This window comes from Macaca fascicularis, chromosome 1 (assembly GCF_037993035.2).
Source record: "Macaca fascicularis isolate 582-1 chromosome 1, T2T-MFA8v1.1".
Classification (NCBI taxonomy): Eukaryota; Metazoa; Chordata; class Mammalia; order Primates; family Cercopithecidae; genus Macaca; species Macaca fascicularis.
Genome location: NC_088375.1, coordinates 214515070 through 214586240, shown reverse-complemented (window position 1 = coordinate 214586240; position 71171 = coordinate 214515070). Strand labels below are relative to the sequence as shown.

At 47.4% G+C, this 71171-nt stretch overlaps 2 protein-coding genes and 1 pseudogene across 3 annotated transcripts in view; 2 read left to right on the top strand and 1 right to left on the bottom strand.

The window, feature by feature from the left end:
* The window catches only part of MUL1 (mitochondrial E3 ubiquitin protein ligase 1), an 8947-nt gene extending 2760 nt beyond the window's left edge, over positions 1-6187 (bottom strand). Inside the window, exons 1-2 of one of the 2 annotated variants that reach the window (XM_015451024.4) lie at positions 5654-6187; positions 970-1057 (exon numbers count right to left, since the gene is read on the bottom strand). In XM_015451024.4, coding sequence (XP_015306510.1) covers positions 970-1057; positions 5654-5665 — 100 coding nt within the window. In that variant the 5' untranslated portion in view covers positions 5666-6187. The remainder of the gene's footprint in view (positions 1-969; positions 1058-5653) is intronic. The other variant, XM_015451020.3, reaches the window with a different exon arrangement.
* A 19932-nt stretch (positions 6188-26119) lies between these two features.
* LOC102131328 (small ribosomal subunit protein eS4-like) lies at positions 26120-54613 on the top strand (annotated as a pseudogene).
* Positions 54196-56695, top strand: FAM43B (family with sequence similarity 43 member B). The gene has a single exon (XM_015441480.4). It carries the CDS (start codon positions 54651-54653, stop codon positions 55641-55643), a length of 993 nt encoding a protein of 330 aa, XP_015296966.3. The 5' UTR covers positions 54196-54650; the 3' UTR covers positions 55644-56695.
* The last annotated feature ends 14476 nt before the right edge of the window (positions 56696-71171 follow it).

Here is a 71171-nt window from a genome sequence, read left to right as displayed (position 1 = left end):
AGATAGTTTAAAATGTGTTTTCTGGTCTGGCACAGTAGTTCACAACTATAATCCCAACACTTTGGGAAGCCAAGGCAGAAGGATCACTTGGGGCCACGAGTTTGAGACCAGCCTGGTCAACACAGTGAGATTCCATCTTTACAAAAAATTAAAGTTAGCAGGGCATGTGCCTGTAGTCCCAGGTACTTGGGAGGCTGAGGCAGGAGAATCACTTGAGCTCAGGAGTTTGAGGCTGCAGTGAGCTATGATCACACCACCATACTACAGCTACCTGGGTGACAGAGTCAAGACTCTATTTGAAACGGAGTCTCACTCTGTCACCCAGGCTGGAGTGCAGTGGCACAATCTTGGCTCACTGCAACCGCCCCCCGGGTTCAAGTGATTCTCCTGCCTCACCTCCCAAGTAGCTGGGATTACAGGTATGTGCCATGACACCACATCCAGTTGATTTTTGTATTTTTAGTAGAGACGGGGTTTCACCATGTTGGCCAGGATGGTCTCAAACTCCTGAGCTCAAGTGATCAGCCCACCTCAGCTTCCCAAAGTGCTGGGATTACAGGCGTGAGCTACCACGACTGGCCTCAAAAAAAAATTTTTTTTTAATTTAAAAAATGTTAAAAATTAAATGTTTTCAGTTGACTTTTGCTAATTAATCAAAACAATGACATTCTGATCACCGTAAGTCACATTTTAGAAGCACTCTCCCAAGCACTTTGCATGGATCACATAATTTGTCTTATAACAACCCTATAAAGGTTAAGTATTATTTTCGAGATCAGGCAACAGTGGTTCAGGGAGGTCTGGTAATCTTCGCGATCACAAAGCAATAACCCACGTCTTTCTGACCCCAAAGTATGTTCTGGACCATGGACCCAACACCACAAAAGGCACTTAACATGAGCCAAGATGATCTTTATCAATCTTTTGGAAAAAGGAAGTTGTTTTCCATTGCCCTATAAGCAAACATACCTTCTATAACAGCATAAGGCACACATTTTCCTGGAGCTTCTGAAAGAATACTCTTTAAATCTTCACCCAAGTGAACTTTTTTAGCTCCCTAAATACAAAAAAAAAATTAAATAAATTGGCCATTGAACACTGACACGCTCAGTCAAACTTACAGGCAAAAAAAGAAAAAGATTCTATTTTTTTCATGTCAAGAGAATACGGAAATTGGACAGGAAGGTGACTACAGAGAATCAGATTTCAAAGCTGTGTACATCAACAGGAACGGAGCCATGCCTGTGCCCTCTTCCATCACTGCAGAATGCGGGTGCCACACACATTCTTTTTCCAGTTAACCCAAACCTACACTCCTTTTCATGTTAAGACTTTTTAGTGAAAACATAAAAGGTACTAGTCAATTTACATACCAGAGACTGATCATCATTCAATCTCTTCTTGACAACACAGAGCTATGGTCCAAAGGATTCAGGTATAAAGTACCTAACCTACTGCCTAGTGCATGGCAGTGGTCTGAGAACTGGTAGGTGTTGTTATTAACATTACCACATCTTTACGAACCAATGCCCTGCATTGTGTGTTATTAAAAAAACAAAGCAGGGGGGTTGCCTTTGCTTCAACAGGGCAAGACTGTTAACTGGTGCCAAATGCCATTTTACATTTATTTATTTATTTATTTATTTATTTTTGAGCTGGGGTCTCACTGTTATACCCAGGCTGGAGTATAGTAGTGCAATCATGGCTCACTGCAGCTTCAACCTCCCAGGTTCAAGTGATCCTCCCACCTCAGGTCCCCAAGTTGCTGAGACCACAGGCATGCACCACCACACCTGGCTAATTTTTTTATTTTGCAGAGACAGAGTCTCCCAATGTTGCCTAGGCTGGTCTTGAGCTCCTGGGCTCAAGTGATCCTCCTCCCTTGGCCTCCCAAAGTGCTAGGATTACAGGTGTGAGCCACTGCACCCAGTCTGTTCTACTTTTTGCCTTTTTCACGGTCATAATTAAATGAGCACGGTTCCTTCTGCTGCTGTCTTCCTCTAGCAATCCCTAATTCTCCTCTGCCTTCCAACTCAGAGCGTCCAACCCACTGCATTTGGGAAACCAATCCTGTTACTGCTGTTTCAAAAATAAGAGAAAAGGAATAAAACCAACAATTATTTCCTGAGCATCTATGTGCCGGGCACCGTGCTGGGTGTCAGAGATTCAGGGACGAATAAACGACCACCTCTGCTTTCAGGGTATACCCAAAAACAGCTCTTAAGGATGCCAGATTCAGTAACCTCTAAAGATGAGACACCAGATGTATATGAAGGTCACTCGGAGTTTTAGCTACTGCTACACAGTAAATGACAGGAGCAAGGTCAGTCAAAATTTCTTAGCCACTTACACTGTGAAGATCCGAAATGACAGCAATAACAACTAACAATGTACTCATTTATTATCTGTCTCCTTCCACTAGAATGTTAAACCCTAGGAGCGCTTGGACATGGTTTGTCTCGTTCACTGCTATCCCCCTAGTGCTGAGAACTGTGCCTGACACACAGCAAGCATTTAATACATTATTTGATGAATAAATTAATGAATAAGCATTTTAAATATACTGTGTACCAGGCAATATGCTAGGCACTTTAAATGCATAAACCACTTAATGCCCACACCATCCCTTTACAGCAGACATTATTATCACCAATTACAGATAAGGAAACAGGCTCAGAGAGGTGAAGTGATTTGCCCAAAGTCAGACAGCTAGCAAAGTATCCATCACAGGATGGCCAATTCCAATTTTAAAGGGGGAAGAGGGAGAATATGATCAGAAAGACCTGGAGTTTAATCAAGCGCCAATGGATCCACTGTGGCTTGGGACAACTTCATTTATCTGAGTCTCAGGTTCCAAAACTGTAAAGGACAGGGAAAATGCAATTTCACAGGATTTTTATGTGGGTTAAATGAACTTTAAGGTGTGAAAGAATCCAGTCCAGGGGCTGGCACACAGGAGGCACACAATAAATATGCATTCTCCTATGAGAGATATACAGGATAGGACACAAGCCCCACTCTGGAAGTTTTGTCATCTGATCAAGAAAATAGAATCTAGGACGGGCATGGTAGCTCACACCTGTAATCCCAGCACTTTGGGAGTCTAAAGTGGGATGGCTGCTTGAGGCCAGCAGTGCAAAACTAGCATGGGCAACTTGCAAGACCCCATCTCTATGAAAAATAAAAAATTAGCTGGACGTGGTGGTGTGCACCTGTGGTCCTAGCTACTTAGGAGGCTGAGGCAGGAGACTAGCTTGGGCCTGGGAGCTCGAGGCTGCAGTGAGCTATGTTTGTGCCACTGTGCTCCAGCCTGGGCAACACAGTAAGACCATGCCTCAAAAAAAACAGAGCAAAAAAGAAGAAAGAAATAAATGACAGGAAGGTAGGCCAAGGAGAAAGAAAAGGAAGGAAAGGAGGGAGAAAGAGAGGAAGGAAATAGAAAATAGAATATAAGATATTAAGAGTCCCAACTCTTTTTCCAGGAAGGGGCTATTTCATCCTCATTTAGGAACTGGTTGGCAAAGGTTGTTGTGTTTTTGGTTTTTGGTTTTTTTTTTTGAGAAGGAGTCTCGCTCTGTCGCCCAGGTTGGAGTGCAGTGGCACGATCTCGGCTCACTGCAACCTCCGCTTCCCAGGTTCACACTCCTCCCGAGTAGCTGGGACTACAGGCGTCTGCCATCACACCCGGCTAATTTCTTTCTTTTTTTTTTTTTTGTATTTTTAGTAGAGACAGGGTTTCACGTGTTAGGCAGGATGGTCTCGAACTCCTGGCCTTGTGATCCGCCCACCTCAGCCTCCCAAAGCGCTGGGATTACAGGCATGAGCCACCGCGCCCGGCCCGGCAAAGGTTTTACGGTCACCCAAAGATGGGACCTAAAGAGTTCACCGCTTCAAAGAATCCCACTACCAGCCAACTTGAGGCCAAAGTGATCTGGAGTCAGAAAGTGAAGTATCAGTTACACAGAGCTAATCACTTCAGGATTAACTTGATTATTTAATCAGGTGACACACAGGGCAGCTGGAATCTCATTATAATGCCACTGCACAGCAAATCCAATTGTCTCCTAACTTAGCTCTTTCCAGATTCCAAAACTCCCTTCATATCATAGCAGGGATTTCACACATTGGTTTCTTTTTTTTCTGAGATGGAGTCTTGCTCTTGTCACCCAGGCAGGGGGAGTAGCCCGGCCCACCCATTAGTTTCTAAACCCTTACTGAAAACAATCTGATAATGAAGTTAGTCAGGTTTAGGAATCCATCTTTCATATAAACATCAAATTAGGTTAGGCCCTTAGCTCTCGTATTGTGAAACTTCAGCCAAAAAGAACCCACAAACATTTACTGAGTATCTTCCACTTGCCAAGTACTGTGTCAGAAGCTAGAGGAAAGAGAATGGATGAATAAGAGCCTGTCTCTGACCTAAAGAGGCCCCATCTCTCTGGACCAGTCAGAGAGTCACAATAAAGCAATGCCAATCAGATTAAAATCCTACCCTTGGAATCAAAATACCTAAATTTAAGTTTCAAGCTAACTAGTTGTATGGCCTTTCCTCCCAATCTCAACTTTCTGATTTGCAATGCGGTGGTAACTGCCATTTTATCTACTTCAAAAAATTATTGTGGGCCGGGGGCAGTGGCTCACGCCTGTAATCCCAGCACTTTGGGAGGCTGAGGCAGAGGGATCACCTGAGGTCAGGAGTTGGAGACCAGCTTGGCCAACATGGCAAAATCCCCTCTCTACTAAAAATACAAAAAATAACCGGGCGTGGTGGCAGGCGCCCTTAATCCCAGCTACTCAGGAGGGTGAGGCAGGAGAATCGCTTGAACCCGGGAGGCTGAGGTTGCAGTGAGCCAAGATGGTGCCATTGCACTCCAGCCTGGGCAACAGAGCGAGACTCCATCTGAAGAAAAAAGAAAGAAAGGAAAAAATATATATATATTGTGAAGAAAAAAATAAAATCAAGATGAAAATGTGGCTGGGCGCAGTGGCTCACGCCTTTAATCCGAACACTTCGGAGGGCCAAGGCGGGGAGATAACCCGAGGTCAGGAGCTGGAGACCAGTCTGGCCAACACGGTGAAACCCTGTGTCTACTAAAAATACAAAAAAAAAAAAAAAAAAATTAGCTGCGTGTAGTAATCCCAGCTACTCAGGAGGCTGAAGCAGGAGAATCACTTGAACCCGGGAGGCGGGGGCTGCAGTGAGCCCAGATCGCACCACTGCACTCCAGCCTGGGTGACAGAGCAAGACTCTATCTCAAAAAAAAATAAAAATAAAAATAAATGCAAATGTGTTGTGTAAACCGTAAAGCACAGTTCAAAAAAGAGCACCATTTATTTAAAAAAAAAAAAAAAAGCTGTAATATAAAAAGGAAGCGTCTGTAAATCAAGGAGTGGAGTGGTTCAGTAAATGGATGTCTGCACTTGCTGTTCCCTCCATCACCCGCTAGATATCCGCATGACTTCCCTCGTCTCTTCCTGGGCTCTGCTCAAATGTCACCTTATTTAAGACAGGAGATCCCCCTTTTTCCAGCATTCCATGTCCTCTCCCCTACCTTACTCTAAAGCATTGCTCACCATCTGTTACACTGCCTGATTCACATGTTTGCTGTCTAGCCGTATTGAAAAGGAATTTCCACGAGGAAATTCTACTCACTGCCTGGCGCATCGCAGGTGTTCAATAAATACTTTTCGAGTAAAGCAATGAAGTCAAAATTCATTCTGAGTCATAAGAGGGACTTGGGAAAAAAGGAGCGGAGCAACCGTCATCCCGAGCCCGAATCCTTCCCCGCGCTCCTCCATTTACTGGCTGCTTGACATCCTTCAGAGGCTGTTTCCTTTTCTGCACAGTTTCCGACGGTGGGGCGGCCAAGGTGAATCGTGGGCTCCCCAGGACCTAGGACAGAGATGACCCGGCTGAGGCCGGGCCGGCTCCAGCACTGACCTTGAGCTCTTGGGAGACCCGGGCCTTCTGCCGGTACACGGAGTACAGGGCGGCGGTGACCACAGAGGTGGTGCCCAGGAGGATGAACTGGCACAGCGAGGGCCGCCCCCCGTTCTCCATGACGGCGCCAAGCCCCGGTGGCCGACTGTGACGCAGAGGATACGCCTGGTGGCCCCCTACTCTCCACCTCCTTCCGACCAGGACCGCACCCCCTAGACAAACCGGACCTAAAACTCGAAATCAGTCGCCCAACGATGACGCACGACGCCGGAACCGGAAGCGGGGGCCAGGGGGTTGTAGAGTGAACCGGAAGGTGGGGTTGCCCGGGTGACAGTCAAGCTGCTGCGGCCTACGATGAGATTCTGTCTCCCTAGCCGGGTGTCGGAGAGCGATTGGGGAGCTGAGCGACCACCCACCGCTCCATGGCCATCCCCTTCGAAACGCGGCGCACTGCTAGCCATAACTGACTCGCCCATTGCCCTCGTCTCCGTCCCTCTGGTTTCCTGAGGTTACTGGACTGTTTGATGGGTTATTCCATATCTTCGCCATTAGATTGGCAGGAAATAAAATAATTGTGTATTAAACTCTTATGAGTAGTATACGTTTAAGTTTCAGAGCAAACCCTTAAGACTTGGAATTTATTCTAGCCACTTTACAGATGAGAAAACTGAGGCCATAGAGGTTAGGGAATGATGTGCTCGAAGTCTAGTGAGTGCTAGAGAGGAATTTACGCAACTCCAAAGCCCTCAACTCTACCCCAAGAGGGCAGATTATATCACCAAAGTAGCCCCTTAATCTGCCATCACCACATAGAACAACATATTTATTAAATAATTACAACTATGTTGAGTGCCTGTTATCTGTCAGGTTTGGGGAGGGGTGGGAAGTTTTGCAGGCACCATCTCATTGAACCTTTACAACACAACTATAATGCAGATTACAGATGAGGAAACTGAGGCTCAGGTAAGTAACTTGCTCAAGGTTATACAGCTAAAAGCAATAGGCATGGGCATCAAACCCAGGGGATCCTTCTTCAGAAACTGTTCCCTGATCTCTGTAATGCATCTCCTTTCTAAAATTATCGGAGATAACCCAAATCCTTCTTCTAAACATCAGCATTCATTGAGCTATCTCCTACAGGTTATGCTTTAATTTTTTTATTTGTTTGAGACAGGGTCTCGCTGTGTCGCCCAGGCTGGAGTACGGTCATGCAATCACAGCTCTCTGCAGCCTCCCACCCTGGGATCCTCCCACCTCAGCCTCCCCAGTAGTTAGGACTAGACATGCATGCCACATCCACCTAATTTTTTAAAAATTTTTTTGTAAAGTCAAGGTCTCACTATGTTGTTCATGCTGGTCTGGAACTCCTGGGTTCAAGCGATCCTCCTGACTTGCCCTCCCAAAGTGCTGGGATTACAGGCGTGAGTCATCACGCCAAGCCTAAATTCTTGTATTTTCATGTTTACATGTATGAGTATTTATGTAGGGAGAATTTCTAGAGGTAGAATTGCTAGGTCAATGGGTGTGGGCACTGTTAATCTTGATCAACATTGTCTAATTTTTCTCCATAATGTCCAATTTTACATTTATGAGCAATATGTGGGAATTTCTTTTCTTTTCTTTTTTTCTGGAGACAGAGTCTTGCTCTGTAGCCCAGGCTGGAGTGCAGTGGCATGATCTCAGCTCACTGCAACCTCCGCCTCCTGAGTTAAGTGATTATCGTGCTTCAGCCTCCCAAATAGCTGGGACTACAGGCATGCACGACCATGCCCAGCTAATTTCTATATTTTTAGTAGAGAGAAGATTTCACTATATTGGCCAGACTGGTCTTGAACTCCTGATCTCAAGTGATCTGCCTGCCTTGGCCTCCCAAAGTATTGGGATTACAGGCGTAAGCCACTGTGCCTAGCTGGGAATCTCTTTTCACCCACACTTTTGCTAACAAACTTTTTGACAAGTTCTATTAAAAATTTAAGGTTAGACCTCATTTTAAGTTTGTGTGTGTGTGTGTTTACCAAATTCATGATCATCCCTTGGGTTGAAAATCATCAAAGATATCTCAGGGTGTTAACAATCTAACAATTCTAACCCTATGCTTATAAAAAGTAATTCTTATATGACCCCAATTGTATTTAAGGAATGGAGTTAAAAAAAACTGTTATATATAACAGGCTGATTTAATAAAGATATTTTACTTTTGTGGAGCAATCTACAGTTTTTAGACACATCATCTGCAGTTTTTAAACACATCTTACCTAGTGGCTTGATTCAATGTATGTAAAATGTGTCCCGCCAGGCCCAACATTGTTTTTAATAACAAAATAATGAAAGTAACCTAAATGTTATCAATAGTAAATTGGCTGAATAATTTTTTTAAATATGTGTATGTGTGCATAGTCAGGTGAAAAAGCAAACTGCAAAACTAAGGAGGAACCCCATTTATTTTTAAAAGGAGAGAGAAGAGTATACTATATATATTGCATGTCTCCAGAAGGATTCACAAAAAGCTGATGATAATTGGTTCTTTCCATAGAAGGGAATGGGGTGGCTAGAGAACACAGAAGGTGACTTTTCACTCTGTTGTATCTTTTGAGTGTGAATGTACAGCATATTTTGAATTAATAAAACTAGAATTAAAAAAAAAAAAAAAGCAACCAGGTGAGGTGCTCACGCCTGTAATCCCAGCACTTTGGGAGGCCAAGGCGGGTGGATCACCTGAGGTCAGGAGTTCGAGACCAGCCTGTCCAACATGGTGGAACCCCATCTCTACTAAAAATACAAAAAATTAGCTGGGCATGGCCAAGCGCTGTGGCTCACGCCTATAATCCCAGCACTTTGGGAGGCCAAGGTGGGCAGATTGCCTGAAGTTGGTAAGTCGGGAGTTCGAGACCAGTCTGACCAACATAGAGAAACCCTGTCTCTACTAAAAGTACAAAATTAGCTGGGCGTGGTGGCACATGCCTATAATCCCAGTTACTCAGGAGGCTGAGGCAGGAGAATCACTTGAACCCGGGAGGCGCAGTTTGTGGTGAGCCAAGATCGCTCCATTGCACTCCAACCTGGGCGACAGAGTGAGACTCCATCTCAGAAAAAAAATATATATATATATGCTATTTACTTCACAACCAACAATTACAGAGAGCCTCCTGCATCCAAGATTCTAGGTTGGGCATTAGGAGATATACCTTATATGGCAAGCCTCTTCCCTCTGGTTGGTTAGGGCCTTGTGAGGAGGTTACAGATTGTCTGAGGTCCAATGAAATTAGGACAACCAAAGTGCCACCAGCTGCCTGCAGTAGGGAGGCGCTGTTTATTTCCACCAGGGAAGGAATTGGAGTTCTGTTAACAGAATGGAGGGTGGAGTGGCTGGGATGGAAGTAGGAAAGCCTTTCATGAAGAGGGGGAAAAAGACAGCAAAGGTACAAAGCTAGCAAGAGTTGGCCCAGTATAGCTGGAGCCCAGGATATGCGCCAGAGAGCAAGGAGCAAGTAATTGAAAAGGAGGGTTGAGGCCAGATCCTGTAGGTCCCTAAATGCCAAACCGAAACTTTAAACTTCATCATTTTGGGGACGGTATCCAGTAAAGCTTTTTGAGGATCAGCAAGGGCACAATCTAACCTGTTTTTTAAAATATATATATAATCAAAATTCTTGCATCCTTAGGTTACAGCAAGGAAGAGAATAAAAAGGGGTCCTTAAAAGAAAACGGGCCGAGTGCTCCACTGCGATAAGTTAGGGGTCTTTGCTTACAGGTTCTGACTATTTTGGGCCTCCTTGTTTTATTCTCTGGGCCCTTTTATGAGTTCCTTGGGAGCTCATTAAAGCCATCACTCTTAAATGACACAGTGTGGTTTTAAATAACCCTTCCATTTTTTTGCCAAAGGCTGAAATCCTTCATTAGCTATGCTGAGCACAGTCCTATTGGGACAATCTGAAATTTACATCATGTGGACCTTGTTAGGAGCGATGAGAGATGGGCAATTTCAGCTGCAGCCAGATGTCCCTAGAGAACCATTCCCAGCCTGGAAGGCTGTCCTCACTGAATCACAAGTTAAAGATGAGCTTCTGACTTCAAGAAAGGGAGGTAAATTCCTAAGACAGGAGGCAGAGCTTCCTGGGAGAAACAGAGTTACTAAGGACAATGCCACTGGAGGCATTTCACTTTAGATTTAATTCAGATTTCCCTTCGGAGGAGCAAAAATTCCCTGTGAGTCACTGGGTAAATGCCTCTTAGGCATTCGCCAAGGTCCAGGGACCAAATAGGTATGAGAGTGGCGTCTTAGCACCTCCACTGACATTGCCCCAGATGCCACAGGAAACAGGAAATGAAAAAGATGTTAATAATAGCATCAGGTGGTCACTCAGTTTCCTTCCAGAACATTCTCTTGGGAGAGTCCCTGACATAAGAATTATCCAATACAGTGAGCACGTTTTTAGTGAGCATTTATCCTATGCAAGGTACTCCCCCGGATGCACGGCGGGACCCAGGGGTAATGTGCAGGACATGCTCCCTGGCCTCATGGAAGGTACAGGGGAGACTATTTTATGATATAATCCCCACCTATTTGTGAAAAAAATCTGAGATAACTTCATTAAGTAGAACACATCATAAAATAGATGTATTAAAAATAAATAGGGCCAGGCGCAGTGGCTCACGCCTATAATCCCAGCACTTTGGGAGGCCAAGGCAGGCGGATCACTTGAGGCCAGGAGTTCAAGACCAGCCTGGCCAACATGGCGAAACCCCGTCTCTACTAAAAATACAAAAAAAAAAATTAGCCAGGCATGGTAGCACATGCCTGTAATCCCAGCTACTCAGGAGGTTGAGGTGGAAGAATTGCTTAAACCTGGGAGGCAGAGGTTGCAGTGAGCTGAGATCGCACCACTGCACTCTAGCCTGGGCGACAGAGCAAGACTCTGTCTCAAAAAATACATATACATACATATAGGGCTGGGTGCAGTGGTTCCCGCCTGTAATCCCAGCATTTTGGGAGGCCTAGGCTGGTGGATCACTTGGGGTCAGGAGTTTAAGACCAGCCTGACTAACATGGTGAAAACCCATCTCTACTAAAAAAATACCAAATTAGCCAGGCATGGTGGCACAAGCCTGTAATCCCGGCTACTTGGAAGGCAGGAGAATCGTGTGAACCCAGGAGGCAGAGGTTGCAGGGAGGCGGAGGTTGCAGTGAGCTAAGATTGTGCCATTGGGCAACAAGAGCAAAACTCTGAAGAAAGAAAGAGAGAGAGAGACCAGGCAGTGGCAGAGACAGAGAGAGAGACCAGGCATAATGGCTCACACCTGTAATCCCAGCACTTTGGGAAGCCGAAGCAGGAGGGTCACATGAGCCCTTTTAAGGTTATAGTAAGCTATGGCGGCACTGCTGCACTCCAGCCTGGGCAACAGAGTGAGACTCTGTCTTAAAAAAAAAAAAAAGAAGAAGAAAGAAAGAAGGAAAGAGAAGAGGAAGGAGGGAGGGAGGAGAGGGGGAAGGAGGGAAGGAAGGAAGGAAGGAAGGAAGGAAGGAAGGAAGGAAGGAAGGAAGGAAGGAAGGAAGGAAGGAAGGAGGGAAAGAAGGAACTCGGCTAAAATAAAAGGAGCAGGAAACTGGTGATAGGCACCCAAGATGAGTTAATCACACAGTTGGACACCAGCCTTGACTATGAGCTTCCCAATAACCAAGGCAAAAAGGAAATACATTGGGGTACAAGCTAATGAAGATGGTGCAAGCACTCAAAAGATTCAATTCGGCCGGGCACAGTGGCTCACACCTGTAATCCCAGCACTTTGGGAGGCTGAGGTGGGCAGATCATGAGGTTAAGAAATGGAGACCATTCTGGCCAACATGGTGAAACCCCATCTCTACTAAAAATACAAAAATTAGCTGGGCATGGTGGCACGCGCCTGTAGTCCCAGCTATTTGGGAGACTGAGGCAGGAGAATCACTTGAACCCAGGTGGCAGAGGTTGCAGTGAGCTGAGCTCACGCCACTATACTCTAGCCTGGCGACAGAGTGAGACTCCGTCTCAAAAAAAAAAAAAAAAAAAAAAAAAAAGATTCAATTCTAAGAAGTCTGTGAGAAGTCTTATGAAGATGTGAAGAGGAATGCATCAATTTATCTGCAGGTCATAGAGTTGATCCACTGTCTATCCACGAGGATGCTGCTGTCAGAAGCTCATAGGAGGTAGGCTTTGAGAATTTCCCAAAAAGAGGTCACATCCAGTGGGGGTCACACTCAGGGGGTTCATTTCCTGTCTCCTTTGGACCAGTAGGACTTACCCACCACGGATTGGCCAAAGGTTCCAGCCGCAGACAATGACAGGAGACCTTGTGGAAAGAAAAATGGTCCATGAGGATGGAATGATGGGCCCTGGCCTCACCAGTCACTTCTTCCTTTGGAAGTTCCTCAAATCAGAGCGTTATGAGTCAGGCACTGTACTTTTCTTTTTTTTTTTTTTCCTTTTTTTTTTTTTTTTGAGACAGAGTCTTGCTCTGTCACCCAGGCTGGAGTGCAGTGGCGCAATTTCAGCTCACTGCAACCTCCACCTTCTGGGTTCAAGCGATTCTCCTGCCTCAGCCTCCTGAACAGCTATGATTACAGGCGCCTGTCCCCATGCCTGGGTAATTTTTTGCATTTTTAGTAGAGATGGGGTTTCACCATGTTGGCCAGCCTAGTCTTGAACTCCTGGCCTCAAGTGATTTGCCCGCCTTGGCCTCCCAAAGTGCTGGGATTACAGGCGTGAGCCACCATGCCTGGCCAACTTTTCTTTTTTGAAACAGCCTTATTGACCTATAATAAACTGCACATATTAAAGGTACAATTTGATAAGCTTTGACATATGTATACACCTGTGAAACTATTGTTATCAAAACCCTAGGGGTTCAGTCTGGGTCCTGCTGCTCACCACACAGAAGGCCAATTACTAAGAAAATGAGTATTGCCAAGGTAGAAAGCTTTAGGCCAGTGCTGCAGCTGAGGAGATGGGAGCTGGGTCTCAAATCCATCTCCCTGATGGATTAAAACTAGGGCTTTATATAGCAGGGAAGAAATGTAACAATGTATAAGAAAACAGGAACTCAGAAGGGACAAGGAAGCAATTAGGATGAATGAGGGGTCCAGCATTTCATTGTCAGGATGGGGTGATCTGGTGAGTTTCAGTTCTTTGATACTATTTATTTATTTATTTATTTATTTTTGAGAGACCTGAGTTTCCTGAAGAAGGAATTCAGATAAAACAAATATAAAGTTTAAGAACAGAAATGTCCATTTCTTTTCCTTTCTTTCCTTTTTTTTTTTTTTTTTGAGATGGAGTCTCACTCTGTTGCCCAGGCTGGAGTGCAGTGGCACGATCTTGGTTCACTGAAACCTCTGCCTCCCAGGTTTAAGTGATTCTCCTGCCTCAGCCTCCTGAGTAGCTGGGATTACAGGCGCCCGCCACGATGCCCAGGTAATTTTTGTATTTTTAGTAGAGACGAGGTTTCACTATGTTGGCCAGTCTGGTCTTGAACTCCTGACCTTGTGATCTGCCCGCCTAGGCCTCCCAAAGTGCTGGGACTACAGTAGGCGTGAGCCACTGCACCGGGCCCCATGGCCAGAAGGGTCCATTTATATGTTTATCCAAAAAAACTATCTCTGGGACTATTGGATCCATTTCACCATCACCTCAATCAAGACAGTGAACAGATCCATCACCCCAAAAGTTTACCAGTAACACTTTGTAATCCCTCTTCTATCCCATCCCCAGGCTACCACTGATCTGCTTTCTAAAAGCTGATATTGGCCAGGCGCGATGACTCACACCTGTTATCCCAGCACTCTGGAAGGCTGAGGCAGGTGGATTGCCTAAGGTCAGGATTTCAAGACCAGCCTGGCCAACATGGCAAAACCCTGTCTCTACCAAAAATACAAAAATTAGCTGGGTGTAGTGGTGCACAACTGTAATCCCAGCTACTCTGGAGGCTGAGGCAGGAGAATCACTTGAGCCTGGGAGGTGAAGCTTGCAGTGAGCTGAGATCGCGCCACTGCCCTCCAGCCTGGGTGATGGAGCGAGACTCTGTCTCAAGAAAAAAAAGAAATTAAAAGTTGATATAAATGGAATGGTACAGTTTGGACTCTCTCTTCTCTAGCTTATCATAGAATAATTTCTTTCAGAATAATTATCATGAGATTCATTCATGTTGTTGCATGTGTCAATAATAGTCCATTCCAGGCTAGGCATGGTGGCTTACAGCTGTAATCCCCGCACTTTGGGAGGCTGAGGTGGAAGGATCACTTGAGGCCAGACTGGGCAACATTGCAAGACCCCCATCTCTACAAAAAAAAAAAAATTAGCTGGGCTTAGTGGCACACCACTGTAGTTCTAGTTACTTGGGAGGCTGAGGCAGGAGGATCACTTGAGCCCAGGAGCCCAGGAATTCAAGATTGCAGTGAGCTATGATCATGCTACTGTACTTCGGCCTGAGTGACAGAATGAGACCCTGTCTCTAAAAATAATAATAATAGTGAAACAGTCTAGGGTTAATGAAGCAGTCTTCTTGCCTGAGGTGTTATCGGAGCTCTTTGTCCCACAGCCAAGAAAATTAAGGAGTATGGACACCAAGGGTGAGATTGGAGTGAAAGTTTAATAAGCGACACTAGAAGGTTATTTGCAGCACAGAGGGGACCCAAATGGGTTGCCATTTTACAGTTGAATACAAAAGCTTTTATGAGAAATTCCCCTCATCTCTGCAGCTGTTTGTGTAACTTCCCCTATCTGTGTAACTCCCTTTATATGTGCAGCTGTAGGTATGTCTTTAGGCAAGCACAGAATGTAGCTTCTCTTGTCTGGGTAACTGCAGGTATGTTTTATGTAAGCCCCCAAGTCCCATGCAAGTTCCCATGGAGCCCACTGTGTACACGCCTGAAAAGGGGAGGAAACTTTTTCCTGGGAGCCCTCTTATTACACAAAGAACAAGGGCTTCTGTGCTGGGCCTTGCTCCCTTATCTGTGAAGCTGCAGCTTGATTTTTCCCCAGGCTGCTCTCTCTGTGCCTGTAGCTTCAAAAGAATTTTCACCAGGGACTAGTCTTAGCTGTCTTCTCAACTGATTTTTTCCTTTTATTCTCCCTCAATAGTTAATTACTTTTTTCCTTTTATTTTATTTTATTTTATTTTATTTTATTGAGATAGGGTCTCAAGGCTGGAGTGCCAAAGCTGGAGTGCAACGGCACAATCCCGGTTCACTGCAACCTCCACCTCCTGGGTTCAAGTGATTCTCCTGCCTCAGCCTCCTCAGTAGGTGGGATTACAGGTGCATGCCGCCACCTCACCTGGCTAATTTTGTATTTTTAGTAGAGATGGGGTTTTGCCATGTTGACCAAGCTGGTCTCAAACTCCTGGTAACTTGGGACTCATTTGGAAAAACAGAGAAGGTGCCACAGACCCTGTTTTGGGAAAAACCTCTGTTTGCCTCATGAAACCCCAAGAATTAAAAGTGGATAATGGCTGGGCGTGGTGGCTCATGTAATCCCAGCTACTCAGGAGACTGAGGCAGGAGAATCGCTTGAAGCCGGGTGGTGGAGGTTGCAGTGAGCCAAGATCATGCCACTGCACTCCAGCCTGGGCAACAGAGCGAGACTCTCTCTCAAAAAAAACAAAAAGAAAAAGGAAAAAAAAAGGCAGGGTAGAGACACTGCACTGTCTTCTCCCGTAGTATTTCCCTCCTTTGGGGGATCCAGGATCCAGTATAGAATGGCACCCTTAATTTTGGGGCTCTGTCTTTGCCTTCAGTTGCTTATTTGGCCCTAGAAACGCAAGCTTTCCCGGCCCTCTTCCTCCAAGGGCTCTACCCTGAAGCCATTAACCAATTAAGAAACTGGCAAATGGGCCGGGCGTGGTGGCTCAAGCCTGTAATCCCAGCACTTTGAGAGGCCGAGACGGGCGGATCACGAGGTCAGGAGATCGAGACCATCCTGGCTAACACGGTGAAACCCTGTCTCTACTAAAAAAAAAAATACAAAAAAACTAGCCGGGTGAGGTGGCGGGCGCCTGTAGTCCCAGCTACTCGGGAGGCTGAGGCAGGAGAATAGCGTGAACCCGGGAGGCGGAGCTTGCAGTGAGCTGAGATCCGGCCACTGCAGTCCAGTCTGGGTGACAGAGCGAGACTCCGTCTCAAAAAAAAAAAAAAAAAAGAAATTGGCAAATGAAGAATCTTACAAGTGTTATATCTTCTGTCTGTCTGTGTATTTATATGTGTTTATATGTTTATAGATAAAAGAGCTCTGATTAATTGGCTTAAAAAAATAAGCACTTAAATAAAATTTTTGTCAGAGAAATAGAAACTTTAATGCCTTTTTGTTGATGTGACTTTAGTAATCTTTTGGAAATAAAGACAGTTTTAAAGACGATTGGTAAAATAAAACGTCTTGAAAATGTAGACATTTGGTCTAAATTAAGGTCAGATATCAGATTTGCTAAATGCTTTAAGGCCAAACTGTTTCTTTGACTTTTGAAAATTGTTCGATTTACCCACTTCGGAGCATTAGATTAGCCATGCCCGCTAGTTATCCTAAAAGGAGTCAGACCTTATCCTCATTTCTGTCTGGTGTCCTAGGTTCCACCCAAGTACATAATTAAAATCGCTTACTTATCTGTTTTTTCACTAGAAATAAAAGTTGCTAAGAGTTAACATTGTAACATGTAGTTGAGACCACTGGAGAAACAGTTTTACACACAAGGTGTGTAGGGAATGTGTTTTTGGTAAAAGATTATAAGAAGGCAGGATGGGTGTGGTGGCTCATGCCTGTAATCCCAGCACTTTGGGAGGCTAAGGCCAGTGGATCACTTGAGGCCAAGAATTCGAGACCAGCCTGCATGGTGAAACCCCGTCTCTACTAGAAATACAAAAATTAGCCAGGTGTAGTGGCACGCACCTGAAGTCCCAGCTACTGGGGAGGCTGAGGCAGGAGAATCGCTTGAACCTGGGAAGCAGTGAGCCAAGAGTGTGCCACTGCACTCCAGCCTGGGTGACACAGCAAGACTCCGTCTCAAAAGAAGAAGAAGAAGAAGGTGACATGGGAATATGGCTTTTGTTAAAGGGAATGTAATTTTGTCTAGTTCAGAGAGTTTAAAAAAAAAAAAAAAAAGATTGTCTTAACCTAAAAGACTAACAGAACAAAACTGAAGGTTTAAGCAAAGTGAAAAGGGTTCGTAAAGGGTTGATCTTGTAAAAATTCTGTGGGTATACAGGCCGGACACGGTGGTTCACACTTGTAATCCCAGCACTTTGGGAGGCCAAGGCAGGCAGAACACCTGAGGTCAGGAGTTTGAGACCAGCCTGGCCAACATGGTGAAACCCAGTCTCTACTAAAAATACAAAAAATAGCCGGGCATGTTGACATGAGCCTATAATCCCAGCTACTCGGGAGGCTGAGGCAGGCGAATTGCTTGAACCAAGGAGGCAGATGTTGCAATGAGCTGACATTGTGTCATTGCACTCCTGCCTGGGAGACAAGTGCGAGACGCCACCTCAAAAAAAAAAACAAAAAAAATTCTTGGGCCAGGTGTGGTGGCTCATGCCTGTAATCCCAGCACTTTGGGAGGCCAAGGAAGGTGGATCACTTGAGGTCAGGAGTTCAAGACCAGCCTGGCCAACATGGTGAAACCCCATCTCTACTAAAAATATATAAATCAGCTGGGCGTGGTGGCGCACATCTGCAATCCCAGCTACTTGGGAGGCTGAGGCAGAAGAATTGCTTGAACCCAGAAGGTGGAGGTTGCAGTGAGCCAAGATTGTGCCACTGGACTCCAGCCTGGGCAATAGAGACTCCATCTCAAAAAAAAAGAAAAAAAAATTCTTTGGGTACAAACACATTGGCAAAAATTTAAAAGAAATTATTTAGCTTTTTTCCTTAGGTAAAAACATTAAAATCATACTAACGTGGGGCCAGATTCTGGGCCCATCTGTCCGAATAACAGGGTTTTCTTAGGAACTGATCTACTGTTTGATGGAAAATTGTGAAGGGTTCTAAATTGTTCATGAAAATCTTACCTTATGGTCAAACTAATGAAAACCGGATAGAGAGATAAAGTTTTATTTTAAAAGCTAGCTTTAACATTAAAGGTACACTAATGCAGACGTGAAATTTGGTTTTCTCTTTTTAAGACGATTTTTATGTAATGTTAAAAGATAATGAAAGAGTTTTGTTTTCTCCTTTGGGTAAATGGCAGGACAAAGAAGGGAGGAGAGAGAAAAGAGACAGATTCAGTTGGCTTCATGCTGTCTTCATTTGGGTCTTGTTTGGAAAGCTAAGTCTGCTCTATCAGAGTAAAGGTTGTGTTTTTTTTTTTTTTTTAATTTTTTTTGGAGTTATCATTTTGGCCAAATGATTGACTTATGGTGACCTGGGATTCTATTTTGTGATATCCAGTGTTTTAAACCTTTGATATCTGACTATCCAAAATCAAGTTATAAATTATGTCTCTTTCTTACCTAATATTTTAGATATAGGCCCAAAAATGACATTTGCTTATTTGGTACAAAACTCATACAGGAAGCATTGTCAAATATGAAACGGTGTTTGGCTTTCTTTGATCTGTATTTGTGTAAATGTTTTATTGCTATATGTTCCAAAATTATGTAAAACTCCTAAAATTCTAATATGACTTAGTATATGTTATCAGTAATAATTATAATTATTATTTTAACAGACTATGTGCCACAGAGGTAACAAATTTCCTTGTCAATTACGTCTTTAACTGTGGCTGCCCTAAAATGGTACTGCCCTAAAATGGTACATCCACAGACAGTTGTTGTCTTGTTTTGGTCCTCTTTAAAAGATGGTTTTATAATCAGCTATAAAATTTAACAGGTGCTCTTAAATGCAGGATTCTGATTAATAACGCTGGAGATTGTGACATTAGAATAGAGGAAAATCTTTCAAATAGAAGAGTGAATGGTGTTTGGTTTACTTTGGACTGTATTTCTGTAAACATGTTATTAATATGTGCTCCAAAATTATGGGAAACTTCTGTAATGTTGATATAATTTAGTGTACATTATTAATAATTATAATTGTTATGTAAAATTGCTGCATGCCACAGAAGTAACCAAAATTCCTACCCAATTGTAGCTTTAATAATGACTATAGACTTTTGTCATCTACATTTTGTCTCACTTTGGTCATTTTCAAAAGGCAGTTTTTAATCAGATATAGGACTCTAAGTGCAGGTCTCAGATAACTTTAAAAATTGTGCTACTGGAATAGAGGAAAAAAACCAAACTTCTAAGACGCTCATGGAGAACTAATGTGTTAAACATTGTCAAACCTTTTGTTTTCAGAGTCAAGAGAATTTATTTCTTTAGAGCTATTTGCAACTTTTAAGAAGTGAGTAAAATATACTCCTGTGAACAAAATTTGTAGCATGTTTGTTCCTCTCTACCTGATTTCTCCAGAATTTGGAAATTATTTGAATATTCTCAATTTATGGCAGTATAGTTAATTGCATAAGTGCAATAAGAATCTATTTTCTGGCTGGGTGTGGTGGCTCACACCTGTAATCCCAGCACTTTGGGAGGCCATGGCAGGCAGATCACGAGGTCAGGAGATTGAGACCATCCTGGCTAACATGGTGAAATCCCATCTCTACTAAAAATACAAAAAAATTACCCAGGCATGGTGGCGGGCGCTTGTAGTCCCAACTACTTGAGAGGCTGAGGCAGGAGAATGGCATGAACCCGGGAGGCAGAGCTTGCAGTGAGACGAGATTGCACCACTGCACTCCAGCCTAGGTGACAGAGCAAGACTCCATCTGAAAAAAAAAAAAGAAAAAAAAAAAAGAATCTGTTTTCTTTTGTAACAGGACACAATTGGAGAAATTGGTTATTTCACCAAGGCTTTGACTGGAATGACATGCTTCCTTTAAAGAATCAAAGTTGAGGCCGGGCGCGGTGGCTCAAGCCTGTAATCCCAGCACTTTGGGAGGCCGAGGTGGGTGGATCACGAGGTCAGGAGATCGAGACTATCCTGGCTAACATGGTGAAACCCCGTCTCTACTAAAAATACAAAAAACTAGCCGGGCGTGGTGGCGGGCGCCTGTAGTCCCAGCTACTTGGGAGGCTGAGGCGGGAGAATGGTGGGAACCCGGGAGGCGGAGCTTGCAGTGAGCCGAGATCACGCCACTGCACTCCAGCCTGGGAGACACAGCGAGACTCCGTCTCAAAAAAAAATAAAAAATAAATAAATAAAAAAAAAAGAATCAAAGTTGACTTATAGAGCCAATTAAAGCCTATTGGGAAATCTGGCCTCATATCTTGTCCACACAGAATCCCTGTACAAGGTTCCTGACCTGTGGTAAGTAAAGATTTTCACTTTCTAACAGGCCTGGAGACCTCAAGTTATCTTGGGACCTCAAGAGGAGAGGAATTTGCCCAACTCATAAGTATTTGAGTGTAAAAACCCACGGCTGGGCTTGGCTTTTAAAAAGACTTATCTGAGATTTTTCATGGAACAGAGGTTTGGTTTTTGTTTGGTTGGTTGGTTTTGTTTTGTTTTGTTTTGTTTTGTTTTCTGAGTCAGAGTTCCACTCTTATGGCCCAGGCTGGAGTGCAATGGCGTAATCTTGGCTCACCACAACCTCTGCCTCCTGGATTCAAGCAATTCTCCTGCCTCAGCTTCCCAAGTTGTTGGGATTACAGGCATGTGCCACCACACCTGGCTAATTTTGTATTTTTAGTAGAGATGGGGTTTCTCCATGTTGGTCAGGCTGGTCTCGAACTCCCGACCTCAGGTGATCCGCCCTCCTTGGGGAACAGAGTTCTATCAAAGCCAATTTAAAAAGCCTAAGTGAAAAATAATTATTCTTTCTGCACTTTATGCAAATAATCAGGCGAAGTACAGTAAAACTAATACTTTGTAAACAAATCAGTTCCATCATGATTTGTTTTTAATAAAAATGGGGACTGGAGAGAGATAAATTATGCTTCAAAAGAAAAACTATGGTACACTGTTGTTAGCTGTTCTTGAGTTTTTTTCTGCAGTTTAGACTAAATTCTACATTCTTTGTGGGTTAGAAGTCCCCAAACTAATGCTTTCAAAGCTTTGCTTTTAAAACTGGGAATTGTACTCCTAATCCTAGGACTCGTTACACTGTAGTAAAACTATAGATGAGATACTAATGTTTTTGCCACGCAAGCCTTGAAAGCCCATTCAGGCCTGCAGGAGTCGCTCAGTTGCAAAGCAGTTCCATTCTTCTCACCTTGGGGTTCACTCCCATTCCCACTATGTCCGTCCGTACCCTGTCAGCAGGAAGTAGCCAGAGAGATTGACGGCCTTTTCCCATCTTCATAGCCTACACCTTAAGATTAAGGTGTTATGAAACCCAAAGGGAGGGACTGAAACTGCCTTTGCAAAATTATGACTGAGACAGTGAAAGCAATGTAACTTAACTGCCTCCATCTTGCCTCCAACCTCCAGGCTGCCCTTGTTCATTCCTGGGTGTAGGCTGAAGTAACTTTGGGAGAAACTTAGTTTATAGTTGAAACAGACGGTAACAGCCCTTTCCCAAAGCAGACTTCCTTCTTGCCGGGGAACTAGATTGCCTTTGTAGGACTAACATTAGCCACAAGATTAGAAATTACGGTTTAGGAGTCACACAGCTGGATGCTGCAAGATTCTGACCCTCCCTAAACTGCTCCTAAGATCAGTGCTTGAGATATTTGCAGACCCTGCACTTGATGGATCAGCTGGCCCCACCCAGATCAATAAACTGGCTCATCTGATCTACCTGATCTTGTGGCGGCCGCCCAGGAACTGACTGTGCACAAGAAGACAGCCCCGACTCCCTATGATTTCATCTCTGACCAATCAGCACTCCTGGCTCACTGGCTTTCCCCCACCCACCAAGTTATCCTTTAAAACTCTGCTTTCCGAATGCTCAGAGAGACTGATTTGTGTAATGATTAAAACTCTGGTCTCCTGGGAAAAAAAAAAAAAAAAGACTAATTTGATAAATGAGTGTCAACTTCTCATTCTCTTAAATTGTCTATTTGAAGAGCAGAAGTTCTTCATTTTCATATAGTCCAATTTATCCATTTTTTTCTTTTATGGATCATTCTTTTGGTGTTGCATCTAAGAAATCTTTGCCTAACCTAAGGTCACAAAGATTTTTTTTTTTCCTATGTTTTCTTCCAAAAGTTGTATAGTTTTAGGTTTTACATTTAGGTCTAAGATTCATCTTGGAGTGAATGTTTCCATCCGGTGTGCAGGCACTATTTTCCATGAACCATTTTATGCCATTCTCACATCATTTCATCAAAGATATCAGGTATTATTTTTGCTCCCATTTTACAGATGAGGAAACTGAGGCTTTGTGAGGTGAAGTTGCAGGGTTTAACCAACTCCTTCTTTCTCCAGAGCTATATGCTTAAGGACAAAACTAAATTCGCTTTTATTTCATTCATGTTATTGTCCCTAAAATCAACTTGATTGATGAAGTTGAGTCCACAGATTGATTGATTGACTGATCAGGTCATTTCCTTCCTTAAATTACACGTCACTCCTATTCAAATACTTAGGCAGTGACCACCCATTTGGAGAACTTGTCTGGAAACCAGGGTTCCTGGGTTCTAACCTGGGCTCAGATCAGTATCGCCACTGGGAAAAAATGCAAATTATTTCCAAAATCATCTCTAAGGGTCCTTCAGTCTCAGCATCCTAAGATCTCTGGGATTTTCCTGGGAATTTATAGTCAGTCATTGATGCAGTTGACATTTTTAGCCACAAGGAGGCACCAGGAGCACAGGATGGAGAAGGCGAAGCAAAGCGCCCTGAAGGAGGATCTGGAACCTACGAATGGGAAGTGAAGGCGGAAGGGTGGAGGAGGTCTGGAGATTGAAGGGAAACAGGCTAACTGTGGCCAGGTCGTATCCAGGCGCCCAGTTCAGCCTCAAGCTTGCTATTTGCCAGCAGGCCCTGGGCCCGTCACCTGTAGCTACCTTCACCTCCAGCCTCACCTGAGAACCACAGGAACACCGTCTTTATCAAGGAGCCCGCTGGTCACCTGAAAGCTGACAGTACCCTGTGGATTGGGAAAGGGTGAACTAGGACAGGCTTGGGAGTCAGGCACCAGAGTCTGGGATCTGCGCTGCCATTTACCTGCCATGTTATCTCTGGCAAGTGCCCTGAGGTCCCTGAGTCTCTTTCTCATCTGCAAAATGGGGAGATGGAAATAGATGATTCCTGGGGTGTCTTTCAGCTGGGATCCTTTTTTTTTTTTTTTTTTGAGACAGAGTCTCACTCTGTTGTCCAGGCTGGAGTGCAGTGGCACGATCTGAGCTCACTGCAACCTCCGCCTCCTGGCTTCAAGCGATTCTCCTGCCTCAGCCTCCTGAGTAGCTGGGACTACAGGCGCCCACCACTACGCCCGGCTAATTTTTGTATTTTCAGTAGAGACGGGGTTTCACCATGTAGGCAAACTCCTTGACCTCAGGTAATCCGCCTGCCTCACCTCTCAAAGCACTGGGATTACAGGCATGAGCCACCATGTCCGGCCTCAGCTGGGATTCTATTTAAACGACCTGAAAACTAGAGAAAGGAACGCATCCTCCTCTCTCTGTACTGGGCAGGCCATCTCAACATTAAGAGTCTTAGTTTCCACCACAGCTAGAAAAAGGGAGTAATAGCTCTGCCTTCTGCACAGGACTGCCCTAGGCCCAGATAAGCTAATGCGTGGGAAATTGCTGTAGGCAGGTCAGGAATTCTCCTTTTCATTATTATTTATGTTCTTGGCTTGTAAAATGCAGGCATATTCTCAGTGTTCAGGATAGTACCTGGTGCTCAATAAATATTTGCCGAATACATGAATGAATGAACAAATCCAGTCCAAACTCACTCCCAATAGATGAAGTCCTTCTATAATGATTCAGAGAGGGCCATCCAGACTTTGCTTGAACACTTCCCTTGGTGGAGAGCTCGCTACCTCTCAAGGAGTTTATTGTCAGCCATCTTGAATCTGTAACACTTCACCTCCTTGGTCTTGGTTCTGCCACCCAGAGCCTTTGCCTCTCCTGAACATAGAGCCTTTCTGCACACCTCAGAAACTTCCTGTGAGTTCTGCCAACCATGGGTCCACCTAACTCTGATGGAAGGAAGTAGAGAAATATTATGGTGGCTGGAAAGGGCACAAGGTCATATGAAGAGCTTTTCCTCAAAATGGGAGGAAGTTGTCTGGGTGGTAGGGGATAGAACCTGAAGAGCAAGCAGAATGAAGATGTGGGAGAGGAATGCATAAATATATGTCCCTCTATGGGACCTAAGCTATAAGGAGGTGGATCTTGGCCTCAGTCCCAGCCGAACACGGTGGTCCCATCCTCCTTGTCTGGGACTGGCTTAGGAATGAGCATGTGATTCAGTTATGTCCAATGAGATGTGAAGGGAAGTCTGTTGAGGGGCTTCTCTTAAGCAGCACAAGCTGGAAGAGACAGCCCCATTTCTGCCTCAGGTTTATGAATCTGAATGTGTTGCAACTGCTTAAGTCATGTTGCTGCCACCAAGACCAATACATGGAGAGGGGCATAACTAAGAGAATCACAAGAGAAGTGGAGCTGGAACTTTGATCAAACTGTGCCTGAAGGTGTTCTATGCCTGATTTCCTATAAGTGAGATCATAAACCTTATTGTGTAATCCCAGTGAATTGGCCATTGGCAAGTACCACCACCACGAGCATCCTAACAGATATGTAGATTTTAAAAATGGACTGTATTAATGTGGGCTCTTTAGTGACAAGTGCAAAAGCCCAATTCTGGCTCACTTCAGCAAAATAAACAAACAGAACAGAATTTGTTGGCTCAAATAACTGAAAAGTACAGAGTTGGTTACATCCAGGGATTCAGAAAATCAGGACTTATCTTTCTGTCTCTGCTCCACCAGCTCCATTCTTAGGCTGTCACTCCCAGATCATTAAAAAGGCCACTGGCCAGGCGCAGTGGCTCACGCCTGTAATCCCAGCACTTTGGGAGGCCGAGACGGGCGGATCACGAGGTCAGGAGATCGAGACCATCCTGGCTAACACGGTGAAACCTCATCTCTACTAAAAATACATTTAAAAAAATTAGCCAGGCACGGTGGCAGGCGCCTGTAGTCCCAGCTACACGGGAGGCTGAGGCAGGAGAATGGTGTGAACCCGGGAAGCGGAGCTTGCAGTGAGTGGAGATTGCGCCACTGCACTCCAGCCTGGGCGACAGAGCAAGACTCCGTCTCAAAAAAAATAAAGAAATAAAAAAATAAAAATAAAAAGGCCACTGGACCCAGAGTCTCACAGCTTTGCAGCCCCAGAAGAAGAGGACTGTTCTTTCCCAATAGTTTCAACACAAGTCCTGGCACTTAAGTCTCATAGGCCGCTTCAGGTCACATGTCCACCCATGAGCTAAGCATCAAAGCCAGAGGAGGAAAAGCATCAACTGGCCAACAGCGAGTGATGCCCCATTGTTAGATGTGTCTAGGGTGAGGCGTGACCAGATCAGTTCAATTCAACACATTATGTATTGAGTGCCTTCTATGTGACAAGCACTATCCCAGGTACTGCTGCCCAAAGAAGGGGAAATGAATTCTGTATCTATTCCACCAACCATAAGACAAGTCAGAAAGACAGGAGTTCTGAGAAAGTGACAACGGACATCCAACTGAGTTATAACCAACACACACCACGTTCCCTAATGAATCGCTGGTGCTGGAGCCACGTCAGTTGCTGGCAATTGTGAAATGGGCCACATCTACTTTCTTAGCCTCTGTAGAAACCCACTGACTTTGACCCAGTTGTCTGTGGGCCTGTGTTCTTCAGGATATGTTCATTTAATTTTTTTTTTTAGATGGAATTTCACTCTTGTTGCCCAGGCTGGAGTGGAGTGGTGCGATCTCAGCTCACTGCAACCTCTGCCTTCCAGGGTCAAGCAATTCTCCAGCCTTAGCCTCCCGAGTAGCTGCGATTACAGGCACTCGCCATCACGCCCAGCTAATTTTTTGTATTTTTAGTAGAGACGGGGTTTCACCATGTTGGCCAGGCTAGTCTCAAATTCCTGACCTCAGGTGATCCACCCACCTCAGCCTCCCAAAGTGCTGGGATCACAGGCGTGAGGTACCACGCCCAGCCTGTTCATTGAATCTTTAGGGGAGGAAGGTGAACTTCTTTCCATGCCTAAGGTAGCCATGGCTTATGGTCCCAAGAAGCATCTGAAGTGGTAGCAGCTCAAAGCAATGGATGCTGGGGACACTGACTGGTGTGTTTGCTCCTCATCCATCCACCAGTCCCCACAAGCTGAGAGTGTGTCTCCCCCTCATCATTTTTCCTAAGAAACAGAATTAAGTATGCCCTGACTGGAGACGAACTAAAGATTTGGATGCTGCAGCTCATTAAGATTGACGACAAGGTCCAAACTGATAGAACCTACCGTGCTGGATTCACAGATGTCATCATCGACAAGACCAAAGAGAATTTCCATCTGATCTGTAACATCAGGATCACTTTGCCATTCACCGTATTACAGCTGAGGGGAGGCCAAGTGCAAATTGTGTAAAGTGAGAAAAAATCTTGTGGGTACAAAAGGAATCCCTCATCTGGTGACCGATGATGCTGGCACCATCCACTACCCTGGTCCCCTCATCAAGGTGAATGACACCATTCAAGTTGATTTGGAGACTGGCAAGAGTACTGATGTCATCAAGTTGGACACTGGTAACCTGTGGATGGTGACTAGAGGTGAGAACCCAGGAAGAATTGGTGTGATCACCAACAGAGAGAGGCACCCTGCATCTTTTGATGTGGTTCATCTGAAAGATGCCAACAGCAGCAGCTTTGCCACCTGGCTTTCCAGCATTTTTGTTATTGGCAAGGGCAACAAAGCATGGATTTCTCTTTCCCGAGGAAAGGGTATCCACCTCACCACTGCTGAAGAGGCAGACAAGAGACTGGCAGCCTACAAAAAGCAGTGGGTGAAATGGTGTCTAGGTGATATGTTAATAAGATCTTTGTACCCAATTTAAAATAATGCAGCCTAAAAAAATCGGGGTGTATTTGACCAACTGGATCAACTAATATAATGTTTTTAACTTGCAATTTGAAAATAACAAGTAGAGCTTATATTAGCCAAGAATTCGTGATTTATTGAAAATAACAAGTAGAGCTTACATTAGCCAAGAATTTGTCTGGTTACAAGTTACTAAAACTCAACTCAAAGTCAAGACTACGAGGAGGCCAGTGAGGAGCTCAGGGTGAGAAATGCATGAAGGTGCTCACTGTCAGGCTTGTAAAGATGCTTCCTTCAATTTTGCTCCTCAAGTGCCTCATTTGACTTGCTCTGTTCCCACTTCTGATCCAACTCAAAGTAGCTTAAGCCAAAAAGGAAAAATTACAGGCTCAATAGCTGAACTAGAAAAGGCACAGTGGGGCCGGGCGCAGTGGCTCAAGCCTGTAATCCCAGCACTTTGGGAGGCCGAGACGGGCGGATCACGAGGTCAGGCGATTGAGACCATCCTGGCTAACACGGTGAAACCCCATCTCTACTAAAAAATACAAAAAACTAGCCGGGCGAAGTGGCGGGCACCTGTAGTCCCAGCTACTCGGGAGGCTGAGGCAGGAGAATGGCATGAACCTGGGAGGCGGAGCTTGCAATGAGCTGAGATCCGGCCACTGCACTCCACCCTGGGCGACAGAGCGAGACTCCGTCTCAAAAAAAAAAAGAAGAAGAAGAAGAAGAAAAGAAAAGGCACATTGATGAAGCTGGCCCCGAGTACACATGGACCCAGGGTTCAAATGCACCCATATTTATTTACTCTTCTCTCCCGCTGCCTCCTCCTGTCTCCCTCCTCATTCTCTCCTCTGCTTTTCTCTGCCAGTTTGCTTCAGTCTCTCCTACCACCATTAGTCTTTCTCCTTACAATTAGTTCGTAGTCATATACAGCACCAGGCTAAGCTCTTTATCTTGCAAGCAGAACTAGGGGGAGGCAGAGGACTAAGAGAAAGACTTCCCATTGGCTATCTTGGGCCAATGTGCATGCCTGGACCAATCACTGTGGTGATAATATATTTGCCCAGTGTTGGACAGAACTCACCCCTGTGGTCTAGGGGCTGGAGGCTGAGACCAGAAGACAGGAGGGTCTGATGGGCAGACCAAGACAACTGTTAGTATTTCAAGTCTGAAATACTCTAGCCTTTATTTTTATCTTCCTATTCAAACAATTATTTTTAAATCACACAGTTTGATAATCTGAGGTTTCTTTTAAAATGCAACTATATTTGTTCCAGTAATAAAAATAAGAAGAAAAAAAGAAAAAAAAGCGGCCGGGCGCAGTGGCTCACGCCTGTAATCCCAGTACTTTGGGAGGCTGAGGTGGGCTGATCATCTGACGTCAGGAGTTCAAGACCAGCCTTACCAACATGGAGAAACCACGTCTCTACTAAAAATACAAAAATTAGCCAGGCGTGGTGGTACGTGCCTGTAATCCCAGCTACTTAGGAAGCTGAGACAAGAGAATCACTTGAACCCGGGAGGCGGAGATTGCAGTGAGCCAAAATCCCGCCACTGCACTCCAGCCTGGGCGACAAAGTGAGACTCTGTCTCGAATAAAAAAAGAAAAGAAAAGAAAAAAAAATGCAGCTATTGAATTACAGAATAGATTCCACTCAGGGGCAGGAAGAGGCAATGGGGAAAGAGATAAATTAGAAAGGAGAAATTAGAGCCAGCTCCTAGAGGCCCTTGAGTTCATGATTTTAATATATTTGCATTAAATGCCTATTCAGTGCCAGGAATGGTAAAGTTTGGATTCTATTCTGTAAGCAGCAAGGATTGTTTCGGGCAGAGGCATGTCAGAGTAAGAGAAACTGCTCTCTGAAAAGCCAACAAACCATGGGTGATCCTGGAAGAGAGATAACAAGCCCACCTGCTGGAGAGGTTGTCCCAGGCCCAGAAATCAGCAGGCAGCACTTGAGGAGCACAGCCTCAATGCTCCACCAGCCACAGTGCCCGCTGGGGGATGGTTTCTGGGATCTCGATGCCCATAGGACAGGATCTGCCACCTTTCAAGTGGCCACAGGTTGGTCCCTAAGACCCTTGAGCCTCCATTTTCCTCATCTGCTCACTGTTTACCAAGAACATGTACATTGAGAAAACGTTGTGTCAAAAGACAACTAATATTTATCGAATGCTTATTCTGTGCTAAATCCTTTGCATGCATCATCTGATCAAATCTTTGTGATAACCTGTGCAGAGACCGCTAATTTTGCCCCATATTTGTTCTATCCATTGTTACCTGGTTTAAAAAAAAAAAAAAAATCTCTACTCTTTGACCGGGCACTTAAAAACTGCATTTCTCAGCCCTCCTTACAGAGGTATAACTGCGTGACTAAGTTCTGGCCAAGGGAAAAGAAAGGAAAGTGTCACATCAAACTTCTAGGGAATGTTTTTTGTTTTGTTTTGTTTTCTGAGACAGAGTTTTGCTCTTGTTACCCAGGCTGGAGTGCAATGGCACAATCTCAGCTTACTGCAACCTCCACCTCCCAGGTTCAAATGATTCTCCTGCCTCAGCCTCCCAAGTAGCTGGGATTGCAGCCATGCGCAACCGCGCCCAGCTAGTTTTGTATTTTTAGTAGAGATGGGGTTTCTCCATGTTGGTCAGGCTGGTCTCAAACTCCTGACTCAGGTGATCCACTTGCCTCAGCCTCCCAAAGTACTGGGATTACAGGCGTGAACCACCGCGCCCGGCCTTCTAGGGAATGTTTTTAAAGGGAAAGAGGCACATTCTTTCTTTCTCTCTGTTGACTGGAATGTAGTCAAGATAGTTGGAGCTCCAGCATCCATCTTTGACCACGAGGTAGTAGCTAGGTATTGAGGATGACAAAGCAAGAAGATAAAAGACACTTGGGTCCCCAGTGGCTGTAAAGCCACCCTGGACTTCTCATATTTATTATAGCAAAGTGAACCTTTGTCTTTTTTGAGCCACTATTGTTTGGTTTTTTTGTTACTCCCAACCAAACCTAATCCTAACTGCTATTCGTAACTCCCTTGCACTGGCTGTCCCTACCCCCTTCCCTGCTTTCATTTTTCTCCAGAGCACTTATTACCAGCTAATGTATTACATTTGAGTAATTTGCACGTTTACCATTGGTCTCCTCCAATAGAATGTAAGCTCACAAGGGCAGGAATTTTGTGCGGTTTGTCCACTTTCACATTTCCACCTTTTCCATAGTTCTTGAACACAGTAGACACTCAGTACATATGTGTTGAATTGATTAATTGAAGGATAATTAACACTAAAGGTAAGTAATCTTACGATCTTATAGATGAGGATGCTGAGGCTCAGAGAGGGCCACAAATTAGAAAGGGATGGCTCCTGGAAATTCACCAAGGCAATCTGGCTGCAGAATGCATGCTCCTCAATACTAACTCAACTGCCAACAAATGCACAGAAGTCTCTCAAAAGCCTTCTAGCTGAAACCATACACTGTCTCTAATGGGGAAAGCTACACTTCTTCAGGGAGGAAATGTGAGCAGAAGTCCAAGGCCAAGAAGATTCTCTGAGGACTCAGGCTTAGTTACTAATGAACATTGGGAGTAAAAACGGGAAATCTCAAATATCCTTGATTCTAGGACACCATTGACTGTAAGACACACCACCAATTTAATTGGGGATAGGAAAAGAAACACTTCATTAAATATACACATCAGTCACGAGAAACATTCTGATTTCAGAAACATTATAATGGAGAGAATCTGCATCTTCAATTGAAGCGATGGGGTAATCAAAGATGCCTCCGAGAAACTTGTTAGAGGACTTTTCTTAAATCTTCCTGGAAGGAATACAGTTTGACCAATCTTTTCTGTAAGAGAACCTAAAACAAGGCTAAATTCTTTGATTTCCACCCACCACCCACATCTCTGCTACAGTTAATCACTCCCTTCCTTCCCGTGCACGCCTCTTTCAGTGAAGCTGTTGAGTAATGAATGTGTTATTATCTATTCTGTAATATGGGGCTGGAGAGTGAGAATCACATCCTTCATCATGCCCTGTTTGCTTCCAAGTCTCCAGCACAGAGCTAGATACGTAGTAGGCACTTAATGAATATTTACTAAGAGAAGGCACGAATGAATCAACGAGCAAATATATAGGGGAATGGATGAATGGTGATGCCCGCACCTGTCAGATTCTCAGTGCACAGGGTGTGTGTGTGTGTGTGTGTGTGTGTGTGTGTGTGTGTATCTGTTATCATGTGTGTTCCTTGTAGAATCCAAGAATGTCTCCAGGGATTTGAGCAGCAACAAAGAAGGCAAGAGCAGAAGAGAGACCTCCTTCCAAATAATTGGGGAAAGGCATTGATCATGTGACTTTGTAGAAGAGAGCTGCTTCACAGTGGGAGTCGGAGAGGTGTCCAGCCTCTAACTCCACTAACCAAAAACCTCAGTGTCTCATCAATTCTAGAAGGAAACCTGCTGTTAACCTCACCTCCCCACTGCCCAACTCACAGGCAGGAGAAAGGCGAGGCACATTTTCTCCCCAAAATATGCAGAATGGCGGTTGCCATGAGCACTGGGATCCGCATGTTACTTGACATCCATTTTTTTAGAAGTCTGGTTGCTATGGTAACAAATACCATTTTCCAGACTAAAGATAAATCTCTGGTTCAAATCTGAGGGCGATGACGCTCTTTCTAGACATCTCCTGGAGTGGCAGGGTGGGACCACGCCTGTCACGTCAGGGCTCAGTAAACACGGAGGAATTCAATGGAATTGCACTGAAGCAGCCTATGGAAAATGTCTGATGGAAGAGGAGTGGAGCTCCCATTTCAGCCTGCCCGGGTTGAGGGGCTGCCTAGCACCCTCCTCCAAACCACCCCAGGCATTGTTGATACTGCCCATCACATAGGGAGCAAGTGCTTTCAAAGACCAGCAGTGTTGCTGGTTGGCACATATACCAAGAGCGGGCAGACACAGCCACAGCTAAAAAGCCAGATGTTCATTCAAAAATAGATTATTTATTGAGCACTTGCTATTAGCTATGCATTGTCCTAAGCACGGTGAATACAGATACAAATCATCCCTGAGGAGTCTACAACCTGCCCTCGAGAACAGAGATGGGGCCAGGAGCGGTGGCTCATACCTGTAATTCCAGCACTTTAGGAGGCTGAGGTGGGAGGATTGGTTGCGCCCAAGCTTTTGAGACAAGCCTGGGCAACATAGTGAGAGCCCTTTTTTTTTTTTTTTTTTTTAAGATGGTAGATGATAAACAAGTATACTGTAGTTTATCAGCAGGTGTTACAGGCCGAGTAGTGGAACCCCCAAAGATGTTCACTTCTCAATCCCTGTTAATTATGTCAATACATTACCTTATGTAGCAAAAGGGATTGTGCAGATATGATTAAGTTAAGGATCTTGACATCAGATTGTCCTGGATTCTCCGAGTGGGCCCAAGGTAATTGCAAGAGTCCTTATAAGGAGGAGGCAGAAGCTGGGTGTGGTGGCGCATGTCTGTAATCCCAGTTACTCAGGAGGTTGAGGCAGGAGTTGGATCGTTCAAGGCCAGGAGTTCAAGTTCAGTCTGGGTAACAAAGCAAGACTTCATTGCTATCCCTCTATCTCTCCATCCATCTATTTATTCAAGACAGGGTCTCACTTTGTCACACAGGCTGGAGTGCAGTGGCACAATCACAGCTCACTGCAGCCTCCAACTCCTGGGCTCCAGTGATCCTCCTGCCTCAGCCTCCCAAAATGCTGGGATTACAGTGTGAGCTACCGTGGCTTGAGACCCTATCTCTAAAAAGAGAGGCTGGAAATCAGAGAGAAAAGATGCTAAGCTGCTGGTTCTGAAGACAGAGGAAGAAACCATGAGCCCAGGAATGCAGGTGGCCTCTAGAAGCTGGAAAAGGCAGCTAGGGGAGAAACAGATTCTCCCTTAGAGCCTCCAGAAGGAACATAGCCGGCTGAGCACAGTGGCTCACACCTGTAATCCCAACACTTTGGCAAGCCGAGGCAGGAGGGTTGTTTGAGGCCAGGAGTTCGAGACCAGCCCAGGCAACATAGTGAGATACCATCTCTTAAACAAAAACAGACAAACAAAACTTAGCCAAGCATGGTGATACATGCCTGTAGTTCCAGCTACTCAGGAGGCTGAGGCAGGAGGACCACTTGAGCCCAGGGGTCCGAGGCTGCAGTGAGCTAAGATCACGCCACTGCATTCCAATCTGGGTGACAGAGCAAGACCCTGTCACTAAAAAATAAGAATAAATTAGAAGGCCATGGCTCATGCCTGTAATCCCAGCACTTTGGGAGGCCAAGGCGGGTGGACCACCTGCAGTCAGGAGTTCGAGACCAGCCTGGCCAACATGATGAAACCACCATCTCTACTAAAAATACAAAAATTAGCCAGGTATGATGGTGCATGCCTGTAATCCCAGCTACTCTGGAGGCTGAGGCAGGAGAATTGCTTGAACCCAGGAGGCAGAGGCTGCAGTGGGCCGAGATCATGCCACTGCACTCCAGCCTGGGCGACAGAGACTCCATCTCAAATAAATAAATGAATAAATAAAATAAAAGGAACACAGCCTTGTAGCCCTGTTTTAGATGTCTGATTCCAGAACTGTGAGATAATAAACTGTGTTGTTTTAAGCCACCGTCTGTGGCATTTGTTACAGGAACAATAGGAAACTAACACAGATGGTGAGAAGTGCTAGTAAAGACTACAGCAGAGATGCGAGCAGAGTGTGCTGGGGCAGGAGTGGGGAGGTGGGAGCTGGAAATGGTGTGACCGGCATGCTGCTCAGAGAAGGTGGCATTTGGGCCCAGATGTGAAGGGAGTGGTGAGGGAGCCCTCTGGGTGCCTGAAGAATATCCCTGGCCAAGGCAACAGCCCATATGAAGACTCCCAGGTGAGAGTGCCTGGCCTGTTGGGGTTAACAGCAAGGAAGTCAAAGTGGGGCAACACTCTGAGGGGTGGACTAGGGGATGAGGTCAGAGAGGCCACAGGGATGGCTGAGACAAGGCCTAGTTGGCCATGGGGAGCCATGAAGGATTTGGGGTAGGGGAGGGACATGATAAGACTCACTTTTTTTTTTTTTTTTTTTTTTTGGTGAGACAGAGTCTCGCTCTGTCACCCAGGCTGGAGTGCAGTGGCGCAATCTCGGCTCACTGCAAGCTCTGCCTCCCGGGTTCACGCCATTCTCCTGCCTCAGCCTCCAAGTAGCTGGGACTACAGGCACCCGCCACCACGCCCGGCTAATTTTTTTGTATTTTTAGTAGAGATGGGGTTTCACCATGTTAGCCAGACTGGTCTACAATCTCCTGACCTCGTGATCCACCCACCTCGGCCTCCCGAAGTGCTGGGATTACAGGTGTGAGCCACGGCGCCCGGCCAATGAGACTCACTCTCTAAGGATCTAGCTTAAAGTGTTTGATTAGCACTCTTTGGATACAAGATAGAGTCTTACAATCCTAAAAGGGCCCCTCTGCTGAGAACAGATTGTACAAGATCCTGGGAAGAGACATGGAGGGCAGTGTGGGGGATCGGTCAGAGTGGTGGGGAAAACTACAGGGAAAGGACGCAAACCTTCTGAAAGATCAGAAGGTTCTGCAGAGCCCTGGGGAAGCATAGCTGAAGGCAGCTGTTCTATAACCCTGAAGCAGAGGGCAAGGAGTAGGTACACGGGAGTGTGGGAGAATTTATCTTAAACAGGCTTGTTTACTTATGTTGACCAGGAACTGACCTTTGATGATCAGTGCGCCGTGAGGTTCCCTGAAAGGGGAACAATAAATCTTAATTACCTACAGGTTGTGTTCGCGCCAGGTTTTCGGCATTGTGCCCGCACTGAATAAAAGCAAGCAGCTTCATCCTCTTGAGGCTGCTTTCTGGCCATGAGAGCCAGGCAGTCCCTGAGCTGCTCTTACGCCGCATGCCTGTATCTGAGTACTCATTTTATCTGTCAGCTAGGGTCTGCGGTACAGACCCAGCAGGGTAGGGAGGAGGGTACTGCGCTGATCCAGGTAATAGATGATGGTAGCTTGGACCGGGGTAGGAGCAGTAGACATGGTGAGAACGAGTCAGATCCTGGGTGTAGTTGGAGATAGAGCTGACATGAATCGTCTGGACTGGTTAAAGGGTATGAAGGGGCCGGGCGCGGTGGCTCAAGCCTGTAATCCCAGCACTTTGGGAGGCCGAGACGGGCGGATCACGAGGTCAGGAGATCGAGACCATCCTGGCGAACATGGTGAAACCCCGTCTCTACTAAAAAATACAAAAAAAAAAAAAAAAAAAAAAAAAAAAACTAGCCGGGCGAGGCGGCGGTCGCCTGTAGTCCCAGCTACTCAGGAGGCTGAGGCAGGAGAATGGCGTAAACCCGGGGGGCGGAGCTTGCAGTGAGCTGAGATCCGGCCACTGCACTCCAGCCCGGGCGACAGAGCCAGACTCCATCTCAAAAAAAAAAAAAAAAGGGTATGAAGGAAAGAGAAAAGCTGAGATTGATGCCAAAGTTCTTGACCTGAGCAACCATGGCTGACATTACCATCATTGGTTTATGTCATTTTATTTATTGATTGAGATAGGGTCTTGCTCTGTCGCCCAGGCTGGAGTGCAGTGGCACGATCATAGCTCATTGTAGCCTCAAACTCCTGGGTTCAAGTAATCCTCCTGCTTCGGCCCCCCAAAGTGCTGGGATTGTAGGCATGAGCCACTGCGCGTGGCTGGTTTATGTCACTTTCACTTTGAGTGTATTTACCTCCAAGTGGAGGGCAGAAAAGAGTCTGGAACTGAGAGAGTCCCGACTACAGATATAACTTGGAGGTCATTAGCTTATAAAATGGTGTTTTATGCCAACAGCCTGATGCACTCACCAGGAGAGCATGAGGCACTCCAGCATCTCAAGGTCAAGGAGATAAGAAATCAGCAAAGGAGCTTGAGATGGAGCTGCCACTAAATAAGAAGGAAACCAAGACAGGAGGTAAATAAAACATTCAGGAGGAAGCAGTGATCAGCTGTATCAAATGCTGCTGAGAGCTCAGTAGGGGAATCGACCGCTGGATTTAGCAGTGTGGCGATTGTCCGTGATCTTCAGAAGCACTGTGGAAGCCAAGGACAGATAGGAGTGGATCCAAGAGAGAAGGAACTGGACCAACAGGCAGCATTTTTTTCAAGTTGTGCTGTAAAGAAAGACCGAGAAATAGGGCAGTGGCTGGAGAGGAGATGTAAGAACAACAGAGAGGCTTATTTACTTTCTTTTTTTTAGGTCTGTTTTGTATGATGGACGAAATGATAGAACATTTGTATGCTGATGGAAAATAGTCCAAAAGAGAGGCGAGGGGGTAATTGACAACACAGGAAAACACAAGGGCTCGCTGGACTGGCCTCCCTGGAGGCAGTGAGCAGGGATAGGCCCAGGCATCAGGGGAGGGGCTGCCTTCAGGCTGGCATTCAGCTGTTTATCCACAGGACGGAGGGAAGGCTGTGCCTGAGCACAGATGCAGGTGGGTGCTGATGAGTCTGGGGAAGTTCTCTTCCAATTGCTCCAATTTTCTCTAGGAAGTAGGAATCAAGATTCAGCTGAGAATAAGAACAGGGAAGGAAATGTGGGGGCTTGGAGAGAGGAGGAGGTGTGAAATTAGCGTCTAGAAGCGAGGGAGTGTAAACGGATGAGGGAAATATAGTAGAATTGCCTGGCAGTCCTGGGAGTTCACTGGAGACAATTGAGGAAGATTCTTTCTCCACCGTGCTTAGCTGCTTGGGTGCTTAGCATGTTGGGTGCTTAGCTGCTTGGGTGCAGGCTTGGAGTAGGTGGACACTTGTTTTCAACGAGATTTGGGCTTTCGCTGAGGCCAGTACAATAAACAGAAGGGAAAAATAATGGCCCCTCAAAGATGTCCACCTTCTAATTCCTGGAATTTGAATATGTCAGGCGACATAGCAAAAGGAAATGAGAATTAAGGTTGCAGATGGATTAAAGTAGCTGATCAAGCCAGGTGCAGTAGTGCATACCTGTAGTACCAGCTACTTGGGAGGCTGAGGCAGGAGGATTGCTTGAGACCAGCCTGGGCAACATCACGAGACCCCGATCTTAAAATATTCTTTTTAAAGTAGCTAATCAGTTGACCATGAGATGGGGAGATTGGGCCCGGTATCATCACAGGAGTCCTCAGAAGAGGAAAAAAAGGTAGAAAAGAGAGAAGCAGAAAGATGGCATGGTGAGAAAGATACAGCCAATGCTATGGACTTTGAAGGTGGAAGAAGCAGCAATGAGTCCAGGAACACAGATGGCCTCTAGGAAGTGGAAGAGGCAAGGAGATTTATTCTTCCTAGAGCTTCCAGTGGGAACCCAGCCCTGCCGACAGCTTAATGTTAGCCCAGTGAAACCCACTTTGGACTTCTGACCTCCAGAACGGTAAGATAACACATTTGTGTTGTCTTAAGCCATTAGGTTTGCAGTAATTTCTTACAGCAGCAACAGAGAACAAATACAGGGATACACAAGGAAGCATTGAGACTTAAGCTGAGTAAGGAGGGAAATGAACTAGGAGAAGGAAAAGGTAGAAAGGTCAGTGAATTGGAGGCCCAGGTAAGGGGGTCAAAGAACTGGAGATATGGGGTATTACATTCTTGTACTGGGGGATGCTGTAAACTGATGTTGCAAAGGGGCTGCAGTTGTTGATAATGGCAGGGTCAAGAGTGTGACAATGGGGCCAGGTGCAGTGGCTCATGCCTGTAATCCCAGCACTTTGGGAGGCTGAGGCAGGCGGATCACCTGAGGTCAGGAGTTCGGGACCAGCCTGGCCAACATGGTGAAAACCCATCTCTAGTAAAAATGCAAAAATTAGCCAGGCGTGGTGGCACGCAACTGTAATCCCAGCTACTTGGGAGGCTGAGGCACAATAATTGCTTGAACTGGGAGGCAGAGGTTGCAGTGAGCCACGATCATACCACTGCACTCCAGCCTGGGCAACAGAGTGAGACTCTGTCTCCAAAAATACAAAAATAAAAAATAATAATTTGTTTAATGTATATGTTCCACTGATATGGATTCCACTCCCAAACAAGACTGTAAGCTCCAGGAGGGCAGGAACATTTCCCTTGTTCTCCTGCCGACCCACCTGCCTTGCACAACGCCTGGCAAGTAAGTGTTCAGAAATTACTTGTTGAATGACTGCTGGGGTGAATGAATAGCATCTGTATGTGGTTAGATTTGGGGCTCAAGTGGAAGGATTTGTGTTAATACCAGTTTCAATACAAGATGTAGCCAACCTTGTCAGGGCATGGTGGCTCATGCCTATAATCCTAGTACTTTGGAAGGCTGAGGCAGGAGGATTACTTGAGTCCAGGATTTCAAAACCAGTCTGGGCAACATAGTAGGGCCCCATGTGTACAAAAGATAGACAAAGTGTAGTGGCATACACCTGAGGTGGGAGGATCACTTAAGCCCAGGAGGTCGAGGCTGCAGTGAGCAGAGATCATGCCACTGCACTCCAACCTAGGCAACAGAGCAAGATCCTGTCTCAAAAAAAAAAAAAAAAAGAAAGAAAGAAAGATGTAGCCAACCTCAAAATCCCCTTCTCTGGCCCTGTCTTCGATCCATCTGTTCTGGCTCAGAGCCTGGTGAGCTGCAGGTGTCTCCTCATCTGCATTGCTGAGATCCAGCTGTATCCAAATACTGGCCTTTTTTTGGACTGTTCTGTTGTTTGTTATGCAAACATGATTCTGCTTTGAACTGGACTGTAATTTGATGGATGCGCCAAGAGCTTATCTCATGGGTACAGGTGCACTGCAGGTAACATTTGGATCCATCAGCTTTGCTCACTTCTTGCATCCATCCCATTCAGTACCTGAGCATCTGATTATAGACTAATGCTATTCTGAGGGCTTCTTTATGATTAAAATCCTTCAGAATGGAGACTTTTGTCACATTCCTCTTTCTCCTTATTCTCTTAGTCACAAATACACATGTACAATTTTGCCAAAGATTTTGAGCATGCCATACGGATTTTAGTTATTGCTCTGCCACTTATTAGCTGTGTGACCTTGGGCAAGTTATTGAACCTCTGAGCCTCAGTTCCCTCATCTGTCATATGAGGTTATAATAGTTCCTATCCTGCAAAAGTAACTGTGAAGATTGGCTATGATAAAGGAAACTGGTTTTGCATAATGCCTAAGTATTTACTAAGCTTTAAGTAAATATTGGTTTTGTTATATTAGAAATGAATATAGCTTCAAAGTCAATTACATCTTTAAACAGGTCTGCAGCAGAATTTAGGATATCCATGAGCATTCTAGAGCAAACAGATTCTTCTGAAGAATATGCATGCACATTTAGCACCAAAAGATGCACACACACACCCCTGCCTACAATGGAGATATATTCACATGGTCAATCACAGTTCATTTCTACTTATCACTTATATAATCATTTACAACCACCTAGATATTAAGAAAATTGTACTTCAAGAGCATTGAAAACCCTGCCAGCACCTCTCTAAATGAAACAGTTCCCAGCCTTCGAATGAGGCACTGTACCAATCTCCATCAAGCAACCCAAGGTCACAAAGTGAGTCACTGTTGGAAGTGAACATTTCTAAAAAGTAATAAAAGTGTATGTGCTGTCCTTTAAGAATAACACTAACCTGCCGTCAATGAGGGGTTTGCTCTAAGCCAGGGGTGTCCAATCTTTTGGCTTCCCTGGGCCATTCTGGAAGAAGAACTGTCTTGGGCCACCAGTAAAATATACCAACACTAATGATAGCTGAAGAGCTAAAAAAATTTTAAAATGGCCAAAAAAATTCATGTTTTAAGAAAGTATGAATTTGTGCTAGGCCGCATTCATAGTCATCCTGGGCCGCATGCGGCCTCGGGCCGTGGCTTGGACAAGCTTGCTCTAAGCTGTTTTCTTGCAGTGGAGATGATGACAACAGAGGGCAGCTGGCAGAAGCAGGTCACATTCAGCTATTCAACAAACATCTTTTGAGTATCTACTGTGTTCCAGATGCCGTCCGGGCCACTGTGGAGTTGGCAGTGTTTAAGATAGATGCATTCCCTGCCCTCTACGTGTTAGAGTCTTGGGAGCAGAGAGAGAAAGAGGCAGCAAATAAATGATTACACAAATAGTTAACCGATTATAATTCTGATAGATGCTTTGCAGGGTTTATGTTGAGGCGCAGGACCCATGGAAGTCAGGAGGGGTCAGCAAACTTTCCCTAGAGCAGTGACACTTAATCATTGGCTTGAAAGATGAATAGACTAGAAGAAGAGACGGGGAGAAGGAAGGATGGGGACAAGGGGAAACAGCATCTGGAAAGTACCCAAGACAACAAGGTACTCAGGGGTTAGAGAAACTGGAAGGAAGCCAGTATAGTGTGGCTTGGGCAGAGAGAGGTTGTTGGAAAGGAGCTCACAAGGAAACTAGGGAGAGGGCAACCTTGCAGAGTTTTGGGGGCCAGTGTGACAGATTAGGATGGTATTTATCTTCTGCTGAGAGATAAACTGTCCCCAAAGCTTAGCAACTTAATGACACTCATGTATCATCTCACAGTTCCCATAGGTTAGGAAGTCAGAAGCAACTTAGCTGCAGGCCCTGGCTCAGTGTCTCTCAGGAGGCTGCAGTCTACACATGAGCTGGGGCTGTGGTCATCTGAAGGTTGAACTGGGGCTAGAGGGTCTGCTTCCAAGATGCTCACTCACAGGGATGCTGACTCGGTGCTGGCTGTTGGCAGGAGGCCTCAATTCCTTGCCATGTGGACGTCTCCATAGGATGGCTTGAGTATCCTCATGACATGGCCACTGGTTTCTGCCATAGCAAGTAATCCAAGAGCAAACAAAGCAGAAGCTACAGCATCCTTCAGAAATCACACAGTGACACTTCCACAGTGTCTTATGCATTACTTAGCCCCATTCATTGTGGGAGGAGAATACACAGAGGCACGAACACCAGGAAGTGAGGATCACTGGGCGCCATCTTGTAGTCTGACCACAACAGCAATGTCTTCCATATCTCTTATGTGCCCCCCAGCCCAGTGTCTAGTGTTGAACTCAGCACCCACTTAAAATGATTCCTGGTCAAGTTTGGTGGCTCATGCCTGTAATCCCAGCACTTTGGGAGGCTGAGTTGGGAGGACTGCTTGAGCCCAGGAGTTTGAGACCAGCCTGGACAACATGGCAAGACCCTGTCTCCAAAAAATACACACAAAAAATTAGCCAGGTGTGATGGTATACACCTATAATCCCAGGAACTCAGGAGACTGAAGTGGAAGGAAATCATGAGCCCAGGGACCTCAAGGCTGAGTTGAGCCATGATCGAGCCATTGCACTCCAGCCTGGATGACAGAGTGAGACCCTGTTTCCAAAAAAAAAAAAAAAAAGAGGGCCAGGCGCGGTGGCTCAAGCCTGTAATCCCAGCACTTTGGGAGGCCGAGACGGGTGGATCACGAGGTCAGGAGATCGAGACCATCCTGGCTAACACGGTGAAACCCCGTCTCTACTAAAAAATACAAAAAACTAGCCGGGCACGGTGGCGGGCGCCTGTAGTCCCAGCTACTCAGGAGGCTGAGGCAGGAGAATGGCGTGAACCCGGGAGGCGGAGCTTGCAGTGAGCTGAGATCCGGCCACTGCACTCCAGCCTGGGCGACAGAGCGAGACTCCGTCTCAAAAAAAAAAAAAAAAGAGATTCTTAAGATGGTAGGTCGAATTTACAAATCACAAGGGACTATGGCAATTAGTTCAATTTCCCCTTTCATTTGTCAGAAAAAAAAACTGAGTGAATACACAAATATGAACAAATTTATCAACTGATAGGCATTGTTTGGGAAGAACACAAAGCGTCTTTGCGTGTTTTTCCTCTGCTGTCACCCCACTACAACAGCAGTCATCAACACAGAAGACTTCTCTGACCAAACGTGGGCAGATTTTCCACCATACACCAAGCAATGGACACAAACTGAGTGTTCAATTAAATTCTGACACTACCGGATTCCACAGGTAGATAGAATCAGATCCCACAGGTTGAGGGCTCAGTCCACAAGACAGGCCTCCCCCTCCCCACTGCAGATCCCAGCTGCAATTCTGGGTCTCCAGAACTTCTGACCAGGATTCCCACAACCCCCACTTTAGGTTCAATTAATTTGCTGGCACAGCTCACAGAATTCAGGGAAGCACTTAACATGTACTGACTTCCTATAAAGGATGTTACAAAGGAGACAGATGAAGAGACGCATAGGGTGAGGGGCATGGATGCATAGGGAAGGGGCACGAAGCTTCCATGCCTTTCCTGGACGCACCACCCTCCAGGAACCTCCATGTGTTCAGCCATCCGGAAGCTCCTGAACCTGGGCCTCTTGGGGTTTTTTTATTTTTGTTGTTTTTTGAGATAGAGACTTTCTCTGTCACCCAGGCTGAAGTGCAGTGGTGCAATCTCAGCCCACTGCAACCTCTGCCTCCTGGGTTCAAGCAATTCTCCTGCCTCAGCCTCCCAACTAGCTGGAACTACAGGCGTGCGCCACCATGCCCAGCTAATTTTTGTATTTTCAGTAGAGACAGGGTTTTACCATGTTGGTCAGACTAGTCTCAAATTCCCAACCTCAAGCGGGAGGTTCAGCCTCCCAAAGTGCTGGGATTACAGGCGCGAGCCACCACACCCGGCCAAGCCCTTGTCCTTTAAAGAGAGGGGCTAGTCAGCTCACTGCAACCTCTGCCTCCTGGGTTCAAGCGATTCTCCTTCTTCAACCTCCCAGGTTACAGGAGCCCGCCACCATGCCTGGTTAACTTTTGTATTTTTAGTAGAGATGGAGTTTTACCATGTTGGTCAGGCTGGTCTTGAACTCCTGACCTCAAGTGATCTGCCTCTTGGGTTTTTATGACAACGTTGTCAAAATGTGATTGGCCTCCAGGGTGTGGGGTGGGACCCTCTCTGGAATGAGAGTCTTTAGAAAAGTGGGTGGGAAAAGCAGCGTCCTGCCTTGGAGCAGGTGAAAGGAGGGTGGAAGAAGGTCTTTGAGGTTCTGTTTCCTGAGCCCTGCCCCTGAGGCCTAAAGCACCCAACATTATGACAAAAGACTATAACAAGGGTTATAGCATCATGAGCCAGGAACCATGAGGACCTGAGGGAAAACCTGCATCTATCCTAACACTACAACATGGAGGTACTTTTACGTTTCCAGAAGCAAGTGATAATGCAATCAAGTATTTACAAGTAGGATACATGAATCCTGAGCACAATATGAACCACCAGAAAACTACCAAGGAGAACCTTCACATTAGACGTGGAAAATTGAGATGAATTCCCCATCTCTTCCCCAAGCCTCACTAAAACAGGAAGGAATGACAGTGACCTTAGTGACAAAAAACAAATGAGAGGTGGCAGCAGCAGAGAGGTGGTGGCGACACTTTGGAGGATGAAAGACAAGGGGCAGAAGCTCAGCAGAGGGGAGAAGACTGCAACCCAACGAGAACCAGCCCAGCCGCATCGTGCGGAGGAGCCTGGACACCCAGGAATTCCAAGCAGCAGACATTTCTGGTGATGAAGGCGCGGGTGGTGAGAAGGGAGGACCCGTTGAAAGCCCGCAGTGAGAGCCCCAGCTACCCTCCAGGATCCGGAGCAGCATGGAGATGGCCACTTTGCCCTTCACATCAGAAGCTGCACCAGAGCTTTACCCTCTGAGGGACTGAATCAGTGAGTGCTAGACTGAAGTCCCCAGGCACAGCCAAGGTTGAGGGAGCCGTGATCCTGAACACAGCATTGACTGATCAATGAGACCCCCTGGGCCCATCTTCAGTACACTCCCAGTATGGGGACAGCCAGACTGACACACCCGCTCCATGAGGGCAGGAGACTCGAGGAGTGTTCTCTGGGAACAGTGACCGCAACTCTCGGTGTCCTTACAAATGGCTGAGTTGTCAACAGAAAATGACACTCACATATGTTAAGCCCTGTCCTTCCCTCCGCTCCCTGGCCCTCATACATAAGGAGCTTCCAATCAGCTTTTGTGCCTGTCAGCTTAGGACTGGATAACACTAATACCAAACATTAGAGGAAAGCTGTAAACATAAGATTCAGACATTTACATTTTTAAACTAATTTTTTTTTTTTTTTTTTGAGACAGTCTCACTCTATTGCCTAGGCAGGAGTGCAGTGGCACAATCTCGGCTCACTGCAACCTCCGCCTCCCTGGTTCAAGTGATTCTCCTGCCTCAGCCTCCCAAGTAACTGGGATTATAGGCACATGCCACCATGCCAGGCTAATTTTTGTATTTTTTAGTAGAGACGGGGGTTTTGCCATGTTGGCCCAGCTGGTCTCAAATTCCTGACCCAGGTGATCCACCCGCCTTGGCCTACCAAAGTGCTGGGATTACAGGGCATGAGCCACCACACCTGGCCTAACTTTTTTAAAAACAGGAGAAAGGAACTCAGGTAGCAAATCAATGCAGGAAACTGAAGAAGACTTTTTTTTTTTTTTTTTTTTTTTTTTGAGACGGAGTCTGGCTCTGTTGTCCGGGCTGGAGTGCAGTGGCCGGATCTCAAATCACTGCAAGCTCCGCCTCCCGGATTTACGCCATTCTCCTGCCTCAGCCTCCCGAGTAGCTGGGACTACAGGCGCCCGCCACCTCGCCCGGCTAGTTTTTTTGTATTTTTTAGTAGAGACGGGGTTTCACCGTGTTAGCCAGGATGGTCTCAATCTCCTGACCTCGTGATCCGCCCGTCTCGGCCTCCCAAAGTGCTGGGATTACAGGCTTGAGCCACCGCGCCCGGCCAGAAGAAGACTTTTAAAAACAACTATAGGCTGGGTGCAGTGGCTCATGTCTGTAATTCCAGCACTTCGGGAGGCCAAGACAGGAGGATCACTTGAGCTTGGGAGTGGGAGGGCAACACAGCAAGAGCTTGAGAGCTCATCTCTCCCAAAAATTCAACAAAATTTGCTGGGCAGATGGCAGGCACCTGTAGTCCCAGCTACCGAGGAGGCTGAGACAGGAGGATCACTTGAACCTGAGAGATCAAGGCTGCAATGAGCTATGATCCTGCCACTGCACTCCAGCCTAAGCAACAAAGCGAGACCCTGTCTCAAAAACCAAAACAACTATCCCTAGAAAACCCTAAATATTCCACCAAAAAGACTTACAGTACTAATACATTAATTCAGCATCCAGCATCAGTTGGACTTCCATGCATTAACAATGAACAATCTGAAAAGGAAATTAAGAAAACAATTCCATTTACAATAACATCAAAAGGAATAAAATACTTAGGAATAAATTTCACCAATGAGGTGAAAGACTTGTACACCGGAAAACAAAACATTGCTGAAAGAGGCTGGGCGCGGTGGCTCACACCTGTAATCCCAGCACTTTGGGAGGCCAAGGCAGGCAGATCACCTGAGGTCAGGAGTTCAAGATCAGCCTGGCCAACATGGCAAAACCCTGTCTCTACTAAGAATACAAAATTATCCAGGCATGGTGGCAGGCAGCTGTAATCACAGCTACTCAGGAGGCTGAGGCAGAAGAATTGCTTGAACCTGGGAGGCGGAGATTGCAGTGAGCCAAGATCACACCACTGCACTCCAGCCTGGGCAATAGAGCAAAACCCCATCTCAAAAAGAAAAAAAAGGAAAATATTTATAAATTATACCTCTCATAAGGGATTAATATCCAGAATATATAAAGAACTCAACACAAACAACCCAATTTCAAAGTGGGCAAATGACTTGAATAGACATTTCTCCAAATAAGATAGACACACAATAGCTAACAAGAATGTGAAAGATGCTCAACATCAGTAATCATTAGGGAAGTACAAAATCAAAAACCACAATGAGATATCACCTCACACCCATCAGACAACTTCTTAAAGCATATAGAGATATGGAGAAATTTGATCCCTTATACACTGTTGGTGGAAATGTAAAATGGTGTACCTGCTATGGAAAACAGTAGTGGTTCCTCAAAACATTAAAAATAGAATTATATGATCTGGCAGTTCTACTTCTGGATAGATATCCAAAACAATTGAAAGCAGGGTCTCAAAAAGATTTTTTTTTTTTTTTTTTTTTTTTTTTGAGACAGAGTTTTGCTCTTGTTGCCCAGGCTAGAGTGCAATGGCACAATCTCAGCTCACTGAAACCTCCACCCCACCGGGTTCAAGCGATTCTCCTGCCTCAGCCTCCAGAGTAGCTGGGATTACAGGCATTCGCCACCACGCCCAGCTAATTTTTTGTATATTTAGTAGAGACGGGGTTTCACCATGTTGGCCAGGCTGGTCTCGAACTCCAGACCTCAGGTGATCTGCCTCGGCCTCCCAAAGTGCTGGGATTACAGGCGTGAGCCATCACGCCCACACTCAAAAAGATATTTACATACACATGTTCATAGCAGCATTATTCACAATAGCCAAAAGATTGAAGCAACCCAAGTGTCCATCAACAGATAAATGGATATACAAAATGTGATGTACATAGACAATGTAATATTATTCTGCCATAAAAAGAAAGGAAATTCTGATACATATGAAGACATGCTAAGTGAAATAAGCCAGTCACAAAAAGACCAAAACTCCATGATCCCTTTACATGAAGTATCTAGAGTAGCCAAATCCAAAGAAATGGAAAGTAGAATGGTGGTTGCCAGGGGCTATGGAGAGCTGGAAATGAGGAGTTGTTGTTCAATGGGTATAAAGTTTCAGTTTTGCAAAATGAAAAAGTTTTAGAGGTTGGTTGTACAATAATATGAATAGGCTTAACAATACTGTACTGTACACTTAAAAATGGTTAAGATGGTCAGTTTTATGTTATGTATATGTTACCACAATTGAAAGATAAAAAATTTCAAAAAGCAACTACAATTAACATTCTTAGAGACACCAGAGATAATATTATGTCCATGAAACAAGAATAAGATGCTATAGAAAAAAAAAAAAAAACAAGAAATTGCTCTTAGAAGCAAAGATTTGTGAGGAGAGGGATTTTTTTTTTTTTTTTTTTTTTTTTTGAGACGGAGTCTTGCTCTGTCACCCAGGCTGGAGTGCAGTGGCCGGATCTCAGCTCACTGCAAGCTCCGCCTCCCGGGTTTACGCCGTTCTCCTGCCTCAGCCTCCCGAGTAGCTGGGACTACAGGCGCCCGCCACCTCGCCCGGATAGTTTTTTTGTATTTTTTTAGTAGAGACGGGGTTTCACCGTGTTAGCCGGGATCGTCTCTCGATCTCCTGGCCTCGTGATCCGCCCGTCTCGGCCTCTCAAAGTGCTGGGATTACAGGCTTGAGCCACCGCGCCCGGCCGAGGAGAGGGATTTTTAAAAATCTGATAGAAAAGTTGGATGATAAAGTTGAAGTAATGTCCCAGGAAATAGAAAAAACATTTTTTAAAATGGAACATTGCAAAGAACACTTTGGAAAATTAGAGATTGAACTAAAACAGATCTGGAAAGAAAACAAAAAAAACAAAAAAGAGAAAATGGAAAGAGGAAACTAGCACCCACAGAAATTTCCCCAAAATTGATTTCCAAATTAAAAGAGATTGATTTCCAGAATAAAAGGCCCACCAAGTGCCCAGAGAAAACACACATCATTGTGAAACTTTAGGCCTCTGGAAGATCCTGAAAACTTCCAGAGGGAAAAATCAAGCCATACGCACAGGATAGGGTATCAGATTGTCATTTGACTTTTCTTTTTTTTTTTTTTTTTTTGAGACGGAGTCTCACGCTGTTGCCCACGCTGGAGTGCAGTGGCGGGATCTCGGCTCACTGCAAGCTCCGCCTCCCGGGTTCCCGCCATTCTCCTGCCTCAGCCTCCTGAGTAGCTGGGACTACAGGCGCCCGCCACCGCGCCCGGCTAATTTTTTTGTATTTTTAGTAGAGACAGGGTTTCACTGTGGTCTCGATCTCCTGACCTTGTGATCCGCCCGCCTTGGCCTCCCAAAGTGCTGCGATTACAGGCTTGAGCCACCGCGCGCGGCCGTCATTTGACTTTTCAACAGCAACTATGGATCATGTCTTCAAAATTCTCAGGGAAATTTATCTCTACTGTCGAATTCGACACTGATATGGTTTGGATCTATGTCCCTGCCCGAATCTCATGTAGAACTGTAATCCCTAGTGTTGGAGGTGGGGCTTGGTGGGAGGTGATTGGATCATGGGGGCAGCTTTCCCTTTAGTACTGTGTTACAATAGTGAATTCTTGTGAGATCTGATTGCTTAAAAGTGTATAGCACCTCCCTCTCTCTTCCTCCTGCTCCACGTGACACCCGGCTCTCCTTTCACCTTCTGCCGTGATTGTAAGTTTCCTGAGGCCTCCCCAGAAGTAGAAGCCACTGTGCATCCTGTACAGCCTGCAGAACCAAGTCAATTAAACCTTTTATAAGTTACCTAGTCTCGGGTATTTTTTAATAGCAATGAGTGAATGAACTAACACAGACACCAAGGCACACCATCAATCAAAGTTAGTAGAATATATGCTCTGTCAAAACAAGAAAATAACAACAAAAACCAAGGGATCCAGAAAGCAGGATCCAACATAGGAAAGAAGCAAAGGAAACTCCCAGGATAGTAGTAGTGTAAGGTCCCGGGACAGTAGCTCCACAGGTCTCTGCATTCCAGGTGGGAGCCCAAAGAGGATGCCTCTAAGAGGGATGTCCCTAAGAAACACAAAGAACTGGAAAAATCACCTGGTATGTTCAACCAAGTCAAGAGGAGTTTTACTGTTCCATTGGAGAAGAAGAGGATAAATTAGCGATAGGTACACAAGGAAGTTTTTTTTTGTTTGTTTTTTGTTTTTTGTCTTTTGTTTTTGAGATGGAGTCTCACTCTGTCACCCAGGCTGGAGTGCAGTGGTGCAATCTCGGCTCACTGCAAGCTGCACCTCCTGGGTTCACGCCATTCTCCTGCCTCAGCCTCCAGAGTAGCTGTGACTACAGGCACCCACCACCATGCCCGGCTAACTTTTTCTTGTATTTTTAGTAGAGGTGGGGTTTCACCGTGTTAGCCAGGATGGTCTTGATCTCCTGACCTCGTGATCCACCCATCTCAGCCTCTCAGAGTGCTGAGATTACAGGCATGAGCCACCGTGCCCAGCAAGAAAGATTTTTTCTTAAAAAATGAGGCAATTCCTAACTTCTGAAAAAAACAAAAAAGTTGTCCAACAAGGGAAGTAAGTGGAATCATGGCACACTTTAAGGCTCAGCTCTGAACAATATTTACAATTAAACCCTGAATACTGGTGCAACAGAAACAACAAAATGTTCTAACTCAACTGGGAGGGAGGGAGGAGGAAAACTATGTGTGATGGGGGTGGATAAAAGGACAATATTCCTCATCTTCTGTAACAGGGAGACAATATATAAGAATTTAAAAACTGAAATGTCTGAATTAGAAGGGTCAGAGAGATGGAGGCATATGACAGAAATGCCATCTAAAATGTATAGAAGAGCCGGGTGGGCCGGGCGCGGTGGCTCAAGCCTGTAATCCCAGCACTTTGGGAGGCCGAGACGGGCGGATCATGAGGTCAGGAGATCGAGACCATCCTGGCTAACACGGCGAAACCCCGTCTCTACTAAAAACACAAAAAATTAGCCGGGCGTGGTGGCGGCGCCTGTAGTCCCAGCTACTCGGGAGGCTGAGGCAGGAGAATGGCGGGAACCCGGGAGGCGGAGCTTGCAGTGAGCTGAGATCTGGCCACTGCACTCCAGCCTGGGCGACAGAGCGATACTCCGCCTCAAAAAAAAAAAAAAAAAAAAAAAAAAAAAAAAGAGCCGGGTGCAGTGGCTCACGCCTGTAATCCCAGCAGTTTGGGAGGCCGAGGCGGGCAGATCACTTGAGGTCAGGAGTTTGAGACCAGCCTGGCCAACATAGTGAAACCCCATTTCTACTAAAAATACAAAAATTAGCTGGGCATGGTGGCAAGCGCCTGTAGTCCCAGCTACTTGGGAGGCTGAGGCAGGAGAATTGCTTGAACCCGGGAGGCAGAGGTTGTAGTGAGCTGAGATCACACCACTGCACTTCAGCCTGGGCGACAGAGCCAGACTCTGTCTCAAAAAAATAAAACGTGTAGAAGAGTGGTTGTCTTTGGAAGTGGGAATTGGGACTAAAAAAGAATGGGGTAAGGGATTGATTTGTTTTAAATTATAAGCCTACTATAAGCCAGGTATTTGGCTTTTTAAATTAATATTAGCATAAATATGGTATCGATGTTTGAAAAAAGAGAAAAGATCCAACTGCATGCCAGTCTGAAGTAGTGACAACCTGGTGCCAGGCTGGGCGCTCTTACCAAGGAAAGGAGTGAAGAGAAAGCTTAACAAAGAAGGCAGCCCTGGTCCCATTCATGATGAGTTTGGCCTCCACGCCTGGGACCGGGCCAGCGTTTCGCGACGTCTAAATAGAAAGGATGGTGGAAGCCCAGAGGGCAGCTGAGCCCTCTATACCAGGGGTCTCCAACCCCTGGGCTGCCGACTGGTACCAGTCCGTAACCAGTTAGGAACTGGGATGCACAGCAGGAGGCGAGTGACAGGCAAATGAACATTACTGCCTGAGCTCCACCTCCAGTCAGATCAGCAGCAGCATCAGATTCTCATAGGAGCGTGAACCCTACTGTGAACTGCACATGCAAGAGACCTAGGTTGCATGTTCCTTATGAGAATCTAATGCCTGATGATCGAGTGTGGTGGCTCACGCCTGTAATCCCAGCACTTTGGGAGGCCGAGGCGGGTGGATTACCTGAGGTCAGGAGTTTGAGACCAGCCTGGCTAACATGGTGAAACCCTGTTTCTACTAAAAATACAAAATTAGCCGGGTGTGGTGATTTGTGCCTGTAATCCCAGCTACACGGGAGGCTGAGATACGAGAATCACTTGAACCCAGGAGGCAGAGTTTGCAGTGAGCCAAGATCGTGCCACTGCACTCCAGTCTGGGTGACAGAGCAAGACTCCATCTCAAAAACAAACAAAAGAAAAAAGGATTGAACTAATGCCTGATGATCTGAGGTAGAACAGTTTCATCCTGAAACCATCGCCCTCCCCTCCATGGAAAAATTGTCTTGCATGAAACCGGTCCCTGGTACCAAAAATGCTGGGGAACGCTGCTCTTACAGGAAAAAGGCTAGAGGAAGAACAGAATGCCCAAGACCAAGCTTGCTTTGAGGTCAAGGGATTGTAACATAAAAACAGACTACTGGGTTTCCTGTGGTCTCACAGTCCCAGGTGACACCCTCTCCATCCCCTGAGAATTTTTCCAAGGAACAATGGGAATAGAAGTCACACCACCAGAATTAAGGAAAGTGGGGCAGGCTCGGGAGCGAGTAGAGACCCTCAGCGTGCAGCACACATGTACCTGTGGCCACTTGATCTCTTGCCCGCTGGTAGGCAGGAGGCTTAGGGTTGCCAGATACATGCAATACTTGGACATACTTAGACTTTACAGTGCTGTTTTTGGCCAGGTGTGGTGGCCCACACCTGTCATCCCAGCACTTTGGGAGGCTGAGACAGGTGGATCACTTGAGGCCAGGAGTTCAAGACCAGCCTGGCCAACATGGTGAAACCCAGTCTCTACTAAAAATACAAAAGTTAGCTGGGTGTGGTGGCACATGCCTATAATCCAAGCTACTTGGGTGGCTGAGCCATGAGAATGGCTTGAGCCCGGGAAACAGAGGTTCCAGTGAGCCGAGATAGCACCACTGCAGTCCAGCCTGGGTGACAAAGTAAGACGCTGTCTCAAAAAAAAAAAAAAAAAAAAATGGTTGTCTCTGAAACACATTTAATTACATTTCCTGTTAATTACATTTCCTGTGTCTTTATATGTTAATTCTAGCAAGCCTAAGGGGCTGGTTGCACCTTCCTTCCATCAACAGCTGGAGTTCAGCCAGGCCTGGTAGCCATACCTATAATCCTAGCCATACAAAAGGGTGAGGCGGGAGGTTTGCTTGAGTCCAGGAGTTTGAGATCAGCCTGGGCAACATAGAACCTGTTTCTACAGAATTTTTTTTTTTTTTTTTTTTGAGACATTGCTTCGTTCTTGCCGCTGTCTAGGCTGGAGTGCAATGCCTCGATCTCGGCTCACAGCAACCTCTGCCTCCCGGGTTCAAGAGATTGTCCTGCCTCAGCCTCCCGAGTAGCTGGGATTACAGGTATGTGCCACCATGCCCGGCTAATTTTGTATTTTTAGTAGAGATGGGGTTTCTCCATGTTGATCAGTCTGGTCTCGAACTCCCGACCTCCGGTGATCCGTCCGCCTTGGCCTCCCAGAGTGCTGGGATTAAAGGTGTAAACCATCATGCCTGGCCTCTACAGAAAAATTTTAAAAACTAGCCAGCCATGGTGGTGCATGCCTGTGGTCCCAGCTACTCAAGAGGCTGACATGGGAAGACAGCTTGGGTCCAGGAGGTCGAGCTGCAGTGAGCGGTGATCTCTGCACTCCAGCCTGGGAGACAGCAAGACCCTACCTCAAAAAAAAAAAAAAAAAAAAAAGCTTGCAGTTTTCTCAGGCTTGCAAGCTGAGACTGCTTCTGAGCACTCCCACCAGCCCACTGCCAGTAGGGAGAGGGAACCCCCAGTGGCAAGGTCCAGAGAACGGCCCTAGGAGACTCAAGGCAGGACATGGCAGAATTTTACAGTGAACTGACTTTCAGGTCAAAACCACATGAATTCCTTCCTATAAAGGAATTTGGTTGAGTTAATGTCTCCATTGGCCCAGGAGACAAATGTGGCGCCATGAAAAGCACTGCAATGATCACTGGCTTCTCAGAACCTGTTCTCTCCCCCTGGAAAATGAGGCCACATCTGCGGGGTGGGGAATAGTAGGAGACTTACTTTCATGTCCTTCTGTGAATTTTTACCACATGCACATATTCCTTTTATAATCAGCAAAAGGTGATAAAGATATTTCCATATGAAAAACCAACGGAGGCTACCGTGGACCAGATCATCTGGGAGTCACCCTCCAAAGATACTGCAATTCGGAGTAATTTCCTATTCTTTATTTGCATATTATTTTCTTGTGATGGTTTGTTATTTTACTTATATTCCCCCAGGGATTCTGACCCCAGCCACTCACCACTCCTACCTACTGGCATGATGTTGCTAGCCGAGATAGCGCACACCATCTTCCCAAATCTTCCCACTGCTCCCACTCTTGGAGGTCATGTGGTTTGGCTTGGCCCAGCCCAAGCTCTCAATTCAGCTCCAGCCCAGACCTGGGTTCACTCCTGACTGGACACCACCCCAGATGACCTGTTCAGAAGCCAAGGAAAGAGCTTGAGTGTTGGCTCTGTGAGAGCCCGAGCCAACAAGACTCCTGGGCCCATATGAGCGCAGTCCTGGAGTTCTAGGGAGCTTGTGGCTTAACCAATCTTGAAAGAGGGAGCTGTGTCCCCACACCCATGAACAACTGTCTCTCAGAATACCAGAACTTCCTCCCTAGTAGGTGCTCATCACTTCTCATTAGGAGGTCCCAGGGGGAGGATGGACGGTTAGGGGCAGCCCCTGGGTCACCCAGGCCTGAGTGAAGCCCTAGTTTTACCTCCTACCAGCCTGGAGACCTTGGGCCAGTCATTTAACTGAGCCTGGGCTTGTTCCACGAATTAAATGAGATCATGAATGCTAAACCCCTGGGAACTCACAGGAGTTCACAAACAGGAGCTGATTTCATCTTCACAGAGCCCAGAGGCTGCCCGTTAGCCAGAAGGAGCTTTTCAACTGCAATTACCACAGACCCTGTTCTGAAAGTTTCCCCCACCCTCAAAGAGTGCCCTCCCTGCTTCAGGCCAGGCGAGGGGCACTGCCAGCCACTGGAGCAGTGGCCAGGTCTCTCAGCTCAGGCCCAGCGGTCTAGCCCACGACCTTGGAGGAACCTGGGAGAAAGCTTCCCCAAGCGACAGTACTTTTCCACTGCACTGCTCGGCCACCTCGGCTGGCTTTGTGTTGTGCAGACCAGGCAAAGTGCGCCAGGCCGGCCCCTTCAGGAACCCACCCTAACTCCCACTCCCAGGGATGGGGGTAATGACATGCTGTGGGTGAGGGACAGCAGGAATCTTGGGGTGCGGGGGTTCCCGAATGCGCCAGAGGGAGCTTGGAGGCCAGTAGCGAGGCCAAATAAATTAGCATAGACAAAGCCCTCCTGTATATTTCAGGGGATTCCTAGTACTTAACAGCCCTCTCTACCCCCACCCCTCCACTAATAATGATTAAACCCGTTCCACCGCGCCTGTGCAGGGTCCCAGGCAGCGCGAGCCTGCGCGGGGGAGGGGAGAAGAGGGCAAGGGGAGGGGACAAGAGAGCTAGCGGTCCCGCCCGGTGATGTAGGCAGCCGGGGGAGGTGGAGCCGCGACGCCTGAAGGAGTTCCCACCGCAGCCGCGCTCTCGGTCTGCCCCACCGAGCAGCCGCCAGAGGCTCCGGCGACCCAAATTGCGGCAGCAGGGACGGCGGAAATCCCACTGTTTGGGCCTGGGGGGCGTCCAGCCCAGCCCACCCCCAACCCCGGCCCCTCCTCGCTTCCCGGACGGCTGGAGCCACTCTCGGGAAAAGCTGTTCCCAGCCACTCGGCCGCCGTCCGGCACCTCGGCTGCCGGCCCGGCTGGGCACCGGACATCTGCGAATCTTGCCCTGCCTGGCACTGGGCATCTCCGGGCACCGACTGTCTCCGGCGCTGCCCGGCTTCTCGCGACTCCAGAGCGGTGGACTTCTGCGCGCCTTCCCTCCCCCGGCCTCCTGACAGGACGCCGGTGAGCTCCCCGCGCCCCCAGCCCGTTTGGCCGCCGCCGCGATGCTGCCCTGGAGACGTAACAAATTCGTGCTGGTGGAGGACGAGGCCAAGTGCAAAGCGAAGAGCCTGAGTCCGGGGCTCGCCTACACGTCGCTGCTCTCCAGCTTCCTGCGCTCCTGCCCGGACCTGCTGCCCGACTGGCCGCTGGAGCGCCTGGGCCGCGTGTTCCGCAGCCGGCGCCAGAAAGTGGAGCTCAACAAGGAGGACCCGACCTACACCGTGTGGTACCTGGGCAACGCCGTCACCCTGCACGCCAAGGGCGACGGCTGCACCGACGACGCCGTGGGCAAGATCTGGGCTCGCTGCGGGCCGGGCGGGGGCACCAAGATGAAGCTGACGCTGGGGCCGCACGGCATCCGCATGCAGCCGTGCGAGCGCGGCACCGCCGGGGGTTCGGGGGGCCGCAGGCCGGCGCACGCCTACCTGCTGCCGCGCATCACCTACTGCACGGCGGACGGGCGCCACCCGCGCGTCTTCGCCTGGGTCTACCGCCACCAGGCGCGCCACAAGGCCGTGGTGCTGCGCTGCCACGCTGTGCTGCTGGCGCGGGCGCACAAGGCGCGCGCCCTGGCCCGCCTGCTCCGCCAGACCGCGCTGGCGGCCTTCAGCGACTTCAAGCGCCTGCAGCGCCAGAGCGATGCGCGCCACGTGCGCCAGCAGCATCTCCGCGCGGGGGGCGCCGCCGCCTCGGTGCCCCGCGCCCCGCTGCGCCGCCTGCTCAATGCCAAGTGCGCCTACCGGCCGCCGCCGAGCGAGCGCAGCCGCGGGGCGCCGCGCCTCAGCAGCATCCAGGAGGAGGACGAAGAGGAGGAGGAGGAGGACGACGCGGAGGAGCGAGAGGGAGGAGCCCCCCAGCACGAGCGGCCGGAGGTGCTCAGCCTGGCCCGGGAGCTGAGGACGTGCAGCCTGCGGGGCGTCCCGGCGCCCCCACCGCCGGCTCAGCCCCGCCGCTGGAAGGCCGGCCCCAGGGAGCGGGCGGGCCAGGCGCGCTGAGAGCCGAAGGACAGGACTCGCGGCCCCAGGCCCGGCCCGCCAGACTCACAGCCTCCAACCCCGGCCCTGCCCGCTTCGGCTGCCCCGGCCCCCGGCCCGTGTCTCCCCGTGGTCTCCGTGTTGTCCTCCCCGCCGCCTCATTTTGGCTCAGGGTGATGCCTGATACGCCCTTCGTTATTGGGGGGTGTTCATCTCTCCCCACACCCGGAGTTGCCCGGGCCTGCCATTGTGGACCCGCCCCCTATGCTTTACACCCAGTCTCTTTGCCCACAGACCTCCTCATTCCCTCCCAAAACATCCTCTCAAGGGAGGAAGTTTCCAGAAATCAGGAGGGTGGGTTTGGACCCTGGGCAGGGTGGAGGCAGTGACCCTGCCCTTGGTCCCTCTAGCTTTCTTCCCTATGGAAAAAAAAATAAATGACCCTGGAGAGGCATTCGTGTAGGGGAAGAATCTAGCAGTCTGGGAGAATTGGGGCTGGGCCAGTGGTGGGCAGAGTCCACTGCCATACACACGGAGGAATTCGCAGGCCCAAGCCCCGCCTCTCTACGCCCTGGAGGACTCCTGGGACTTCACTGCTCTGCCTCTGGAGAACACTGAGACAGTCCCACCGACGTTCAAACAACAGGTTAGGCCAGGTAACAGCCCTGCACCAGGCCACTGCCCACACCTCTGCCCAGGCACCCCCGCGGGATTCCTTGCCCGTCCCATCTCTGCAGACGGATGTATGTGGTCCCCTCCTAGGTGCCCCGCAACCAGGACCAAGATGGGGCTTCCAAAGGAGGTAAGGAGAACCTTTGGCAGGTGCTTGGGGACACTGACTACCTAGAAAGTAGACACAGCAGAGATACTCCCAAGTCGAGGCTAGTCACAGCAGGTGGGTCCTGACAGCAGCGGATTCTCCCAGCAGGATGAGGAAGGAGGGTGTGTTAACCCAACCAAGGGAGTGGGCCCCCCACCCCGCCCAGGTGTCTTCGCGAGACCACAAAAAGCCCAAAGATCTATGTGTCACTGATCATTGTAAATAAAGTGGACCTGCTTTTTCAGCCCTGTCACTACTCCTGTGTTGTGTTTAATGCCAGGCTTGCTGAGGGTGAAAAAATGGATTGAGGGTCAGATAAGCCACAGGTGAGCCTGTATAGCTCCCCCTGGTTACCATCAGAACCCTGAAAGTAGCTCTTCTGAGCAGCTCGAGCCAACCTCAGGATTAGGACGGGGGCTGGGGACTGCTGCCAAGAAACTGTTCCTTAATATTGGAGGAGGAGGCAGTAACTTCTGCCTTGTCTGAAAATCACATGCGCCAGGCTCCCTGGAGGGACGTCGGCTGTCTGTCTCAGCCTCCCAGAATGTCTGTATGCTGGGCACTCAGATGCGGGTGTCTGGAACATTTGTCAGGGAGGGAGCACTGGTTGATGGCTTTTCTCATAAGCAGGTATTCATATCTCTGAGAAGGTTCATGTGTATGTCGGAGCATATAGTATAGACTGTGTGTGCGCCTTCAGGGATGAGTGCAGAGCAGGTTGTAAGAGAATGGGGTGGGCAGCCCAATTTTCTTTCAGAGGCTCTGGAGAAACCTGTCCAGACCCTGTGGCAGCGTGAGACTTCAGCTGGGTATCTTCTTTATTCCTGTGCTAAGCTGGGCACTGATCCCAGAGTTATCCAGAACCCAAAAGAGTGGCCTCTGCCATTGCCAGTAATCAGAATGGTTCTGTTTCCTGCAACTGCCAGGAAATATGACAGCACTGCCATCTCGCCCTGCAGAACCCAGACAGTGTCAGGGGCTTTGGAGGGAAAAGCTGGGGTTGACTCCGTGTGTCAGGAGTAACAAGAACCCACTGGGCAAGGTCTCCCTGCATGTTCTCTGCCTCCCTCTTACACATTGCCAGGACTTTTGTTGGTGTTTCTCCCCATTTGTAGAAAAAAAGGAAGTGGGAAGATGTGAGACCTAGGAAAGGACGATGGACTGCAGGGCAGCCTCTGATGTGGCTGACAACCTCAGACCTGTCTAGGAACAAGATCACGGCCTACCCTCTTCAATCAAATTCATGCAGCAGATAGTTTCGAACTGCTAGGCACTGGGAGGTCCAGGAAGCCCTCTTGTTCTTACATTTGCAATGAGATACATATAATTAAAGGAGCTGTTACTGTATAATAATTCACAGGTCAGGCACAGTGTCTCATGCTTGTAATTCCAGCACTCTGGGAGGTTGAGGCAGGAGGATTGCTTGAGCCCGGGAGTTTGAGGCTGCAGTGAGCTATCATCACGCCACTGCACTCCAGCCTGGGCGATGGAGTGAGACCCTGTCTCTAAAATAATAATAATAATAATAATGATTTACAAGCCTGCTCCCAGCTCCCAGCCTCAGCCCCTGCTCTTCCATGGTTCATCAGCAGCCTCTCAACACACGGACACACACACACACACACACACACACACACACACAGCCTCTCGCCTTCCCTCACTCATGCTATGTTCTCTAGACCTGGAATTAGAAGGCTTGGGTGAGAGGAGTCCTCTCTGAGCCTCCTATTAAACAAAGGTGAAATAGGGATAGTATCTCCTCTTACGACCTCACCTGCTGGTGTAAGTATTAAATAGAATCATGTCTGTGAAACCCTTCTGTAAATAAGAAAATGCCCAGTACACGTGAAGAACAACCACTCCAACGCCTGTCTCCCTGGTGAGAGTGGCTGTAAGTTTTGCTGACCACATCTCCGTTATCAGTGTGTATGATGGACTGAGGGACAGGTGAGCCACTGGTGAACCTGTACAGCTCCCGCTGCTGGGCTGCAGAGTTGGGTGTATGGGACTGCTGCAGCCACAAGGCCCCTGGTGGCATTGCAATCCAGGGGAGAGGGGGCATCTCCTGGGCACCCACACATGCCTTTGTCTTTGCATTTACTCGACATTCTCCCTGATCTTAGGCACAAGATAGCAAAATGAACCCTGAATCAGTGGTCAGGTGGGTCAACCCCTGTGTCTCTCCCAATGTCAGATTCCCCACCTGTGAAATGAAAATGGGAGTGGAGTGGATCAGTGGTTTTCAAACCACATTCCTCCTGTCCTAGACTTTTCAGGGGTGCCCCAGGAGCTGCTGTGGGGAGTGATGGGGAGATGCAGTAGGGAGACCCCTGCCTCACTTTAACTAGAGCAGTAGGTATTACCTGTTTGGAGGTTCTGTGATTCCATTTGAATAATGGCATTTACAGATTTTTGAAACAATTGAAATCACTGAGCAAGAGGCTCTCTAAACCTTCCCTTCCAGCCCTGAGGCTCTATGGCCTGTTGGGCTGACTAGGTGTGAGAAGTATTACTGGAGCAGGTCAGAGATTCTCAAATGTGGTGGCAACACAGGGCTTTTCAAGAATGACAGGCAGCCAAGGACAATGCAGAAATGTGTCCCCCAGGGAAGCCAGCAACTTGGGGTCAAGACTCTTCCTGGGACCTCCGGGACCTATCTCCGTCTCTTCTGATCCTACTCCAGCAGGGGTGGACTGTGAGCGATGTGACATGTGACAGCACATAACTCACAAAATAAAGTCAGTTGGCCAAGCCACCAGTGCCATCCTGGCTGCCACTGCTCTACTCCTACCCTACAACCCTGCCATGCAGAACAGCTCGCTGCTTCCTAGACATCACCACACGTTCCCACCTCAGGCCTTTGCTCACGCTGTTCTCCCTCCCTGGAATGCCCTTCCCTTTGGCTACACATTTTCAAATCCTACCCTTTCTTCAAGGCACAGCACAAATTTCACCTCTTTGAAACTTGCCTTAACGCGTACCCCTTCTCTACTCCTGCCGAATCTGGTTGTGATCTCTCCTCTCAACCTCATACAGGTAGGTCTTGGGCTGTGCTTTCTCATGGTCCTCTTCATGTTTACCTTGGACTACTCTTTTTTATTTATTTTATTTATTTATTTTTTTGATGGAGTTTTGCTCTTATTGCCCAGGCTGGAGTGCACTGGCACAATCTTGGCTCACCACAACCTCCGCCTCCCGGGTTCAAGTGAATCTCCTGCCTCCACCTCCTAAGTAGCTGGGATTACAGGCATATGGCACCATGCCCAGCTAATTTTGCATTTTTAGTAGAGATGGGGTTTCTCCATGTTGGGCAAGCTGGTCTCAATCTCCCGACCTCAGGTGATCCGCCCGCCTTGACCTCCCAAAGTGCTGGGATTACAGGTGTGAGCCACTGCACCCGGCTTGGACTACTCTTTGTGTATGAGTGTCTAATCTTTCATATTGATCCATCTTCATTTCCCCACCTCCTTCAGTACCTTGTCCACGGCAAGGCAGAGAGTCAGTGCTCAGTAATGATTTGTTGAATGAATACATGAATGAATGAGCCAGATGGAAGAGCCATCATAGGACAGGAAACCAAGTGGGTGGAGAAGCATTTCCTCTGCCAAGCTTCTGCCTGGAGATACTGAAGGAGAACTGTCCTCACACGCCCTGTTCAGATGGACGGCTATTCGTGGGGGAGAAGATCAGCAGCCGAAGAGATGAGGCCAGAGGAGGAAACTGAAGCCTCTGTCCCTTGGGTCTGCTCCAGGTTCTACAGCCTCAGGACTGGGCCCCTTGACTCTCTTGGCGTATCCAGCCCACAAAACACAGCTGACACTCAAAATTGTAACAGCAGCTCTTGGCAGTGGGCAACCACCCTCCAGACACACTGGCTGGGAGTTGCAGACTTAGAAAGGGTGTTGAGAGCACCGTCGTGACAGGTGTGGTTTATAATGTGACACACAGGCAGTCAAACCTGGGATTTGGCATCAGAGAGACCTGAATGCCAACCCCAGCACTGCCACCCGATGGCTGTATAACTTTGGGCAGGTTCCTGAAGGCTTTTGGAGCCTTGGTTTTCCAACTTTGAAAATAGAGGGCCAGGCACGGTGACTCACGCCTGTAATCCCAGCACTTTGGGAAGCCAACGTGGGCAGATCACCTGAGGTCAGGAGTTTGAGACCAGCCCGGCCAACACGGTGAAACCCCATCTCTACTAAAAACGCAAAAAGTAGCTGGGAATGGTGCAGGGCTCCTGTAATCCCAGCTACTCAGGAAGCTGAGGCAGGAGAATCCCTTCAACCCAAGAGGCGGAGGTTGCGGTGAGTCAAGATGGTGCCATTGCACTCCAGCCTGGGTGACAAGAACGAAACTCTGTAAAAAAAAAAAAAAAGAAAGAAAGAAAGAAAGAAAGAAAGAAAGAAAGAAAGAAAGAAAGAAAGAAAGAAAGAAAGAAAGAAAATAGGGACAGGTGAGTTATTTATTTATTTATTTTTCTGAGACGGAGTCTCACTATGTCACCCAACCTGGAGTGCAGTGGCGCGATCTCGACTCACTACAAGCTCCACCTCCCGGGTTCACACCATTCTCCTGCCTCAGCCTCCAGACTAGCTGGCACTACAGGCAACTGCCACCACGCGTGGCTAATTTTTTTTTTTTTTTAATTTTTTTTATTTTTAGTAGAGACGGAATTTCACCGCGTTAGCCAGGATGATCTCAATCTCCTGACCTTGTGATCCGCCTGCCTCGGCCTCCCAAAGTGCTGGGATTATAGGCGTGAGCCACCGCGCTTAGCCATTTTTTTTTTTTTTTTTTTTTTTTTTTTTTTGAGATGGAGTCTCGCTCTGTCGCCCAGGCTGGAGTGCAGTGGCCAGATCTCAGCTCACTGCAAGCTCCGCCTCCCGGGTTCACGCCATTCTCCTGCCTCAGCCTCCCAAGTAGCTGGGACTACAGGCGCCCACCACCTCGCCCGGCTAGTTTTTTGTACTTTTTAGTAGAGACGGGGTTTCACCGTATTAACCAGGATGGTCTCGATCTCCTGACCTCGTGATCCGCCCGTCTCGGCCTCCCAAAGTGCTGGGATTACAGGCTTGAGCCACCGCGCCCGGCCCCTATTTATTTATTTTTGAAAGAGGATCTCTCTGTTGCCCAGGCTGGAGTACAGTGGTGCAATCTCAGTTTACTGCAACCTCTGCTTCCTGGGCTCAAGCCATCCTCCCACCTCAGCCTCCTGAGTAGCTGGAGTGCATGTTGCCACCATCCACCATGTCTGGCTAATGTTTTGTTTTGTTTTGTTTTGTGTGTGTGTGTGTGTGTGTGTGGCTAATTTTTTATGTTTTGTGTGTGTGTGTGTGTGTGGTGTTTATTTTTATTTATTTTATTTATTTTTTGAGACAGGGTTTCACCCTGCTGCCCACACTGGTCTCGAGCTCCTGAACTCAGCAATCCACCCACCTCGGCCTCCCAAAGTATTAGGATTACAGGCGTGAGCCACTGCGCCCAGTCTTTTTTTTTTTTTTTTAATGTTAATTTTTAAAATTTTTAGCACGATTAAATACTTTTTTTTTCTGAGAAGGTCTCAGGCTGGAGTGCAGTGGCATGATCATGGTTCCTTTGCAGCCTTGACCTCCCAGACCAAAGCAGTTCTCCCACTCAGCCTCCCAAGTAGCTGGGACCACAGGCGTGTACCACCAAGCCAGCCAATTTTTTAATCAAGTCTTCATTGTATACGGTTGTTGGGGGAAATGATGTAAGGTATTACATTTGGATAATTTATTTAGCACAGTGCCAGATGCACACAGTAAGTGATGGCTATTGCTCTTCTGTTTATTGTTATCATTTTACCTGGAATTCTCCTAACAGACAGCTCTAGGATGAGGAAGGAGATCAGGTGGCTGGTCACTGAGACACTAAATATGTTGTTTGTTTATGCCCAGGATGGTTATTCACCTAAAGTTCCTTTCATCTCTAAACCAATAGATTGCCGTATTAACAATTTCTCTCTCATCGTTCAACCTACATAAGCCTGGTACACCAGGTCAGAGATACGATATATTATACTTCTTGTATATCCTTTTTGCCTTGGCACCCAGCACAATGCCAGGCACACAGTACATACTCAGAGGTGAATAAATGAATGATTGCATGAAGGATTCACTGCTGCCAACAGCAATGTGGGCACACAACCTTCCCTGCCAAGGTCTTCCAATGGCTGGGATGCCTCTTCTTTGTGACAAATGTATTTGCTTCCCTTCCTGGTCCGTTTGCCCTGAATTTCAGGTGAAGAAGAGGATGCTTTTGGCTGAGGGGAAGGACAGCAGAAAAGCATCGGGTGGCTGGCGTGCAGATCTGGCAGGTCTCCAGGCCAAAACTGTTCCCTCTCACCCGTTGCTCCACTCCTGCCTGTCCTCAGAGCACATATGGGTTTTCTCAGCTGATCCAGAGTGACTGACGTGCATCAGCCCTTAACAGTCGGAAGGAGGTTGCGTGGGCAAGGATCGGAGGGGAAGCTGAAGTCCAAGCTGCCAAAGAGGAGACCTCAGTTGGGAAGATGGGACCAATAGTCCTACGTGCCAGGAACCCTTGACCAAAAAATCCAAAGGAGCTGGACTGTACTAGAAAGGTCAGGAAGACTCTTGTGTTTGCCTGGGCAGCGTCCATGCAATCCTCCTTTACACTGGAGACTGCCTCCTCTCCCTCCTAGGCACACAACCAAACTCCCTCTCTGGTCCCTCCTACTTAGATGTGATCATGTGACTGAGTTCTGACCAATAGAATTGATGCATGCCACTCTCAGGCCTGGATCCTAAAAAGCGTGACCTACCCAGCCTGGACAACATAGTGAGACCCAATCTCTATAAAAAATTTTTAAAAAATTAGCCAGGCATGGTGGCATGCATCTGTAGTCCTAGCTACTAGGGAGGCTTGAGCCTGGGAGTTCCAGGCTTCAGTGAGCTATGTTCGCACCACTCCACTCCAGCCTGGGTGACAGCGCAAGACCTTGGCTCACACAAACAACAACAACAAAAAAAGCATGATCTTTATTTCCCTGCCTGCCTCTGGATGTTATCCCCTAGGGTTTTCTTGGAAGCTACATATTAAAGATGACAGAGCCCCTCTATCAGCCTGGGTCTCTGAGTGACCACATGAAATAGAGCCCTGCCCCTGCCACCATTGGAAGCAGAAATAAATCGTATTGTGTTCGGTCACTAACATGTTGTGGTTGTTTATTGCAAGCACGTTGCTTACCTTGACTAACACTCTCTCCTTGTAACCCACTACCCTAATGTTTCTGGTGAAATCACCCATTCCCTACTCCCAGTCCCTGGAGGTCCAATGGAGGGGACTCCACATGGGCTCCGGGGCAGGACATGTGACCCATGCGATGTCTGATTCAGTCCTGGCCCGTCAGGATAGCCCATCTCCTTAGCCACGGAGGTTGATTCAGGATAGGCCGTATGACACCGTCAGAGCTGGTGGGACTTCGTTCTGGGATTTTTGTTGAAACTGTTGGGAAGAGAGATGCTCACTTTCTGCTGGAGTTGCTGAGAAGGTGGGAGGTGTGCTGGTGCTGCTGGCAGCCTTCTTGCCGACATGAGGGGAGGGCATCTGAGAAGGAGGCCAGCACAGTGGAAAGCAGAGACCATGTCCATGGCACTGCTTGAGCCCCTGGATCCCACTGAGCCTGCCCAGATCTGCCCTTGGAGTTTTCAGCTCCTTGAGCCAATAAGTTGCACTTTTTGGCTGGGCGCGGTGGCTCACGCCTGTAATCCCACCACTTTGGGAGGCCAAGACAGATGGATCACAAGCTAAGGAGTTTGAGACCAATCTGGCTAACATGGTGAAACCCCGTCTCTACTAAAAATACAAAAAATTAGCCAGGTGTGTGGCATGCACCTGTAGTCCCAGCTACGCGGGAGGCTGAGGCAGGAGAATTGCCTGAGCTCAGCAGGCGGAGGAGGTTGCAGTGAGCCGAGATCGCACCACTGCACTCCAGCCTGGGCGACAAAGCGAGACTCTGTTTAAAAAAAATAAAAGTTGCACTTTTTGCTTAGGCCAGTGTGAGTTGGGCGTTCTGTCCCTGTGTCTGGGAGAACCCTAGCCCCACAATTGCTGTTCTCATCCAGTCCCTGTTCTGAAAAAGTAAAGTCACTGAAAGGCTTCAGGGGACCCATCACATTGCCTGATTATAAGACAACCAGCCAGCACATGGGATCTGAAAGCCCCAGGCCCTTTCTCTCTCTGGGGTCACCTGGCTGCCCCTCGCACACTTTCCCAGTCTCTGCATTATGGACTGGCTTCCTTCCTCCTTCCCTGTTCAGAGCACCCATCCCCTTGTGCCTTCCATCAGCACGTGGCTCTGATGCTGACTTCACACACCTCTTCAGTTCAGTCCAACCAAAGCCTGTGACCTCTGTTCAAGTACAAAGGCATGAAGCTGATTGGTGGTCACAGCCCAGCCTCTGTGTGGTCCTCAGATCAGGGGTCCACCCTGATCTACTCAGCTGCAACTGGGAAGTGAGTTCATTGGCTATAAATGGGGCTTACTTAACCAATCTCTTAGGGGACCTACGACGGGGAGGGGCACTGCTGAGGATGCAGGATGAGCTGAACAGGCTGATCTTGGAGCCCAAACCTGGGACTGCCTGCTACTCATTCTGGGACATGGGCAACTCCCTTCACTGCTTCAGTCTCCATTTTCTCTGCAATATGGAGGTAATAATCCCCGCTGTTCCTGCCTCAAGGATTCTTCTGAGGGGCCACTCAAAGGAGAGGAAATGCAAGAGGACTTTGAAAAGCATCAAGTGCTATGAAGAGGCAGGGGCAGGATGATTCCTTACTGGCTCTAAGACAAGAAAGCTGGAGCGAGGTAGTAACTTACTTACTGGCCTTCCTTAAAGGCTCTTGCCTGCAGGATGAAGACCCCTGCCAAGGAAGCAAGCAAGACTGTGGGAGGGAGGTTTAAAATGGGCATCTGCAGGGATTTCCTGGAGGGAGAACATCACGGGGAAACGGCTTGCTGAGCTCCAACAATAAACTCCCCAACCCCCCACCACCCCCATCATGGGCTCAGGGGTGATGGGTACATCCCCATCTGCAGTCAGAGGAATGGCTAGGAGGTCCCAGAAGACCCTTGCAGCTGGAGCGTCTCATGCCCTAATCACGCCCGTGATCTCATATCCCACAGGAATACAGAATGTGATCATTCTGCAGCCTTCGAGATGGGGGTGGAGATGCAGCGAGGGGAGGGGGACATCCTCGTAAAATCAGACTGGATCCTGCTCACTCCCATTCCTCTACTTCTCTCAATCTGCAAAGGACGGAAGACCTAGAGATCGTGCATCACATCAACCCTCTGCCAAAATTCCACTGATACGCGCAGGCCCAGGTGGCTGGCTGGGCCCTGGGATGTCTCCTGATCTCCTTGGGGAAGCATACGTGGGGGATGACAACCATGGGGTTAGGCGTGGCCCAGGGAGCAGTGCATGCTGTCAGTGGCCAGTAGATGTCTGCAAGGATGTTTTCCCGGCAGTTTGACTCCTTAGAGATGTATTAAGTTCTCTTTCTAAGATGATAAAAGAAAAAAGAAAAAAAAAAACAATACATTTTTATTTGAAACCAGTGAAACAGTAACTATTAAGACAAAATGGGCCAGGCACAGTGGCTCACACCTGTAATGTCAACATTTTGGGAGGCCGAGGAGGGTGGATCACTTTAGGCCAGGAGTTCAAGACAAGCCTGGCCAAAATGGTGAAACCCCATCTCTACTAAAAAATATAAAAATTAGCCAGATGTGGTGGTGGGTGCCTGTAATCCCAGCTACTCGGGTGGCTGAGGCAGGAGAATCGCTTGAACCCAGGAAGCAGAGGTTGTAGCGAGCTGAGATCATGCCCCTGCACTCCAGCCTGAGCGACAGAGTGAGACTCCATCTCAAAAATAAAAAATGAATAACCTTCCCTTATCCCCTCTCCACTCCCCATTCCTCATTCCCCACACCTGTAGCACACACACACTCCTAGGTTACTCCTCTTACAGCCTGGAGTTTATCCTCCTCCACTTTTCCCCATATTTGTGAATATGTTGCCCAGGCTGGAGTGCAATGGTGTGATCTCGGCTCACTGCAACCTCCGCCTCCCAGGTTCAAGCGATTCTCCTGCCTCAGCCTCCCAAGTAGCTGGGATTACAGGCACCCACCACCACACCCACCTAATTTATTTTGTATTTTTAGTAGAGATGGGGTTTCACCATGTTGGCCAGGGTGGTCTCAAATTCCTGACCTCAGGTGATCCACCCACCTCAGCCTCCCAAAGTGCTGGGAGTACAGGTGTGAGCCACCGCGCCCAGCTCATTCTTCTTTGACTAGCTAGCTGCACAATGTATTAGACCATTCCCTGTTAATGTATGTTTTGATTGCCTCCTGTTCACAAAAATGTCTACTATGTGACTATTGCATGCACGCTTCCTGCAAGAGGGAGCAGAACATATCAAGCTGAAAATAAATGGGATCAAGAAGAGTTTACATGAATTCCTGGTGCCCCGTGTCTCAGCCAGAAGAGCCCTTAGAACCTGTGATCCAATCCCCTGGTTTACAGATAAGAAAAGGGACTTGTCCAAAGTCATATAACTCGCTACTGAAAAAGCTGCGGCCAGAATTTAAGCTAGCTGACTCCTTGACGAATGTCCTGTTCCCTTTACAAAAACTGTTAAAATAAAAGTAGAAATTGATCCAAGAAAGGTTTTTTGTGGCCGGGCGCGGTGGCTCAAGCCTGTAATCCCAGCACTTTGGGAGGCTGAGACAGGCGGATCACAAGGTCAGGAGATCGAGACCATCCTGGCTAACACGGTGAAACCCCGTCTCTACTAAAAAATACAAAAAACTAGCCGGGTGAGGTGGCGGGCGCCTGTGGTCCCAGCTACTCCGGAGGCTGAGGCAGGAGAATGGCGTAAACCCGGGAGGCGGAGCTTGCAGTGAGCTGAGATCCGGCCACTGCACTCCAGCCTGGGCGACAGAGCCAGACTCAGTCTCAAAAAAAAAAAAAAAAAAAGAAAGGTTTTTTGTTTGTTTGTTTGTTTGTTTTGAGACAGGGTCTTACTCTGTCACACAGACTCAAGTATCATGGTGTGATCATAATTCGCTGTGGCCTTGACCTCCTAAGCTCAGGTGATCCTCCCACCTCAGCCTCCCAGAGAAAGGTTTATTTAATCTCACAGATGCCCAGACCTTAGGGGCCAAGTTAGGAAGTGGGTTGTGCTCAAACCTCAAGGGAGTTAACGGCAAAAGAATAAGGCCTCACTTGAAGTTCTTCCTCCCACCGCCCTCACCCAGCATTTTTCTCCCAACACTCCAAGCTTATTTCTGCCTCAGAGCCTTAGCACTTGCCATTCCTCCACCAGGACTACTCAGCCTTCAACTTCTGTATGGCTGCCTCTTTCCCACGCACGGATCTCAGCTCTAATGTCACTCCTCGGGGAGGCCCTCCTTGTTTCCAGCCTCTGCTTCCACTTGAAGCAGTCCTGACGCATCCGGCCCCTTCTGTCCCCTTCCTGTGCTTATTGTCTTCACCACACTGTCACCATCTGAAATGATCTTGATCATGTCTTTGCTTCCTTGTTCATCAGCAGACTCCCCCATTGGAATAGAAGGCCTGTGAGTTACACATCCAGGCTTGGGAGGACGGTGCCTGGCACGCAGTAGGTGCTTAGTCAAGATTTGAAATAATGGAGCCTGGGTGTCCTGACTGCTGGTCCAGGGGTGCCTGCTCCCTCCATGCCTATTAGTGTCTTTGCTACATCAGGCCTGCAGAGGCGGGTGGGCCCAGCTCCTGGTGAGAGCTCCTTCTGCGGAGGTTGGGGAAGAAGTAGGGCCCCTATAAGGATTCAAAAGCCTCAGGTGTGACAAGTCAGGGTAATGTTCTTTCTTTTCTTTTCTTTTCTTTCATTTTTTCTTTTCTTTTTTTTTTTTTTTTTGAGATGGAGTCTCACTCTATTGCCCAGGCTGGAGTCAGTGGCGCAATCTCAATCTCAGCTCACTGCAACCTCCACCTCCCAGGAGGTTCAAGTGATTGCCCGGCCTCAGCCTCCCGAGTAGCTGAGATTACAGGCACGTGCCACCATGCCCAGCTAATTTTTGTATTTTTAGTAGAGAAGAGGTTTCACCATGTTGACCAGGCTGACCTCGAACTCCTGACCTCATGATCCCCCTGCCTCAACCTCCCAAAGTGCTGGGATTACAGGCATGAGACACCGTGCCCGGCCCAGGACGATATTCTTTCTCCACCTGCCAAGCCGAGGCCAGAGTCTAGAGTCATGGCCCTAGGGTGTCTCTGAATCCTCTCCTAGACACTCTGGGGCCACCACCTCTGTCTGCTGCCTCCACCTTGGTCCCCAAACCCCATAGGTATGCTTCAAGCCGGAGTTGACAGTGGTCTCATGGCATCTCCTCTCCCTGCCTCAAGCCGCTTCTTCTTTCCTTGTCCCCCAGCTGCCCCTTCTTCTGCCCACAGGCATCCCTGGTGCTTGATCCAAGGAGGGGAGCAAGTGGGGATGGGGACCTAGAGGCCTTCTCCTCTGGGAATGTGATGTGCACCGCTGGCTTGGCGTTCTCCGTTACCAGTGCACAGGGCAGTCTTAGCCGAGCCCCTTCACCTCTCAGAACTTTGTCTCCTCTTGAAAATGAGGGACAGGGCTGGGTGCAATAGCTCACGCCTGTAATCCCAGAACTTTGGGAGGCTGAGGTAGGAGAATCACTTGGCCCCAGGAGTTCACGACCAACCTGGGCAACATAGTGAGACCTCATCTCTACCAAAAATTTTAAAAAATTAGCCAGATGTGGTGGTGCATGCCTGTGTCCCAGCTACTCAGGAGGCTGAAGTGGGAGGTCAAGGCTATAGTGTGGTATGATTTCACCACTGCATTCCAGCCTGAGTGGCAGAACAACACCCTGTCTCAAAAAAAAAAAAAAGAAAAAAGAAAAAGGAAATGTCCGTTGGATGACTCTAAAGCTTGGACACTCAAAAGTTGCTACCTGATAATTGCATTTATCCTTCAAAACTGGAAAAGAGGAACGAGGCTCCTTTCTGTGTCTTTTTTTTCTTTCTTTCTTTTTCTTTTTGTTTCTTTTGTTTTGTTTTGTTTTGAGACAGAGTCTTACTCTGTCTCCCAGGCTGAAGTGCAGTGGCACGATCTCGGCTCACTGCAACCTCTGCCTCCCGGGTTCAAGCGATTCTCATGCCCCAGTCTCCCGGGTAGTTGGGATTACAGGTCCACATCACAACACCTGGCTAATTTTTTGTATTTTTAGTAGAGACAGGGTTTCACCATGTTGGCCAGGCTAGTCTCGAACTCTTGACCTCAGATGATCCACCCACCTCGGCCTCCCAAAGTGTTGGGATTACAGGCGTGAGCCACCGTGCCCAGCCTCCTTTCCATGTCTTACATGAAAAGCAATCAGGTCCTGGGTGGAAAAGAGACTGGAAGAATAGGCTGCCCGGTGGAAGAGGATAGCATGTAAGTGACACGGCACCATGACCTCTTGTCCAGAGGAAGCTTCTCGGCACTAATGGAGTCTGGGGCCTCGTCCAGAAAGATCCGGCATCCTGGGGTGGGGAGTTCCACCCTCCACAGCTTTCCCAGCAGGCAGAGGAGAGACAGCTATCTAGGACCTAATGTGCTCTGGAAATTGGACTGCAGGCCAGGGTTCCACATCCCTCATTCATTCAACTTTTTTTCATTATTGAAATTGTTTTTACTGATATGTAATAGATATACATATTTGAGTGGGTACATGTGATCATTTGATACATATAGTAAAGATCAAATTAGGGTAATTGGGATGTCCATTGCCTTAAATATTCACATATTCCTCATGATAGGAATGCTGTAATTATTCTCTTCCGGTATTTTGAAATGTACAATAGATTAATGTTAACTATAGTCACCCTACTAATCTATCAAACACTAGGTCTTATTTTTTCTATCTAACTGTGTATTTGTACCTACCAATCAAGCTCTCTTCATTCCTCCTACCCCCGTGTCCTTCTTGGCCTCTGGTAACCACCAATCTACTCTCCGTCTCCATGAGCTCTACTTTTTTTTTTCTTTTTTCTTTTATTTATTTATTGACTTTTTTTTTTTTTTTTTTTTTTTTTTTTGAGACAGAGTCTGCTCTGTCACCCAGGCTGGAGTGCAATGGCGCCATCTCAGCTCACTGCAACCTCCACCTTCCGGGCTCAAGTGATTCTCCTGTCTCAGCCTCCCAAGTAGCTGGGACTATGCCATCACACCTGGTTATTTTTGTATTTTTAGTAGAGATGGGGTTTCACCATGTTGGTCAGGCTGGTCTCAAACTCCTGACCTGAGGTGATCTGCCTGTCTCGGCCTCCCAAAGTGCTGGGATTACAGGCATGAGCCACCGCGCCCAGCCCAGATCTACTTCTTTTAACTCCCACATATGAGTGAGAATATGCAATATTTGTCTTTCAGTGCTTGGCTTATTTCACTTAACATAATGGCCTCCAGTTCCATCCACGTTGCTGCAAATGATAGGATTTCATTCTTTTTATGGCTAAATAATATTCCACTGTGTATATAAACCACACTTTCTTTTTTCTTCTTCTTCTTCTTTTCTTTTTTCTTTTTTTGAGATGGAGTCTTGCTCTGGCACCCAGGCTGGTATATAGTGGTGTGATCTCAGCTCACTGCAACCTCTGCCTCCCAGGTTCAAGTGAGTCTCCTTTTTCAGCCTCCCA

What these genes read in the sequence shown, in the direction of transcription:
- FAM43B (XM_015441480.4), top strand. Translation starts at nt 54,651, where the DNA reads ATGCTGCCCTGGAGACGTAACAAATTCGTGCTGGTGGAGGACGAGGCC.